This window comes from Sminthopsis crassicaudata, chromosome 1 (genome assembly GCF_048593235.1).
Source record: "Sminthopsis crassicaudata isolate SCR6 chromosome 1, ASM4859323v1, whole genome shotgun sequence".
NCBI classification, from domain to species: Eukaryota; Metazoa; Chordata; class Mammalia; order Dasyuromorphia; family Dasyuridae; genus Sminthopsis; species Sminthopsis crassicaudata.
The window spans coordinates 485,868,755-485,940,843 of record NC_133617.1 but is presented as its reverse complement, the minus strand read 5'-3'; the positions used below and the strand labels follow the sequence as shown (position 1 = coordinate 485,940,843).

Below are 72,089 nucleotides of genomic sequence, written 5' to 3'. Positions count from 1 at the left end.
CCCTCAACTCCTGATAGGCCTTCAGCGCTAGAGACTCATTGAAAGCCACCAAATTGCTGAAAGCTAATTCAGGTTGCAGAGGGTGGCAGCTCCCACCCCCAATGCTTCAGGACTAAGGCATCTCCTCATTTCTTCCCTTTGTCTGGATGCCAGTTAGTCAGCAAAGTATTATTTTTCTCCTGCCTTTCTTTTCTGCCTCTAGCCTGCTTATGGGCAAACTGCATCCCAATTGGATCCAGCTGGAGTTAGACAGATACACAATGATTTCTGTGGGAGGGCAGTTGCCTCCACACAAGAGTTTGACTCAGGAGGCAACCCTTCTTTCTTTCCCAGGCTATCACCCCAATACTAGCTAGGCACTTCTCCCTTCCTTATCTTTACCCTTTGGTGAACCACTTCAACTCCACACCGGCCTGGGCTTTCCAATCCCTTACCTCCTAATCTTATCACTGGTCCTGCCAAACCACAGCATTGGATCACTATTTTGCTGCCTTTGCTCCTATTCATGTGCTGCTAAACACAGTTGGAGAAAACCATAAAACCATGCTGAATGTGCACTACAATTTGTGACATGATCTCAACTGGGCTCTCTGATGCAAAGCAATCCTTGTATTCCTCCCTAATTGACCCAATATTTCATTTGCCATCTCTTAACTTCTATGATTCCCCTACCACCACTTCCTCAGCTGAGAACCATGCTCATTTTTTTAATTTTTGATTTTTTTCAATTTTTTTAATTTTCTCCTTCCTTTTACTCTTTTCCTTCCTCACCAAGTGAGAAGACAATAATAAATATGATACTCATTATATGTCTGAAATCATCTTACCTCATGTTGCAACAAAAAAGTAGAGGCCATTCACAGAGGCCTCCCTCTTCTTCCTTTCCACATGTTCTCTACTACAAATCTCACTACTGTGCTGTTATATATTGGGTTTTTGTTAAGCAATGGATCTCTGCAGAGTTCTATGATAAGCCATTTCAATATAGATTTAGAAGTACTTCATTTCCAATCTTTTTTTCCCTCAATATTTTATTTTTCCAATTACATTTAAAAATACTTTTCAGCATTCATTTTTGAGTTCCAATTTTTTTCCCTCTCTCCTTTACCTTCCCTCTCCCCAAGACAGGAAGCAATCTGATATAGGTTATACAATCATTTAAAACATAGATCCATATTAATCATATTAGAGAAGAAAAATCAGAACAAAAGGGAAACATTGTAAGGAAGAAAAAGCAAAGAAACCAAAAAAAAAGAGGGTAAAAATTAGTTTTTATGTCCAATCTTTACTCACACCCAAAACAAATGTTTAACAAGCTACAGTTAATTCATAACCCAGAAGTTAGTTAGTCTGATCTCCAGTATAAAGATTCTAAAAAGGTCCCACAAGCTTAGAGTTCAGCTTAAGTGGCAGCAACTATAAGACTTGAAATGACTTTGTCAGCTACAAGGTGAACTCCAAATGCTGCCCTATCGGCAGCCCTTGGGTCCATGCAGAGACTGTACTGAGTTTCACGCTGACATCTGGATGCCTTTTTGGGTTTTTTTCCCCCTGTTTCAGGACAAAATGTTCAGCCCCAAATCTGGTGTCTGTCCAACTGAAATAGGCGTACCCATATGGAAGCCTGGGTTGGTGCCCACAAACCCTTCATACATGCAAGGACTAGGCGATAACTTCTGCATCATGGCCAAATACCCAACTGTAGCACTGGTATGGGAGTTGGTAAGTGCAGATCCATGTGCCCAGATGCCAGCATGGTAGGGGTTTGGAGGAATAACCTTAGGTTGTTGGAATGACTTCACAATGATACCTTCCGAGGATCCAAGGAGACTGTATGGCCAGTGGCAGTTTGGGGGAGAATTTCCTGTTTCTGAAAATGAGAGAGGGGTTTAAGAGAGATGACAAAAATCTCTTGCTAAGGAGCTCAGTGCCTAGAAACACTTTCCTTCTTTTTCTTTGCTCTTGGAGATCCCACATCTTGGTCTCTTGGTTTTGCTTGGAATTTATTTGTAAATTGATTATCTGGAGTCTTTGCTAGGTGGAAAGATGGTGTTGTTCTTTGCTCAACATCTTCTGCTTCTTCCTTATGGCCTCTCATCAGAGAAGAGATAGCATTACTTGTTTCTAAGGCAATCCTTGAAACCTAGATCCTTGATCCTTTTTCTTTCCTGCCTCTTCTCCAAGAGCATTTGCTCTATGTGTGTGTGTCTCTATTTCTCTCTCTCTCTCTGTCTCTTTCTCTTCCCCCTCCTCTCTCTCTGTCTCTTTCTCTCTGTGTCTCTGTCTCTTTCTGTGTGTCTGTCTCTTTCTTTCTCTGTCTCTGTTTATCTCTCTCTTTCTTCTTCCTCTGTCTCGTTCTCTCTCTCTCTTTCTGTGTGTGTGTGTGTGTGTGTCTGTCCCTGTCTATCTCTTCTCTCTGTTTCTCTGTCTGTCTCTTTCTCTCTCTCTCTTCTGTGTGTGTGTGTCTGTCTGTCTCTGTCTCTCTCTCAACCCCATTGGTTCTCTCCAACCCATCTACAAATATATTGAAGTCTCCTCAATTCCTTTAAAAAAAAAAGAAAAGAAAAGAAAAGAAAAAGCTTTTGCCTTGTTGACCACTCCCTTTCTACAAGGCTTCTCTCTTCCCTTGGCATTAGATATTTCACTGTCCTGTTTCATCTTCTTAATAAATGTTAGATTGATGGATAGAAAGATACAGTATTTTTAAGTTTATCATGCATCAGACTAAGTGCTAGGGGTACAATACAAGCAAAGAAGACAGTTCTTATCTTCAAAGAGCTTATATTCTATTTGGGAAAGACAATGCACAGAAGGTAACTGGAAGAGGGGAAAGGTTGGGGAAGAAATTCCAGGCTAGAGGCTCAAGAATCAGGAGAATGAGCCTGAGATCAGAGTGGAGAGGTACACCCTCAGGGTGTGCAGGCTGCTGGTGAAAGTATGGAGAAGTTCAGAAATTGAATAGAACTCCCTACCAAGTCCTTTCTCTATTATCCTCCCCTCCAATGTATCTTTCATACTGTTATCAAAATTTTCTCTTGACATAAATTTAGTCATTTCATTCCTCTGCTTATGTAATGCCAGAAAAACTGAGGCCAGATAAATATTAGAGAGTTTTTAATATTTTATTTGAGAGGGAGAGATTGTGCTGGGGGCATGTTGCCCCCAGGGCTGATATCCAAAGCATCCAGCAATGAATGTGAGTTCTCAATAACATATTTATAGCTCTTAGCTCAGGTAGCTAAACAAAGGCAGGGGGTGGAGGTGAACAGGAATCTCCAGGCAGGGACCATCAATCAGTTCTGACAGGTTGGGGGGGGGGGTAGGACCATAAATTCTTTTGGAGTTAGGAGCCAGGAAGTCTGAACTCCCCCTTATCTTGAGTTTATATATTTGCAACTTAAAACCTTAGAGTAACTAGCCCTAAATTATATCAGTTCTAATGAACCAGAGGCAGGGAGGGGGGTAGGAGGGGAGGTTGCAACTAAGGGGATTGAGGCAGAACAATTAAGGAAAACAGGGATAGAACAATTTAGGGAAACTGAGGCAGAACAATAAAAGGGAACTGTGGCACAACACTTAAGAAACCTTCAATAATTTCCTATTGCCTACAGAATAAAATTCAAACTTCTTTCCCTGGTATCTGAAGCTCTTCAGAGTCAGTGCTAACACACTGCCCTATAGCCATAGCTAGAGACTATACTAGTCTCTGAATAATTATTTATGGTTTTTTTTTAACTATAATATAACCTTCATAAGGGCAAAAATTTTATCTAATTTTATCTAAATTTTGTATCTCACTCAATGCCTCAAACAATGTCCTGCACAAGGTAGGCACTTAATTTATTGAATTACTTATTGAATCAATCAAGTAAATTCCCCACTGGCTGAATGGGCAGATTCTCCACTGGTTGATTAGTGGACAGTTGTATTCTCACTGGCCAGGTGATCATTTGGATTCTACAATGATTGGTACTACATTGGCTAGTCGTGCAGTGGTCAGTCCTTAGCTCCTGCTCAGTAAATGCTGCTGATTACTAAAATGGATGGAACTGTCCAAAGAGAAATGACAAGACAATTCAACTCAACAAAAGGTTATTGAACAACAACTGGGTACCATTATGGTGCTAGGCATTGTGACAGCTCAGTCAATTAATCAATCAGCAGACATCTATGAAGCACCTATTATGTCCCAGACACTGTGAATATCAAAATAGGTTCCTAAAGAGATCACAACAGGGGAGAGACAATAACAACAATAACAACAAAAAATCCATATACACAAACAAGTTATATACAGGATAAATTTAAAAATAATTAACAGAGGGAAGGCACTAGAATTAAGAAGATTGGGAAAAGTTTCCTATAAAAGATGGGATTCTTGTTGAAACTTAAAGAAAGCCAATTGGAAGAAATGAGGAGGGAGATCATTCTAGATATGGGGGACAACCCAAGAAAATGCCCAGAACCAAGAGATGGAATATCTGTTTCTGAAACAGCCAAGAGAACAATGTCGCTGGATCAAAGAGAATTTGGTAAGGAGAAAGATATAAGAAGACTGGAAAGGTAAGGATGAAAAGTTAGGTTATGGAGAATTTTGAATACCAAACAGAGGATTTTATATTTGATTTTGGAGGTGACAGAAGTCACTGGAGTTTATTGAGTAGGAATGTGACATGGTCAAATCTATGCTTTTAGAAAATCAGTTTAGTGGGTGAAAGGAGGAAGGACTGGAGTAGGGAGATATTTAAGATAGGCAGACTATCTTATCTGAGATTCAGATAATCAGCAAGTTATTGCACTAGTCCAGGCATGAGGCGATAAGGGCCTGCTCTAGAGTGGTTCTAGGGACTGCAGAGAAAGAAGCAGATTTAAGAGGCATAGCAAAGGTGAAAGCTTTGGCAAAAGATTTGCATACAGGAGTTGAGGGTCTGGGAGGATGCTGGCTCACTTTATAGTAACAGGGAAAGTAGGTAGTGGGAAGAATTTAGGGGAAAGATAATTATTTTAATAATGAACATGTTGAATTTAAGATGTCTATTGAATGTCCAATTCAAAATATTTGAAAGACAGTTGGAGAAATGAAAGGTTGGTGTAGGATAGACAAATTTAATAATTGTTAGCATAGAGATGATAATTAGATCCATGGGAACTGATGAGTTCACCAGGTAAAGTAGTAAAGGAGGAGGAGAGAAGAGGATCTAAGATAGAACTCTGGAAAATATCTGGTTAGATGTGGATGATGATCAGCAAAGTAGGGACTGATAGAAGAATCAGCAAAGAATTTTGTCCCAAAAATCTGAAAAGAAGAGAGTATCAAGAACAAGAGTGATCGGCAATATCAGAGACTGCAGAGAGGTCAAAGAGAAAGAGGATTGAGAAATGGTCATTGGATCTGACAATTAAGAAATCATTAGTGCCTTTGGAGAGAGCAGTTTTGGTGGAATGAGGCTGAAACCAGATTGTAAGGGACTAAGAAGAGAGAAAAGAAAATAGATGCACCTGTTATAGTTGGGCTTTTTGAGCTACAAAGAACAAAGGAAATATAAGATGATAGTGGGGATGGAAGGATCAAGTGAAAGTTTTTTGAAGATAGATGGGGAAGACATGGATATGTTTGTAGGGAGGAAGAAAGGTGACAGTAGATAAGGAGAAATAGAAAATAGAGTGGTGATGTCAGAGGGGGCAGTCTGTTGGAAGAAACAAGATTGAATGGAATCCCTGGAGCAGATAGAGAGGTTAGCCTCAGGAAGGAGTAAGGAAGAGAGGAGAAGAAGGAACTTAGGGTGAATGGCTTCATTTTTTTTCCTGTAAAATATAAAATAAAATTCTCAACTAAGAAGGGAGGGAGGGCAGCTATAGAAGGCTTGAAGAGGGTTGAAAAATAGAGAGTAAGTTGATTCCAAGGATTATATAGGTATAGAAGGATTTACTAGTAGCAGGGAATGTTGGTTTGAGGTTGTATGACATTAATTTGTAGCTGACCCCGTCAGAATGGTTGTGTGATTTTTTTTCTCTACCTTTGTTCAGCAGCATATATGTAAGAGCCAAGTTGGTGAATGGTGGGAGTGATCCCAGACTGCTAAGGGATTAAGATGGGAAATGAGAAGATCATGACTTCGTTCAATTTTTGCCACCAGGAAATTAAGTCTAATAGAGAAGTTAGAGGACACTTCCAGATAAGTGTAAGCTATATCGTCTGAGTTTTTAGGTGCTGTGGGACTCTCAAGGCAAGAGAGTTTGGTAAAGATTGGAAATCAGGCAGGGCTTGTCTCGTAGAAGAGGTGGAATTTGATTTGAATCTAGGATAGATGGATAGAATTTTAAAAGAAAAAAAAGGAGGTGAATGTTTAGCTTATGGGGAAGGAGGAGAGACTATGGAACCAAAGGCAAAGATATTGTCTTGGATGAATGGATCGGGGTCAATTAAAAGACCAGTTTTTATGAGTTCAAACTGGGGAAAGGAGGAATCTGAGATTTAGATGAGAGGACAAGTTAAATATATCTCCAAATGCTGAAGAGCATACAGAAGTGTTCCCTGCCCTTCCACCTTTCTCCCTTCCTAGTTCTTGGGGAGGAGAAGAAAGAATTATCTCTCATTGGTCTGATGAGCTCTTTGTAGAATTTTTCATTTTACCTTCTGTTCTAAACATCTTTTCTGGGGTTTGGGCAACACCTGGCTAGCTCTACCCACGCCCTGAGCTGGAACAAAAAGGAAACCCCAAAGCTATCAGATGTTAGCAATTTCCATAAAGGGCACTTTGAATGGAGTAGCCAGGTAGTATAGAACTTCCTTGCCTGAAGGCTTTAGTGTTAGTCAGCCTAAGAGCTTCCTTCCCTGGTGAAAAACCAAATCTAATTATGGATTTTGGCAAAGGAGAAGTGGTGGAGAGCAAGTTGAAGAACCTTTCTGACCAAGCCCACAAATCCTTTTATCATCTCTATCTTGCTCAAGAATGTGAGATCCTAAACCCCTCTTAGCTGGATCCCCTCCTCCTCTGCCCCCCAGGATTGGCACAAAATAGGTATGTCTTCTGTATTCTGTTCTTAGGGGGAAAACCATGTAGGTACCCACAGCTATCACAGTACAGTCTGTGTTGTCTAGAGCCCAGCTTCTCGAACTGTGGGGCATGGACCCCTTGTAACTAAAAGTGGGGGCCAAGAGATTATGATTTATTATCAGTAAATGTTTGATTTGTATAACTCTTTTATATATTTATATACCTGAGAGCACATAAAAATTTCTCAGCTGAAAAGGGATCACGAGTGCAAAAAGTTTTAGAAGCCCTGGTCTAGAGAGCATTGTATAAGGCCTGATGTAAGAGGAGAGGGATAACCTGGAATCCATGAACATTTTTTTATGCTGATTTATTTTTTCCTTTTATTTTTTTTATATATAAAGCTGTTTTATTCTCAAAACACATGCATAGATAGTTTTCAATATTCATCGATACAAAATTCTGTGCACCAATTTTTTTTCTCCCTCCCCTAGATGGTAAGTAATCGAATATATGTTAAACATGAATTCTTCTATACATATTTCTATAATTATTATGCTGCACAAGAAAAATGAGATCAAAAAGGGAAAAAAAGTGAGAAAAAACAAAATGCAAACAAACAACAATAAAAAAGTAAAAATACAATGTTGTGATCCACACGCAGTCCCCACAGTCCTCTCTCTGGGTGCTGATGGCTTTCTTCATCACAAAATCATTGGAACTGGCCTGAATCACTTCAATGTTGAAAAGAACACACATGAACCCTTTTTCTTTTTTCTAATTTACTTATAATATCACTCTTTATGTCTAAATCATGAACCCATTTTGATCTTATCTTGGTTATGTGTGTAGTGTAAGGTGTGGATCAAGTCCTAATTTCTTCCATACTAGTTTCCAATTTTCCCAGCAGTTTTTGTCAAATAGTGAGTTCTGATCCCAAAAGCTGGGGCCTTTGGGTTTGTCAAACACTAGATTGCTATAGTTGTTGACTATTTTGTCCTGTGAACTTCACCTATTTCACTGATAATTCAATTTCTTAGTCAGTACCAAATGATTTTGATGACCATTGCTTTATAATATAGTTTTAGGTCTGGTACAGCTAGGCCACCTTCATTAGCCTTTTTTTTTTCATTAATTCCCTGGAAATTCTTGACTTTTTGTTCTTCCAGATGAATTTTGTTACTATTTTTTCTAGATTCGTAAAATAATTTCTTGGGAGTTTGATTGGTATGACACTAAATAAGTAGATTAATTTAGGTAGTATTGTCATTTTTATTATATTCATTCTGCCTTCCAGGAGCACTTGATATTTTTCCAACTGATTAGATTTGACTTTATTGTGTGGAAAGCATTTTGTAGTTGTGTTCCTATAGTTCCTGACTTTCCCTTGGCAGTTAGATTCCCAAATATTTTATACTATTGAAAGTTATTTTGAATAGAATTTCTTTTTGTATCTCTTGCTGCTGGACTTTGTTGGTAATATATAAAAATACTGATGTTTTATGTGGATTTATTTTGTATCCTGCAACTTTGCTAAAGTTGTGAATTGTTTCTGTAGTTTTTTAGTTGATTCTCTAGGGTTCTCTAAATATACCATCATATCATCTGCAAAGAGGGATAATTTGGTTTCCTCATGACCTATTCTAATTCCTTTAATCTATTTCTTCTCTTATTGCCAAAGCCAACATTTCTAATACAATATTGAATAGTAATAGTGATAGTGGGCAGCCTTGTTTTACCCCTGATCTTATTGAGAATGGTTCTAGTTTGTCCCCATTACATATGATGCTTGCTGCTGATGAACCGGTTTTTTGTTTTGTTTTTTTAATAACTTTTTATTGACAGAACATATGCCTGGGTAATTTTTTACAACATTATCCCTTGCACTCACTTATGCTCTGACTTTTCCCTTCCTTCCCTCCACCTCTTCCCCTAGATGGCAAGCAGGCTTATACATGTTAATTATGTTATAGTATATCCTAGATACAATATATGTGTGGAGAACTGAACAGATTTCTTGTTGCACAGGGAGAATTGGATTCGGAAGGTAAAAATAACTGAGAAGAAAAAAAATGCAAACAGTTTACACTCATTTCCCAGTGTTCCTTTTCTGGGTGTGACTGATTCTGTCCATCATTGATCAATTGGAACTGAATTAGATCTTCTCTTTCTCAAAGATATATACTTCCATCAGAATACATCCTGATATCATATCATTGTTAAAGTATATAATGATCTCCTGGTTCTGCTCATTTCACTCAGCATCAGTTCATGTAAGTCTCTCTAGGCCTTTCTGAAATCATCTTGTTGATCATTTCTTACAGAACAATAATATTCCATAACATTCATATACCACAATTTACCCAGCCATTCTCCAATTGATGGGCATCCATTCATTTTCCATGAACCTTTTTTTAAAAAAGATATTTTGATAACTATGCTTCAACATAATTGAAATTCAATACAATAAATTTTTAATAATCTTAGGTATTTCATCTTATACATTTAAAAATGTTATTCTGAAAAGGGATCCACAACAATCTGCCCAAGGATCTAGGACACTAAAAAATGTCCCTGTAGAAAATCTGTTCTTGTTCCAAATTCCTAGGATTAGATGATTTCTAAGTGGAAAGATCATTGAATTGGTAAGAAAGTTGATGTGTCTGGGTTTTATTCTTAAGCCTTTTGCTCATTTATTATGTGACGTTAGTTAAGTCACTTATTTCTGCCTGTACTTCAGTTTCCTTATGTGTAAAAACAAAGGGTTCAACTAAATTAGCTTTAAGGTCTAAAAACTCTTTGATCTTTGTTAAGATGTCAGATTTTTGAAAGTATACATATACAATGTAAGAATGTTTGTGGCAGTCCTCTTTGTAGTGGCCAAAAACTAGAAACTGAGTGGATGCCCATCAGTTGGAGAATGGCTGAATAAATTGTGGTATATGAATATTATGGAATATTATTGACCAACAGGATGATTTCAGAAAGGCCTGGAGAGACTTACATGAACTGATGATGAATGAAATGAACTGAACTAGGACATCATTATATACTTCAACAACAATACTATATGATGATCAATTCTGATGGATGTGGCCCTCTTCAACAATGAGATGAATCAAATGAGATAAGATGTTCCAACTGAGCAGTAATGAATTGAACCAGCTACACCCAGTGAAAGAACTCTGGGAGATGACTATGAACCACTACATAAAATTCCCAATCCCTATATTTTTGTCCACCTGCATTTTTTATTTCCTTCACAGGTTAATTGTACACTATTTCAAAGTCCAATTCTTTTTGTACAGCAAAACTACTGTTTGGACATGTATACATATATTGTATTTAACTTATACTTTAACATATTTAACATGTATTGGTCAACCTGCCATCTGGGGGAGGGGGTGGGGGGAAGGAGGGGAAAAATTGGAACAAAAGGTTTTGCAATTGTCAATGCTGAAAAATTACCTATGCATATATCTTGTAAATAAAAAGCTATAATTAAAAAAAAGAAAGTATACACATACATATTAATATCTGTACATATATATATATATATATATATATATATATATATATATATATATACATATCTTTATATATGACCTGTGATCTATAAGCAAAGAATATCTTGAGATGATATTTTTAGGAAATTAAATTTTCAAGATTTTCTTTGCCTTTTATAGAAAGAAGAGTGCTTTATTAGCCCTTTTCTTTCTTTTTTCTCTCTCTGAATGAGTATATGCAAACCTCTCCCTCCCTTGACACTCTTAAAGTCATAGATTTAGAAATGGAAGAGACTTTCTAGGCAACTGGATCTAATCCACTCATTTTATAGATAAAGAAACTGAAGCTCAGAGAGATTAAGTGGTTTTTCCAAGATCATTCAGGTAATTGGAATCAGAGGTGAGTTTTGAAATCAGGTCTTCTTCCTAAATGCTATTCTGGCTCAATGCCTTTAGAGTCTCAGTTTCAGTCTCTCTCTATCCCTCTGACTCCTCTTTCCCCACCTCTCTCCCTTTTCTCTGTCTCTATCTCTGTCTCTGTGTGTGTCTCTCTCTGTCCCTCCTGTGTGTGAAGAAGAGAAATTAAAAGAAAGAGAAGGAAAGGAAAAGAGAGAAAAGGTATAACAGGGTTCTTTATTAAAAACCCTAAGTAGCAAAAAAAAAAAACAAAAAAAAAAAAACACTTGTCTTAATTTAGAAAATCCATTGATCTATATATAATGCAATAAATCTGATTTCCCATTTTCAAAGAGTTAAGACATCACTCTGAACAGAAATGGGATTTGGAAGTACCAGCATCTTCTGCTCAAGTTCATACTGTAACAAACAGAGCTTCTTTCCTGGATTAGTTAATATTTTTAGCTGACCTTCATTTTTCTTGCAGTTTTTTTCCTTCTTTACTGTAACACATGCCACTTTTCTCTCACAATGGAAATAACTAATCAGACCAATTAACATTATCTTAAATGTCATAAATTAAAAAAATAAAATAAAATGCTGATTTTCTCAGAATGTTTATATTTTGAGATCAGCCTTTAGATATGGCACAGTAGACTCTGGAGTCAGGGTTAGAGAATATTGGATTCAATCTCTAGCACATTTTGAATCTAAGACCTGCTCTTTGATACCCAGCCTTCCAGCTATCCATCTCTGATTCTGTAAGCTCTTTATGGTAACTGAACTACTGCTACTACTATTTCTAATAGAGTATAAATTTTTGCAGAGCATTTTATATATGTTATTTCATTTGGTCCTCAAAATAGCCCTCTAAGGAAATTTATTAATATCTTCAGGTAACTGAGGGCCAGAGATGTTACATAACCTTCCTATAGTCACACAACTAATAAGTATCTAAGGCAGAATTTGAACTCAGGTCCTTCTGACTTCAAGTCCAACATTGCTTTCGAGTTACTTTGCAAAGTAATAATAAATACTCCAGAAGTATTGTGGAATGGTAAAAAGTAAAACTTGAGTTGACATCTTAGTTCTGACACTTAGTAAGCTAAAAATATTAATTAACTTAGGAAAACAGCTTGTTACAGCATGAACCTGAAAAGTAAGTGCTACAATCTTTGCTTCCTGTTTCTCTTGAGCTATGACAATCTCTCAGGCTTCAGTTTCTTCATTTGTCAAATAGGATGTTTTCATCATCTGTCTCACAGGGTTGTGGGGAGGGGTGTGTTTTGCTAAGCCCTCAAACATTATAGTTCTGTGAGCTGTGTGATAATTTTCATCCTCTCCCCCAAACTGGTGGCCAGTTTTAGTGGTCCCCCTTCTTCATCTTCCTTATTCCCACTCCTTCACATCTGACTTTGGGTTTTAGCCTTCTGTTGCCCTGTCACAGTTCATTATCTAGGTCAAAAGCTTGAGGACAACGGGCCTCCTGCTAAAGGAGACATGCTCCCTGGTGGGGTGCCCGCCACATGACACAGGTTGTCTCCAAGGGTCCTGGGAACCTTGGCTCTTAAACTGCCCTGCCCAGTGACCTCGATCATTGCGGCCCCTGACTTTCCAGGGCCTCAGTGCACAAGTGGGATAAACAGTACACATATTCCTCCTCAGCATATGGCTCAGAGAGATTCATTATGGACAGAACACTCCAAACAATTCTGAGCCAGTCTGTCCATGACAGTGGAAACCCTGATTGTGACCTCTATTATTTATTACATGGGCAGTGGGCTCCTGAAAAGTTGTGTGTAATTAAGTGTCTACAAAGTGATGGCTTTTTAGGGGGCTATGCACATGATTTTACCGGTATGAAGAAGTCCCCATAAGGAAGTTCCCCTAACAATCTCTACTCTGCTGTTTAGTCAAACACTTTTGTATAAAGCTCATGTCTTAAGGAAACATGAATTTAAATCTAGCTTCAGACACTTATTAGCTATATGACCCTGTGGAAGTCACTTAATCCTTTGGTTCAGTTTCCCTATCTGTAAAATGGAGATAATAATAGTACCCGCCTCCCAGAATTGTTATGAGGGTCAAATAAGAGAATTGTAATCCACTTATCACAGTGCTTGGCACTTTTTGTTCACTCATTTTTCAGGAGCATCCAACTTTACATGATCCCATTTGGGGTTTTCTTGGCAAAGATAATGGAATGTTTTTCCATTTCCTTTTCTAGCTTATTTTATAGATGAGGAAACTGAGGTAAATAGGGTTAAGTGACTTGCTCAGGGTCACACAGCTAGTCAGTACTTAAGGCTGGATTTGAACTCAGGTCTTCCTGACTCCAAGCCCACTTTTGCCACTGTGTGAGCTACCTAGCTGTCCCCAATCTGGCACAAAGTAGTGCCATATTTAGCCATAGTTAGATATGACTGTTATTAGGAAAGCATCATGTAGAAAGTTATGCTCCATGGATAACATATCCTACTGCTTGCCTTCTCAATGATTATAGAAGGGGGTGAGACAAGAGAATTTTGAAATCAATTTTTTTTAAATTTTTAAGTGTTATGGGGAAAAACTGTTATGCTTTAGTTGAGTTTTGAAGAGAGCTAGGGATTCTCAAAAGCATTCCAGGCATGAGAAATAGCCAGGAAAAAGGCATGGAGATGGGAGGTGGAGAGCTGTATGAGAAGAACAGCCAAAAAACCAGAGCAGTAGCATAGAATGACAGTAGAAGGACAAGTTGGAGCCAGATTTCAAAGGGCTTTAAATGCCAAACAGAGGAGCCAGTATCTGATCTTAGCGACAACAGGGAGAAACTGTAGTTTTCTGAGTAGGGGAGTGACATAGACTTTTAAGGAAAGGAAACTCATCTTGGCAAATAGAGAATGAAGTAGAGAGGAAATAGGCTAATGAGGAGGCACTGCAGCAGTCCAGATGAGAGGATGCTGAGGTTCTGAGCTAGGATGGTGGCTCTGTGAACATAAAGAGAAGGGGCTAGGAAGGAATTCATCTGCATTGTAAGCAATGACCAGCAGGCTGGGTTTGGGAAAGCATGGAAACTTGCCCAAAGTAATTTGAGAGTAAATGAGCTGAACCAAGAGAACATTGTATACAGTAGCAACAATATTGTTTGAAGAGTAACTGTGAATGACTAAGGTATTCTGAGTAACATAAGCTTCAAGTTAACTATGAAGGAAAACAATATCCACCTCTGGACAAAGACCTGATCTATGGAAATATGCATTATATGGTTCCACATATATATTTATATGTATATACATACATAAGATGTGTATATGCATGTATATATTGTCTTGTAAATATGCAGCATATATGTATATGTGTATGTGTTTCCTTTATGTGTGTATGTGTATATGTATGTACATATATACATATCTATGCATGTGTATATATGTATGTGTATCTGTATCTCTGTGTATATATCAATCTGTTTGTATGTATGTTTATTATGTCCATACACACACATATAATCATACATATATATCTATATAATAATAGTCTTTTCTAATGTGAAATAGGGAGGGAAGGAGACAACTCAGAACTCAAAATGTACCTCCCCCCAAAATGTTTTAAGAGAGATGAAGTTGAATGAAAAAGATGTCATGATAGTAGGATTGGTTGGATTTGACAACTAATTAAACTATTATTATCTCCATTTTACAGATGGAAAAACTGAACCAAAGGATTAAGTGACTTCCACAGGGTCATATAGCTAATAAGTGTCTGAAGCTAGATCTAAATTCATGTTTCCTTAAGACATGAGCTTTATACAAAAGTGTTTGACTAAACAGCAGAGTAGAGATTGTTAGGGGAACTTCCTTATGGGGACTTTTCCATACCCGTGAAATCATGTGGATATAACTCCAAAAAAAATTTTAAAGAGAGATGAGGTTGAAAAGATGAGTTAAAAGATGTCATGTGGTAGAATTGACAGGATTTGACCAATGGTTAAACATGTGGCACAATTCTGTTGGGCTGGGCCACATCTTTTGGTCAAATTTATGTTTGCCAAAAATACTATTTTATGGAAAAATATACAGGGAAAATACTCATATGTTGGTCAGAAAAAGTGATACAAGACTCTCTCAAAGACTCTCTTAAGAGCATCGGAATTAACTTGTGGGACACCAGCATAGGACCACCCAGCATAAAGTGCCCTCATCAAAGAACGCACTGTGCTCTATGGAGCAATGCAGAATTGAAGTAGCTCAAAAGAAATGAGAGATACACAAATTTAGAGAATCCACCCAAAATATTATTCACTATTTGTGCCCAACCTCTGGTAGAAATTCCAAGTTTGTATTGGTCTAATCAGCCAGTTGGACACACTCTAACATAGCAATGCCATTTTGGTTTTCTTCAAGTATGAAGGACAACCAACCAAATATATGAGAAAAAAATGAAGTTTAACTAGAAAAATGAGAATGCCTTTCAAAAAAATTAGAGAATTTTGGGATGAGGAGTAAGTTTGGCGGAAAAGATGAATTTACTTTTCAAAAGACATGTTGAGTATGAGATGCTTACATGTCATTTAGTCCAAAATGTCTAATAGGCAATTAGTGATACTGGACTGAATCTTAGGAGAAAGACTAGAAATGGATGTATATATCTGGGAGTTGTCTGCATGGGATAGTAACTGAACCTATGGGAGCGAGACTAAGCACAGAGAGAGAGGAGAAGAGCACCAGGGACAAAGCCTTGGGGAATGTATATGGATACAGGACTTGTCATGGGTAATACTTTTATCAAAGAAAGTGAGGGAAAAGTATATGACAAATGGGTGGATGACCACAAGAAAAACAGAACGAAAAAACCCAGAATGGAGAGAGTATTTAGGAGGAGATGTATCAAAGGTATCAGATGAGACTGTTGTGCTTTGACCTTTGGTCTTAAAGAGGATAATGACATCAGGAAGTTGATGTCATGATTTGCAAGTGAACTAAATGTAAGTGAGAAAGGGCTGTTCAAAGTCACAAGCTTCACTCTCTCCTCCGGAGCCATCTGTGTTTAATGGCAAGATACAGATCAAAACAACAGGAGATGGTTCTGGATGCAAGGGGACCTTGGCCTTTTAAAGTCAAGCTCTTTTTCAGGTCTCACTCAGTGATTAAGTGATAAGAAATGAAGCAAAAAATGGCTTCTTTTACATAGTCAAAAACAAAACAAAATCATTATGGGAAGGGAAGACTGCCATGGTCCTCTTGGAGAATAAAAGACAAACAAAAACCTGTTTTACTGAGGAGTTAGTTCCATTTGCAGGATGAACTTTTTCCTTTCTTTCCTTCCTCATTCCCTTCCTTCCTTCTTTCATTCCTCCCCCTCTCTCTCCCTCCTTCTTTCTTTCCCTTCCTTCCTCCCTTCCTCCCTTCCTTCTTTCCTTCCTTAGTTCCTTCCTTCTTTCCTTCCTTCCTTTCTTCCTTCCTTCTTTTCTTCCTTCTTTCCCTCCTTCCTCCTTCTCTCCTCTCCTTTTCTCTTCTTCCTCCCTCTTCTCCCTCTCTCCACTTAGAGAATCACACTCTTATCTGCCCAAATGAATACAAATTTTGATCACTGAAACCTCACAAGATATTCTAAGGTTTATAGATAGGTTTCTTTTTTAAGGACCATGACTTAGGCCCTCACTAATTGGCCAACAATAGCTCAAGTCTCACTGACTCATTGTTTGGGTTCTGAAGGCTTACCTTGAATGTAAATAGCAAATCAGATATGGTAGAGAGGTCAAAAAGGAGGATTGATAAAAAAAAAAAAAAAAAATCAGATAGTAATTAAGATATTATCAGTCATTTAGGAGAGAGCAGTTTCGTTTGAGTGCAAAAGGTTGAGAAGTGACAGACAAGAAAGGAAATATAAGCAACAATTGGCAAACAGCTTTTTTCAAAGTGTTTGGCTGTAAAATTAGGGAAAGATATGATAATAACTTGAGTAACAGTAGAGTCAAATGACTTTATTTAATAGGAAAAGCCTGGTCATGTTTTTAGACAGAAGAAAAGAAATCCATACACAGGGAAAAACTAAAAATTAGTAAGATTGAGGATAATAGTAGGGGTCATTTGATGGAGAAAATAGGAGAGGATAGATTCAACTGTACAAAGACCATGGTTTTGACTTGGAAAGGAGAAAGGAGTAGACAATGGGAATTTGGTTCGTTGTCCATGAATACTTGTTACAAAGGTTTTATTTATTTTTATCTTTCCACTAGGGGAAAAATAGGAGGAGTGAAAATAAATGTTTGATAATTTGGAAAAAAAAAAAAAGAAGGAAAGAAAGAAAAGTTATATTTTTTTAAAAAGCAAAGAGAAGGGTCACATCTTTGTCAAAGACTGGAATGAAAGAATAGAAAACAGTGGTGATGTCAAAGAATTTTGAGCTTGTAGAAAAGAGGAGAAAGAAGGAACATGAAACAGGTATTCTCTGGGTTGTTGTTGGGTTTTTTTTTTAAGTAAACCTTAAAACAAGATCCTCAACTGAGAAAATGGGGGGATCTCAGTGGTATGGGAAGCCTGAAGAGAGAAGAGAAGGTCTGGAAAGCTCAATGAAACTCTACTTAGGAAGGAATAAAAGATGTCTTATTGCAGGAAGGGTCCAGTTGAGATCAGATAACATAAATTTATAGTGTTTACAATTATCAGGGTTATTTTTCAGTAGCAGAAGCAGAGGCAGATAGAAGATGACAATGATTCAGGTTGGGGCTTGTCAAGCAATAGATTCAAAATCAGACGACTGTGTAATGTTGAACTGGCTAGGTTTAGGGAAGGAGAGGGAGCTGGAGTCATTTCAGGAGGAGGAAAACAGATGGACAAAGAAGGGTAAGAGGCAGGAATAAGCCTGGTTCCTTTGAAGGGCAATAAGGACTCATGCATGGCATATAGGCTGCAAAAGTGGATTAGACTCAGATTGAGAAGGGCCTCATAATGTCAAACTAAATATTATGGGGTCAAAGCTCTACAGTCTGAAGAGACCTCAGAGGTCATCTAATCTAGCCCCTCTATTTTATAGGGAGGAAACTAAAGCTCAGAGAGATTTAACTAATTTGCCCAAAGTAACAAAGGCTATCTGATGAGACTTATAATCTTTCAACTTTTAATAAGTGCATACTAAGTAAACACTTATTTCATGCAAATCTCTATGTTAGACACTGGAATGTACGAGTTGTTTTAGGTAATAATAATGTTATTAATAAAATTTACGTAGTACATGATTATGACAAGTCCCCTAAGGAATGCATCACTTTTGCAACTCATTGATCAAAATGACATCTCAACTTTCTGTATTCCCTTTATGTACAAAAGCATCTTTCTTAGGGACAGGTAGGGACAGTGGATAGAACACTGGCCCTGGAATCAGAAGGACTTGAGTTCAAATCCAGCTTCCAGCCTCAGACATTTAACACTTACTGGGCAAGTCGCTTAATCCCAATTGCCTCACCAAATGAATAACAAAAGAATTTTCCTCCCATAAACCCTGTGAGGTTGGTAGCTGAAGTGTATTTATGAGTCCCATTTTACAGGGAGAATATTGAGACCCAGCAACATCAATACTTAGAAAAAAATTTTGGTAAAAGTAGCAGATGAGTTGATTTAGAGTGTCATAGCTTCCATATCACTTATCTCATCTGATGATTATACAGTTGAATTTAAGCAATTTATCAGAGTTCATATAACTGTTAAATAGCAAAGCCAGAGCTCAAATCCAAGTCTTCTGTCAGAGCATTTACTATGCTCTTGAAGGCAGGCCAGATGCCTTATTCAAATTTATATTCCTCCTTCCTCACCCTGATAAAAAAGGTTTTGCATATAACCGATATTCAACAAATATTCTTGAATGATTATTTACTCTTCACATCCTCTGTGTTTTGGGCAAAAATGCAGCTCTGCCTTTTTCTGAGTCCCTCCAAATTTTAGGGCTTATAAAATCACTGCACAAAGCCATTCCCCCAATTTATAAATGGTTAAAGGACCAAACTGGCTTCTTTCAGAGAAAGAAATCCAAATTATCAATAGCTATATGAAAAGAAAATGCTTGGAATCATTAATATAGATAATTGCAAATTAAAGCAACTTTGAGGTTCTTCCTCACAATCAGCATTCTGGCAAAGTTGACAAAAAGGAAGATGCAAATGCTGGGTGGGACTATGGAGAAATAGATACAATAATGCACTGTTGGTGAATCTATAAATATTGGTCCAGCCATTCTGTAAAGCAACTTGGAAACATGCCTGAAAACTTACTAATTGTATATTATAAAGATAATGTTGAAAGGCTTAGGAACTCCAACTGACACAATGACTAAACATGGTTCTAGAAGATTCCATCTCCAGATAAGAAACAATGATCTCAGAGCACAGATTGAGGTAGACATGACCAATGTAAGAATTTGTTTGCTTGACTATATTGTCATTCAGCCATTTCAGTTTTGACCTACTCTTCATGATTCTACTTGGCATTTTCTTGGCAAAAATACTGGAGTGGTTTGCCATTTCCTTTTTCAGTTCATTTTACAGATAAGGAAACTGAGGCAAATGGGATTAAGTAACTTGCCCATGATCACAGTGCTATTAAGTTGTCTGAGGCCAGATTTAAACTCAGGAGGATGAGCCTTACTGACTCCAAGCCAGGCATTCTTATCTACTATACCACCTCACTGTCCATGCTTCCTTGACTATACATGTCTTACAAATAGGGGTTTTGTTTTTCTTTCTTTCTTCATGGAAATGAGGGGAAATGTCAGAGAAAGAAGGCAGAATTTCAATAATTGCCAAAAAAATAAGATTTATCTTTTTGAAAATAAAATAATAGAAGTAAAATAACTATATGTTGAAGCAAATTCAGGGTATGAGACCATTTTCTGTCAGCTTTCCCACTCTAATTAAACTGTGGCCCAGCAGGATGTGGAAGCGGATGTCTACACATCCCCAAACTTTGGGGAAGTCTCAGTCACTAGAGCTTCCTTCCTTCCACCACATAACAGTGCCTGAGACTGTGTTCCAGAGGGCTCATAGTCCAGGAGAACGTGAGGAAAGACTGGCCCCAATTGGAGCCATAGGAGTTCTAAAGAAACTTCTTGAGTGTGAATTACTTTAATTATGGCTCATAGCTCAAAATTCACATTTCAACAGTGCTTTCAGATTTCAAAAGTTTTCAATCACCTAATCAATAAACATTTATCAAGCACCTACAATGTGCCAGTGTGTTCGAAGTGCTAGAATAACATGCAAACAACTAAGAGCAATATAGAGGGTAAACTGGAAATAATCAACAGAGAGAAGGCACTAAAATGAGGGATTATAATGGAAAGGCTTCCTATAGGAGGTGGGATTTAAGCTCATACTTAAAAAGAAGCCTGGAAACCAAGAAACTGAATGAGGAGGGAGAGCATTCCAGGCATGGGGAACAGGCAGTGAAAATGCCCATTGAATATCTTGTCCTCCTGGCACAGCAAGGGGAACATTGTCATTGGATTTAGGCATGTGGTACAAATTAGATGGCTTTTGAGACCGCTTCTACCTCTGGAGTGTCTATAAATTGATGAGTTTAAATCTTTAACAAAATTGCTAATTCTTCAAGGATCAAGATTAAAGAGAATCTTATCTTTATTGACTGATGAAGAATAGATTATGTATGAGGAAGCTAACATGCAATTTCATGTGATATTTCAATCATGGCTAATTCTTTGTGACCCCATTTGGAGTTTTCTTGGCAAAGATACTGGAGAGGTTTGACATTTCCTTCTCCAGGTAACTTTACAAATGAGGAAACTGAGGCAAACAAGGAGAAGTGACTTACCCAGAGTCAACAGCAAATAAGTGTCTGAAGTCAGACAAACTCAGAAAAATGAATCTTCCTGATTCCAGTCCTAGTATTCTAACCACTGCACTAACTAGTTTCTCCAAAATGGTTTTGTACAAATAGCTCCTTTTCCTTTAATCTCTTTGAGATACCGACTCAAGGTCTCATAGCTAAATTAGTAACACAGAATTGAAGTATCCTACCTTCTAATGCGTGGTCCTTTCTATTATTCCACCTTCAACATAGGGTTTGGTCCTTGGCTTAGCTATAATGCAAGTGACTGCTTTAACTCAAGTAAAAGAACATGTTAGTCACTGTAATCAGCAGACTTCATGTGGGTAATAATAACTAGCATTTATATAGTGCTTTAAGATTTGCAAAGTGCTTTATTTATTTTAACTCTTATGAAGACACATGCCTCCCACACCTTGACAGAAAAATAATGGACAGAAATCCAGGATGAAATGTCCTTTTTTCAGATATGGCTGGTGTGGATTTGTTCTCTTTGATCATACTCATTTGCTGCAAGGGAGGGGCTATATTTGGAGGTGGGAGGGTGAGTTAGTGAGTTGTGTTTATTTGAACCAAACCTATACTTTCTTTGGATCAATGAAAAAATTCCCTCTATTAATGTGTCCTGCTTTCTAAAAACCCCAAGTTGGGATGACAAAATGTACTGTGCTTTCTAGAGCCCCCAAGTTGGGGTGATTAAAATATCCTGCTTTCTAGAGCCCCCAAGTTGGGGTGACAAAATGTACTGTGCATTCTAGAGCCCCCACACCAGGGTGATTAAAATATTGAGTCCTGCTTTCCAGAGCCCCCAAGTTGGGGTGACAAAATGTACTGTGCATTCTAGAGCCCCCACACTGGGGTGATTAAAATATACCTTCCCAGTGAAGAAGTGATGAGATGGGACTCCCGAGGATGGTGGAAATGTGGAGTCAGTTTATTACAAGGTCTTTCTCGATTTTATACCCTCATACCTTATGTAACAAAAAACACTGGGCATGCGCTAAGTATATACACATGTGGGACCACATAAACAACTTGCTATTGTATGTAGTTTGTCACCTGGTATCACTCTGCTTCAATTACAACACAGGTTGTAACCGCCCCCTGACTTCTCAGGAAGACCGAGAGCCCTTAGGAGAGATGGGGAGCCGAACCAGACACTGTCAGCAGGTTCCCTCTGGGCTGAAGGGTCTTATACCTCACTCAGAGTTCCCCCACTGTCTATGACCCTCTACAGATGGGCACTTATTCAGCAACTTACTCAAGTTCCAGAGAATTCATGAGTCATTTAAAGATCAGCCAGGACCCAGATCTTCCTCCCCCATGAGGCTGACTTTTTAATCTGTCTTGCTTACATAATGCCTCTTTGTGGGAAAGTGATGGAATTATAGAGGAATTGGAAGGGGAATTAATAAAATATTTTAAAAATACACCTAAAACAACAAAAATAGATTTATCACAAGACAAAAGTGGGATAATTTTGTTATTACTGTGATAAATTTATTTTCTACTTTTAAAAAACTTTACACAACAGTTTTGTGTCATATATGATCTTTGTTTCATAATGAAACATTTATTTGATCCAGATATAACACTAGATCTATATCCCAAAAAAATCAAAATTAAAATCATGATCCCAAAAAAATCATGATTAAAAAAAAGCAGAAAAAAATGAAAATATGAAACATATTTTTAAAAATTTCCTTTGTTTCTTGCTTTTTATTGTTGTTTTTGCAACTTGGCTAATATTGAAATACGTTTTCTATGCTTCCACAAGTATAATTGATATCATATTACTTGCCTTTTTTTAAGGTGAAGGAGGAGCAAGAGAGAGAGGAAGAATTGAAAACTCAAATTTTTTAAAAGAATATTACAAAGAAAAATATGAAATCCTGTGTTTGTTGGTGATTAAATTAATAATTTTTTAATCCTCTTAAGAAAAGACTTCATAAGAAGTGGGGTTTTAACTGAGTCCTGAGGTTGGTAAATTTTAGGTAGAGACAGAGGAAGAAGACGGTCTAGGCAGAATGTTTATTGAAAGGTTTGAGGCAAAGGAAAGTATCTGAGACCTCTGCAGTCTGTCTACAGAGCAGAGAGTCAGGGTTGAGCAATTATGGCAGATACATGTGGACAGATAATGTATGACCTTAAAAACCAAGCTTAGGAATTTGGACTTGATAAATTATAGCTGACTTTACATATATTGTCATTTAATCTTCGTAATAACCCTGTTTGGTAGGTACTATTTTACATATGAAGAAACTGAGGTTGAGAATACTTATTCACTATACCACATAGGTATTTGGGGACCTATGACAGGCTCCTGGGTGTCAAGCAGTAGAAAACTGAAGACAAACCAAAAGGAGATCAGCCTGAAGGCTTGCCTTGGTGAAGCTGAAATCTGGGTCAGCCCTGGGATATTTGACTCAAGCTGGGTTTATTAACATCAAGTACAAATAGAGGGCCAGGAACCCAGTGCTTAGAGCTGGAATTCAGCTCAAATACTAGGTCACAAAAGAGCAGATGTCTTCATACTTTCTCCTATGGAGCCAATGAGAGGGCCTGCTGACCCAGGAGGGCTGAGACTCAAGTCAGTCTTCATGGAGTCAGGTCAGGACCAGGGAGAGTGGGTGTGGTGAGTGGAGGCTGTGCCACTGGATGCCTTCTAGGAGAGTATACAGCTTCTTAAACTGGGCGTGTGACTCCATAAGCAGTCTTGTAATTGAAGGTGAGGGTTGTGAAATGATGACTTATCAGTAAATGTTTGATTTATATTTGTACCTATTTTATCCACCTGTATACTCAGTCATGTAAAAATTTCCCAGGCAAAAGGAACTGAAAGTGAAAAAAGTTTAACAAGCTACAATATAGGAACTCCCAGAGGGAAAACTTCCTCCATCAATGCAAGTCAGCACCTTCTCTGCAATTTAAAGTGTTGGAGCAATGGTTCTCAAAGTCAAAACTATTTTCATAATAATAATATATAGAGTGTAGATTGTACCAGAGAATACAATATATGTGAGTCAGTCTTTTAAGGAGGCTTCTCCTAAGTGGGAGCTAATACATACTGGTTATTCTGGAAGCAGAGCCCTCTCATTTAACGTTTAGATCTGAGGGGCAACCGATTTTATGTGAAGTATAAATGAAATATAGAATATAAATATATGAAAAATAAATATGAATTTTAGACAACCAATCAACCTATTAAATATAAATGTTATGTAGCATATTAATCATGTATAGAAATATATTGTGTATGATTTTTATTCATATTATTTTATATTAGAAGTTTGAATTTCATATATAAATTATATATATGAATATGTGTATGAATATATTTATATATAGGTATGTATATATATATGAATGTGAGTATATGTATACATATTGTGTATATGCATACATATATACATAGGTGTGTATATGTGAGTATGTATATGTATGTGTATATATATTTGAGTACATATATATGGATATGGATATGCAGGTGTGTGTAAATATGTGTGTGCATATGTTTATGGCTGTATAATATGGATATACATGCATGTGTATACATATATGATTTCTACTCCAACTCAGCTTAAGCCCTAATGTAAAGTAGGCAAAGGGTGATCTGTCTAAAAAAATTTTTTTTCCTTTAGAAATCCCTTGCAGAGCTCCCAACCCCAAGAATAGGCCAGAAATGCTTATTGATTGATTACAGATCAGAAAACTGAGGCTCAGAGAGGTTAACAAAGCATTCTACATTTATTCTCTCCTTTGATGTCAGGGATTCACTGGAAGCCAGCTCTAGCTTTTGAGGGCTCATTATCAAATTTTCAGTGAGATTATTTACCTTTTTTTTTTCTTCCTCCCCTGAGGCTGGGGTTAAGTGACTTGCCCAGGGTCACACAGCTAGGAAGTGTTGAGTGTCTGAGACCAGATTTGACCTCGGGTCCTCCTGAATTCAGGGCTGGTGCTCTGCCCACTGCGCCCCCTAGCTGCCCCCTTTCAGTGAGATTATTGATCAGAGAAATGCAAATTAAGACAATTCTGAGAGACCACTACACACCTCCAAAGATCTTATGATGAAGAGAGCCATCTACACCCAGAGAGAGGACTGCGGTGACCGAATGTGGACCACAACATAGCATTCTCACTCTTTTTTATTGTTGTTCACTTGCATTTTGTTTTCTTACTCACTTTCTTTCCTTTTTGATCTGATTTTTCTTGTTCAGGAAGAGAATTGTATGTTTACACATATTGGATTTAACATGTATTTTAACATGTATAACATATTGGATTGCTTGCCATCTAGGGGAGAGAGTGGGGGGAAGGAGGGGAAAGTCTGAAACAGAAAGCTAGGCAAAGGTCAATGTTGAAAAATTACCTGTGTATATGTTTTGAAAATAAAAAGCTTTAAAAAATGTTCAGTGTGAGCATTTAGTACTTCAGAAGTTAGCAATCGCTACAAATCAGGACCTGATTTATTGTTTCATTGATTGTCTAGAAAGTATTAATGCAGATTGAAATTTAAAATGTCCTTCCTGTATACGTTTTGGAGAGTTGGGCTTTTAAACGTTTACCAGCATATATAAATACTGCTTGATCTCCGCAGAAGCAAAGTAGAAGGTTCAAGAAATGAGGTCCTCATCAGCGTGGGCACCTGGTGACTGCAGGCTAATACTAATAGTAATAATACTTTTACGTAGTGGTTCTAATTTGCAAAGTGCTTTGAATTCATTGTCTCGTTTGAGTCTAACTTTTTTTTTTTTTTTTTTTTATCCCAACAATACAATCTTGTGAGTTGCTGTTCAGTTACATTCAACCCCTTCAAATCCCCCTTGGGTTTTGTTTGTTTGTTTTTTTGGCAGAGATACTGAAGTAATTTGCCTTTCCCTTCGCCAGATCATTTTACAGATAAGGAAACCGAGGCAGAGTTAAGTGACTTGAGCAGGATCACCCAGCTAGAATCTGAGGTCCCATTTAAACTCGGGTCTCCAGCATTGTGAAGTGGGTGCCATTATCATACCCATTTTACAGATGAAGAACCGGAGGCTGAAAGGCTCAGTCACACTGCTATCGGTACCTGCGGCAGGATCTAGGAGCCAGAAGCCTCGGCTGTGGTCCGCTCTGCTCCCAAGTGGGGGTACTGAAGGAGCAGAGACCCTCCATGCAGTTTGCAGTAAGACTAGCTCCCAGCACCGGCCCAGTCAGAGCCTCGGATTTACTCCTCCTCCCCCCCACTATCCCCCCCTGCATCCCCCCCCCCTCTCCCAGCCCGGGCGGAGGATCGGGCTTCAGATAGTCGGATAACCGTTTCCCGACTCCGGGGCCAGGGTTACTTCCACTGCCACGCCTGTCTCCCGGGTCTGGGGTGATCGGTTACATTTTATTGGTTTAACTCATAAGAAGCCAGAAAGAGTAACTCTAGTAGGGCAAACGAGACGGTGAGAGGCAATGGGAGCTCCCTGTCCGCGGGCCAGGCCCGGCCGAGCCCAGACACCGTCGGCAACAAAGGGCCCCTCTTCCCCGCTCCCCCAGGAGGGTGACTGCCCCGCAGATCGCGGCCCGAGACTGCCTCCCACACTCGTCTCCCGTTCCAGAGGGGCGGCGGCATTGTCCCCGCCGAAAAGGGCCTATTTGTCCAAGGCCAGAAGTAGCCCTTCACGTGGCAGACTCTCCCACTCCCCCGGCCGCGCTGCTCCCGCCCCCGCCCGCTCCGCGCTCCGGCCAGTCCAGCTGCCGGCCGCCACTCCCGCGGCGGGCCGAGAGTAAGCCGCAGGTCAGGCTGCTCCCAGCCCTTCCCCGCCGCCCCGCTTTTTGCTTGCCTAAGCGGAGCAGGATCAGTCTCAGACCTGCCACTAACTCAGGGGGTGACCTTCAGCAAATCACTTTCCTGTCTGGGCCAGTTTCCAAATCAAATCACTTCCCCTCCCCCGGACGGTTTCCTTCCCTATAAAACGGGAGGTGTGGATGGGCGATCTCCGACATCCCCCCTGGGTGCACACTGAGAGACCGCAAAAGGGTGCAGCACGTGGGCCAGCGCCGGGAAAACACCCACCTTTCCACGTGTGCGCACCTTTGGCAGTGGACAGGCTGTCTGTTTTGTTAGAACATCAGCTTCGCATCTACTGTGAATACATACTATGCATTTTGTAATTCCTGCAAATACTGTTTTCCCCTCACCGATCTTGTAAGGTAAATGATATTATCATACCCATTTTTCAGATGAAGAGACTGAGGTCAAGAGAGGTTAAGGGTATTGCCTGAACTGTGAATGTAAACTCCTTAAAAACAGAGACTTTTTTTTAATTTAATCCCCAAAGACGATTTATAGGGTGGGGAGAGGGACTAGAACTGTAATAGAGAGAACTCCCATATATATTGGATTTAACATATTTTTACCATGTTTAACCTGTATTGAATTACTTGCCATCTAGGAGAAGGTAAGGAAATGGGGGGACGGGAAATTGGAACAGGAGGTTTTCCAAGTGTTAATGTTGAAAAATTATCCATGTGAGGCAGCTAGTGGCGCAGTGAATAGAGCACCAGCCCTGAATTCAGGAGGACCTGAGTTCAAATCTGGTCTCAGACACTTAACACTTCCTAGCTGTGTGACCCTGGGCAAGTCACTTAACCCCAATTCCTAAAGAAAAAGAAAGAAAAATTATCCATGCATATGTTTTGAAAAGAAAAAGCTTTAATAAAAAGAAAAACAGAGAACTCCCACAGGAAGAAACTCCTTCTGCCATGTCAATTAACCCCTTCTCTGAAACTTATAATTTAAAACAGTGATTCTAAAAGTCAAAATTAATTTTATAATAATGTTAAAGGCATATTTCTAAAAATGAAAATGTTGGTAGATATAACTCACATAAACAAAAGTTTTAGGGAACTTAAGAGCAAAAATAATTTGAAGACCAAAAAGTTTGAGAACCACTGAGAGTTGTGGGAGCCCAACAAAATTAAAATGTAATTGGGAAATATTTAACAAGATGAATGAAAATACATTAGAACATAAATAATGTGGTTTTCTAAGTTAATATGCAGCTCATGTAAGTTTAGTAGCCTCCATTTCTTTAGTTAAGTGACTTTAGCCCAAGATCATAGAGTCAGTTTATGATTCGAACCCAGATCTTCCTGACTGTTATTTGATCTCAATCCAGTATACCACAAGGCCTCTTACCTAGCACAGAGTGGGCACTTAATAAATGCTCATGAGTGATTAAATATCTATACTGGCTGAGCACTGTGTAGGGGCTTCATAGAATTAGGAAGGTTTTACAATATAGAGCACAGAGGGGATGTAAGCTAGAGACAGTCTAGTCCAGAGGGAAAATTGTGAACTTAGTCACAAAACCTAAGTGTGAATACTTACTCAGCTACTTACTATCTTTGTTATTGTTCCATCATTTTGTGATCTCATTTAGGATTTATTTTGCAAAGATACTGGAGTGCTTTTCTGTTTTCTTCTCCAACACATTTTTACAGAGAAGGAAACTGAGGCAAACAGATCTGCCTAGGATCACACAACTAGTAAGTATTTGAGCGAAGATTTGAACTCAGAAAAATGAGTTTTCCTGATTCCACCCAATCCCAGAGTGTTTGCACTCTAACACTACCTAGCTGAACCTGTGGATAGGTTTCATTTGATTGTAGTTAACAGAAGCTCTTCTTTATCCACAAAAGAACTTCTGTTAACTACAGTCAAATGAAAGGATTAGCAGTTATGTCCTCTAAAATCTTTTTTATCTCTGGATACTTTTTATTTTACATAATTGGAAACCAAGGCCCAGAAATGGGAAGTATCTTGCCTATATTTGTGGTAGAAATAGGAGAATTAAGATAAAGTTATGGGAATGCCACAATGTAACCTTTTTGGAATATTTTGATTTACATTTTCCTGGCTAGAAAGATGAAATGTAATTAATCTCTAGGGCAGGAGAATAGACACCCTGAACTGTGAAATCTTCTAGATCAGGTACTAATTTTTCTTCTGTCATGGACCCCATGACAGTTTGGTGAAACCTAGGGACCCCTTCTCAGAGGAATGTTTTTTTAACCTCAATACTATTTTATTTTTCCAAATACAAATAGTTTCTAATATTAATTTTTGAAAGATTTTGTGTTCCAAATTTTTCTTCCTTCCTCCCTTATTTCCCTCCTCCCTGAAACAGCAAGCAATCCAATATAGGTTAAATATATACAATCCTTTTAAACATATTTCCATATTTGTCATGTTGTACAAGAAAAATCAGACCAAAAGGGAAAAAAACACAAGAAAGAAAAAAAAAAACAAAAATGGTATAAATATTATGCTTTGATCCACATAACAGTTTTCATATTTATTTCTCTGGATGCAGATGGCAGTTTCCATCCCAAGTTGATTGGAATCATCTTGAATCACCATGTTGTTAAGAAGAGCCACTTGATCATCAAATGATCAGAAGAATTTTTTAAAGAGCATAAAATAAACTACACACGATTATGAAGGAAACCAATTATATTGAAATAGTCATAAAATATTTTAAAATCAAAGTTTTGGTTTCAGGTTAAGAATGAAAGCTTAATTTGATAAAAATCCAACATCCATTCCTATTAAAAACACTACAGAGTATAGGAATAAATGGACTTTTCCTTAAAATAGTCAGCATCTATTTAAAACCATTAGCAAGCATATGTAATGGGGAAAAACTGAAACCATTCTCAAGATCGGGGTGAAACAAGGTTGCCCACTATCACCATTACTGTTCAATATTATATTAGAAATGTTAGCTTTGGCAATAAGAAAAGAAAAAGAGATTAAAGGAATTAGAGTAGGTAATAAGGAAATCAAATTATTTCTCTTTGCAGATGATATGATGGTATACTTAGAGAATCAACTAAAAACTACTAGAAATAATCCACATTTTATCAAAGTTGCAGGATACAAAATAAACCCTCATAAATCATCAGCATTTTTATACATCACTTAAAGTCCGACAGCAATAGATACAAAGAGAAATTCCATTTAAAATAACTGTCAATAGTATAAAATATTTGAGAATCTATCTGCCAAAGGAAAGTCAGGAACTATATGAGCAAATGTACAAAACTTTCCACACAAACAAAGTCAGATCTAAACAATTGGAAAAATATTAAGTACTCTTGGATAGGTCAAGCAAATATAATAAAGATGACAATACTATCTAAAGTAATCTATTTATTTAGTGCTGTACCAATCAAACTCCAAAGAAATTATTTTACTGATGTAGAAAAAATAACAAAATTCATCTGGAAGAGCAAAATGTCAAGAATTTCAAAGGAATTAATGAAAAAAAAAATCAAATGAAAGTAGCCCTAACTGTACCAGATCTAAAACTATATTATAAAGGAGTGTTCATCAAAACCATTTAGTACTGGCTTAGAAATAGAGTTAATCAGTGGAATAGGTTAGGTTCACAGGACAAAATAATCAATTACTATAGTAATCTAGTGTTTGACAAACCCAAAGACCCCAGCTTTTGGAATAAGGATACACTATTTGACAAAAACTTCTGGGAAAATTGGAAACTAGTATGGCAGAAATTAGGCATTAACCCACACCTAACACTGTATACCAAGATAAGGTCAAAATGGGTTCATGATTTAGACATAGTGATATTATAAACAAATTAGAACATAGGATGGTTTACCTCTTATTTCTGTGGAGGAAGACCGAAGAAGAACTGGAGATCATTATTGATCACAAAATAGATAATTTTGATTATATTAAATTGAAAAATTTTTGTAAAAACAAAACTAATGCAGACAAGATTAGAAGGGAAGCAATAAACTGGGAAAACATTTTTACATTCAAAGGTTCTGATAAAGGCCTCATTTCTAAAATATATAGAGAATTGACTCATATTTATAAGAATTAAAGCCATTCTCTAATTGATAAATGGTCAAAGGATATGAACAGACAATTTTCAGATGAAGAAATAAAAGCTATTTCTAGTCATATGAAAAGGTGCTCTAAACCACTATTGATCAGAGAAATGCAAATTAAGTCAACTCTGAGATACCACAACACACCTCTAAGATTGGCCAAGATGACAAGAAAAGATAATGACAAATGTTGGAGGGGATATGGGAAAACTGAGGCACTAATACATTGTTGGTGGAATTGTGAATGGATCCAGCCATTCTGGAGAGCAATTTGGAACTATGTTCAAAAAGTTATCAATCTGTGCATATGCCCTTTGACCCAGCAGTGTTGCTACTGGGCTTATATTCAAAAGAGATCTTAAAAGAAAGAAAGGGATCCACATGTGCAAAAAATGTTTGTGGCTGCTCTCTTTGTAGTGGCTAGAAACTGGAAACTGAGTGGATGCCCATCAATCGGAGAATGGCTGAATAAATTGTGGTATATGAATGTTATGGAATATTATTGTTCTATAAGAAATGATCAGCAGGATGATTTCAGAGTTTTGGAGAGACTTACATGAACTGAAACTAAGTGAAATGAGCAGCATCAGGAGATCATTGTACATGTCAACAGCAAGATTATACGATGATCAATTCTGATGGATGTGACTCTTTTCAATAATGAAATGATTCAAACCAGTTCCAATTGTTCAGTGATAAAGAGATCAGTAAAGAAGAGAGAAGACTGTGGGAACTAAGTATGGTTCACAACATAGCATTCTTTTTGTTGTTTGCTTGCATTTTGTTTTGCTTTTTTTTCCTGAGTTGATTTTTCTTTTTCTTGTGCAGCAAGATAATTGTATAAAAATGTATATATATTGCATTTAATATATATTTCTACCATATTTAACATATATTAGACTACTTGCCATCTAGGTGAAGATGTATGGGAAGGGGGGAGGATTGGAATGCAGGATTTTGCAAGGGCTAATATTGAAGAATTATCCATGCATGTGTTTTCAAAAATAAAAAACTTTAAAAAAAAAGTTATACAATTAAAAAAAAAAAAAGATTTCAAGCTTACTGGCTCCTTGTGTGTGTGTATGTGTGTATATGTCCTAGTATAAGCACATGATTATTTATGTTCTTTTTGTACATACCTGTATCTTATATAGGCAGTAATGCACTTCTCCTATGATTTATTATATTAGGACTGAGGGAAGGGGCAAGATGTCACATTCCACAAACTCCTCCCCCCTTTTTAGCCACGATGAAGGTCAGGCAGTGAAAGACAGAGAAAGGTTCATTTTGGCAACTGCACACAGCATTTTGGGGACAAAGGGCCCTTTCAGAGAGAGGTGAATTATGGCCCCAGATGACTCCTGTTCCTGGGAAGGAGGAGGGCTTTCAGACTGATCATGGATAGCCATGTCTTCTCTAGAAATCTATGCTTGCCTCCTTTTCACTCCACCCACAAACACAGTGGGAGCTCCTTCTCTGCCACCATTTATGGAGGGGGAGGGGAGGCAGGAGCAATGAAAATCTTCTGTCAGGATAAGGAGACCCTTCCTGTAGGAATAATAATAATAATACCAACAGCTTACATTTGAGAGATAAGATGGCCCACTAGGAACAGTGCTGGATTTGTAACTAGAAAGTCTGGGGTTTGAACTAAGTGAAGCTTAATAGCTTAGTACTGGATTTGGAGTCTGGAAGTTGTTCAATCTATATCTGACTCTTTGTAACTTCATTTTCTTATAAACATGTAAACTGCCATTTCCTTCTCCAGCTCATTTTATAAATGAGGAAACTGAGGCAGAGTGAAATGACTTGTCCTGGGTCACCAGCTAATAAGTGTCTGAGGTCACATTTGAAGTTAAATATTCTTGCATCCAGGCCCTATAGGGATAGACTAGAGTCTATCCAATGTACCACTTAGCTGCTCAAGAGTCAGGAAGATCAGGGTTTAAATATCTCCCTTGACACTAGCTTGAGTAAGTTTAATGCCTTAGTTTTAAAATTGAGGTAATAGGGGCAGCTAGGTGGCGCAGTAGATAGAGCATCAGCCCTGAATTCAGGAGGACCTGAGTTCAAATGTGGTCTCAGACACTTAACACTTCCTAGCTGTGTGAGCCTGGGCAAGTCATTTAACCCCAATTGCCTCACCACACAAAAAATAATAAAAAATAATAATACAAATCCTATCTACTAACAGGGCTGTTGTGAGACCAAATAAAATAATGTATGCAAAAATTATTTCTAAGATTTTAAAGTAATCTGTATAAATGCCAGCTATTATTACCACTTATCACCTGTGTCATCTTTTTGAGTGGGCTTCAAAAGGAGAGTGCCAGACTAGATGAAATCTAAAAAGGGGTTTTAGAGACAGAAGTAAAATTATTTATATCGCAGGGTAAGACAGTCCTGATTGAGGAAGTGGGATTAGTGTCACCATAGTTTCTTCCTATTATAGTATCATTGAAAGATGAAGTAGTACTCAGAAGATGGGATTAGTCCTAGGGGGATCTTGCCCTCTCCTAAAGTAGTCGAGCCCAGTACCCAAAGGTTGAGCAAGGTTATGACATTTAGGTCCCTCAGAATGACTCTGTCCCAATAGCTGACTTTGCACAATTACCTCACCTCCATCCCTTTAGTGCTTACCACACTCATGGCACATAGTTACAATCAAGCCCATATTGTTCTGTCTCAGCTGGATCATCCTAATTTCTCCTCTTGTCCTCTTGTCAAATCAGTTTGTGTAAGCCTGAGAGGATATAAACTAAGGGACTTAAGTTTACAACAGGAAATAAGTGCACTGTGGCTATGAATATTACAAAAATCATAATCCCATGTTTCCTTCAATGGTGATAAATGTTAAGCAACAGATTCATAATCCCATAGTGAGGGACGTGGATGTCACCATGGATAAAATGTTAAGACCTGGAGTCAGGAAATCTCATTTTCATGCATTCAAATCTGGCCTCAGCTATTTAGTAGCTGTGTGACCCTGGGTAAGTAACTTACCCTTTTTGCCTTAATTCCTCATTTCTCAAATGAACTGGAGAAGGAAATGGTAAGCCACTCCAGTATCTCTGCCAGAAAACCCCAAATAGGATTATGAAAAACAATAATAAAATCCTTAAGGAAACAACCCAAAAAGTTCTACAAGGTTATAGATTAAACCACTTAGAGGACTCAGCATGTACAAATTTGTAAACTTTTGAAGAGTGATATAAAAATGTCATTTATGGTAATTATCATACGAGAAGCATCCAGGATAAGAGATATTAATAATCTTATTACATGTTGTTCATATTCTTATTTGAACCAATAAGACAGAGTCAGCTTTCCAGCTGATATTAAAAACTGCCCACAAATTCCAAGAAGAATCTATATTTTACCTAGGAATGGGGATTGATTGCACTGATCCATCCACATACTCATGCCCATTCCCTTACGACTAGGTTACACAAACTGAGGCTTGAAGTAGATAACAAGAAGTTAATTAACGTGTGAGGTGATAAGATATATTCTTTGCCTCATTTAAACATAGAAAAATGCCCCAAAAAAGATTCCAGTAAAGATTGAAGGTGGATTTTTTCTCTACTCCACCCTATGTATTCTTACTAATGTCTTCACCGATAAATGAAAGAGTTGCACTTCAAGACATCTATTATACCTAATGCAATGGTTCTTTGCTCTAGATTCCACCAATAATAATAAGTGGCTTTCTCATTTTCTCTTGGAAAAAAAAAAAAGATTGAAGGTGGGTCTCCTAATTTTGTAGGTTATTATAGTATAACGAAAAGAAATATATATTTTCCTTTTTCTTAGTGGCAAAGTGAGAGTTCAGGGATGAAATGTTACATACATTATTAGAACAAGTTGTTTCATTGTTTATTTTTCTTTATAATGAGGAAGGTTGCTTAGGGGTGGATATTAGGAAATGACTGACTTTAAAAAAACAAAAGGCATTAGAGAATTGACTGTAATTTATAAGAAATCAAGCCATTCTCCAATTGATAAATGGTCAAAGGATATGAACAGACAATTCTCAGATGAAGAAATTGAAATTATTTCTAGGCATATGAAAAGATGCTCCAAGTCATTATTAATCAGGGAAATGCAATTAAAACAACTCTGAGATACCTCTACACACCTGTCAGATTGGCTAGAATGACAGGGAAAGATAATGTGCAATGTTAGAGGGGATGTGGGAAAACTGTAATATTGATATATTGTTGGTGGAATTGTGAATACATCCGGCCATTCTGGAGAATGATTTGGAACTATGCTCAAAAAGTTATCAAACTGTGCATACCCTTTGACCCAGCAGTGTTACTACTGGGCTTATATCCCAAAGAGATATTAAAGAGGGAAAAGGGACCTGTATGTGCAAGAATGTTTGTGGCAGCCCTCTTTGTAGTGGCCAGAAACTGGAAACTGAGTGGATGCCCATCATTGGAGACTGGCTGAATAAGTTCTGGTATATGAATGTTATGGAATATTATTGTTCTGTAAGAAGTGATCAGCAGGAAGAATACAGAGAGGCCTGGAGAGACTTATATGAACTGATGCTGAGTGAAATGAGCAGGACCAGGAGATAATTATACACTTCAACAACAATACTATATGATGATCAATTCTGATGGACGTGGCCCTCTCCAACAATGAGATGAACCAAATCAGTTCCAATAGAGCAGTAATGAACTGAACCAGCTACACCCAGCAAAAGAACTCTGGGACCTGACTGTGAACCACTACATAGAATTCCCAATCTCTCTATTTTGTCCGCCTGAATTTTTGATTTCCTTCACAGGCTAATTGTGCATATCTTAAAGTCCGATTCTTTTTGTACAGCAAAATAACTGTTTGGACATGTATACATATATTGTATTTAACATATACTTTAACATATTTAACATGTATTGGCCAACCTGCCACTGGGGGGGGGGAGGGAGGGGAAAAATTAGAACAAAAGGTTTGGCAATTGTCAATGTTGTAAAATTACCCGTGCATATATGTGGTAAATAAAAATTATTTTTAAAAAAAAAGGCATCAAAATTATCTTCAAAGAATGTGGAAGTTCCCATTCCACATTTTTCACATGACAAGCCTCAGAGGAGTTAAATGGTCACATGACCATTCTGAGTCTAAACTAGAATTAGGCTTCAGATCTGGTGTTTCCCAAGTCCCATGCTTTTTCTACCTACCACAAGGCCTTGTGGGCAAATACAATAAGGGAGGTTCTGGCCCTTTGAATGACTTAAAGATATAGGAAGGATGAGATTGATTGTGGGACAAGTGGCCTAACCACAAGTTCATCTGATCTTCTGAATGTTTCAGCACACACATGGTTATCATTAGACTCATAATTCAGTATTTCAAAGGAGCCATGACCTCATTTTGATGGGTATTCTTACCACTGGCACAGAAGGCAATTGAATTCATGCTGTCTCCTCCTGTCACCATCTATTTTCTCCCATAAATCCTTTTTTTTCCTCTAACTTTTTTTTTTTTTTTGTATCTTTTTATTGACAAAACATATGTATGGGTAATTTTTCAACATTGACCCTTGCAACCACTTCTGTTCTAACTTTTCCCCTCTTTCCCTCCATCCCCTGCCCTAGATGGCAGGTTGTCCCATACATGTTAAACATGTTAAAGTATATGTTACATACAATATATATATATATGCATATATATATATATGCATATATATATATATATACATATTTATACAGTTATCTTGCTGCACAAGAAAAATCGGGTTTAGAAAGAAGGTAAAAATAACCTGTCTCCCATAAATTCTTCTAGGGTGCTGTAAGTTTTTTCTTTTTATACAGTTTGTGGGTACCAAGGCATCAACTAGACAGATGACCAGCTATTATCCTTCCCTCTTAGTATGTGGCTAGCTCCCCTTCTTCTCTAGTTAGATATTTCCTGGATAATGTATATCCCTTAACTAATGCTTACAATGCACTGTGGGTCACCATTTTTTTTATTAATAATTTTTATTATATATATTTTTTATAATATTATCCCTTGTATTCATTTTTCCAAATTATCCCCCCCTCCTTCTATTCCCTCCCCCCGATGACAGGCAATCCCATACATTTTACATGTGTTACAATATAGTCTAGGTACAATACATGTGTGTGAATATCATTTTCTTGTTGCACAATAAACATTAGAATCCGAAGGTACATGCAACCTGGGCAGACAGATATTAGTGCTAACAATTTACATTCCCCTCCCAGTGTTTCTTCTCTGGGTGTAGCTACCTCTGTCCATCATTGATCAACTGGAAGTGAGTTGGATCTTCTTTATGTTGAAGATCTCCACTTCCATCAGAATACATCTTCATACAATATTGTTGTTGAAGTGTACAGTGATCTTCTGGTTCTGCTCATTTCACTCAGCATCAGTTGATTTAAGTCTCTCCAGGCCTCTCTGTATTCCTCCTGCTGGTCATTTCTTACAGAGCAATAATATTCCATAACCTTCATATACCATAATTTACCCAACCATTCTCCAACCGATGGACATCCATTCATCTTCCAATTTCTAGCTACTACAAAAAGAGCTGCCACAAACATTTTGGCACATATATGTCTCTTTCCGCTCTTTAGTATTTCTTTGGGATATAAGCCCAGTAGTAGCGCTGCTGGGTCAAAGGGTATGCACAGTTTGATAACTTTTTGGGCATAATTCCAGATTGCTCTCCAGAATGGCTGTATTCTTTCACAACTCCACCAGCAATGTATTAGTGTCCCAGTTTCCCCACATCCCCTCCAACATTCATCATTATTTGTTCCTGTCATCTTAGCCAATCTGACAGGTGTGTAGTGGTATCTCAGAGTTGTCTTAATTTGCATTTCTCTGATCAATAGTGATTTGGATCACTCTTTCATATGAGTGGATATAGTTTCAATTTCTTCCTCTGAGAATTGTCTGTTCATATCCTTTGACCATTTATCAATTGGAGAATGGTTCGGTTTCTTATAAATTAGGGTCAGTTCTCTATATATTTTGGAAATGAGACCTTTGTCAGAACCTTTGTTTTTAAAAATATTTTCCCAATTTGTTACTTCCCTTCTAATCTTGTTTGCATTAGTATTATTTGTACAGAAACTTTTTAGTTTGATGTAATCAAAATCTTCTATTTTGTGATCAATAATGATCTCTAGTTCTCCTCTGGTCATAAATTCCTTCCTCCTCCACAAGTCTGAGAGGTAGACTATTCTCTGTTCCTCTAATCTATTTATGATCTTATTATTGATGCCTAAGTCATGGACCCATTTTGATCTTGGTATATGGTGTTAAGTGTGGGTCCATATCTAATTTCTGCCATACTAATTTCCAGTTTTCCCAACAGTTTTTTCCGAATAATGAATTTTTGTCCCTAATGTTGGTATCTTTGGGTTTGTCAAAGATTAGATTGCTATAGATGTACCCTTTTTTGTCCTTTGTATCTAATCTGTTCCACTGATCTACCGGTCTATTTCTTAGCCAATACCAAATGGTTTTGGTGACTGCTGCTATATAATATAGCTTTAGATCAGGTACACTTAGACCACCTTTCTCTGAGTTTTTTTTCATTAGTTCCCTTGCAATTCTCGACCTTTTATTCTTCCATATGAATTTTGTTATTTTTTCTAGGTCATTGAAATAGTTTCTTGGGAGTCTGATTGGTATAGCACTAAATAAATAGATTAGTTTGGGGAGTATTGTCATCTTAATTATATTTGCTCGGCCTATCCAAGAACACTGAATGTCTTTCCAATTATTTAAATCTGATTTTATTTTTGTGGCAAGTGTTTTGTAATTTTTCTCATATAATTCCTGACTTTTCTTTGGTAGATGGATTCCCAAATACTTTATACTCTCAACATTTGTTTGGAATGGAATTTCTCTTTGTATCTCTTGCTGTTGCATTTTGTTAGTGATATATAAAAATGCTGAGGATTTATGTGGATTTATTTTGTATCCTGCCACTTTGCTGAAATTTTGAATTATTTCTAGTAGCTTTTTAGCAGAGTCTTTGGGGTTCTCTAAGTATACCATCATGTCATCTGCAAAAAGTGATAGTTTGATTTCCTCATTTCCTACTCTAATTCCTTGAATCTCTTTCTCGGCTCTTATTGCCGAGGCTAGCATTTCTAGTACTATATTGAATAGTAATGGTGATAGTGGGCAACCTTGTTTCACTCCTGATCTTACTGGGAAAGGTTGCAGTTTATTTCTATTGCATATTATGCTTACTGACGGTCTTAAATATATGCTCCTGATTATTCTAAGGAATAGTCCATTTATTCCTATACTCTCAAGCGTTTTTAGTAGGAATGGATGTTGGATTTTGTCAAATGCTTTTTCTGCATCTATTGAGATGATCATATGGTTCTTATTAATTTGATTATTAATATGGTCAATTATATTAACAGTTTTCCTAATATTAAACCAGCCCTGCATTCCTGGAATAAATCCTACTTGATCATAGTGTATTATCCTGGAGATGATTTTCTGAAGTCTTTTTGCTAATATCTTATTTAAGATTTTAGCATCAATATTCATTAAGGAGATTGGTCTATAATTTTCTTTCTCAGTTTTCGATCTACCTGGTTTAGGTATCAGTACCATGTCTGTGTCATAAAAGGAGTTTGGTAGGACTCCTTCATCCCCTATTTTTTCAAATAGTTTATATAGCATTGGGGCTAATTGTTCTTTAAATGTTTGGTAGAATTCACATGTGAATCCATCTGGCCCTGTCACCATTTCAAAAATATAGCAGCTTTCTCAAGATTCACAACCCTTTGACATCACTGGTTAAAAAGATAAGTCTGAGACATTTAGCTGCTGATTATATTCAAAGCACAGTACCATCAACTAGTACCCGCTTCTTAAACTGTGATTTGCAACTCCATGTGGGGTCTTATAATTGAATGCAGAGGTCACTGATTTACTATCAGTAGATGTTTGATTCATATATCTATTTTATGTACCAATATATCCCCAAAATTTCCTGGGTGACAAGGAGTCTAGAGTGGAAAAGTGTTTAATGAGCCCTGAATCTAGCATACTACCTTCTTCCAATTTAGTTCTAGGACCAACTACTGGGGAAGTATAACTAGGGATATGCTAATTTAATGGATTGACAATCCAATATTTGTCATCTTCATCAGTGTTCAATCGTTTTAGTCACGTCTGAGTGTGATCCCATTTTTTTTGGCAGAGATACTGTAACGATTTTGCCTTCTCATTCTCCAAGTCATTTTTCAAATGGGAAAATGAAGCAAACTTGCCTGGGGTCAAATAATTACTAAAAATTCAAATTCAGGTCCTCCTGCCTGCAGGCCAGCACTCTATTTGCTGTGATACCTAGCTGCCCCCAGCATTTGTGACAGGCTGGGCAAATAGGCATTTTTGATTTTCCTGTAGGGATTATTTGATTGATCTTTTTTAAATGGTCATGTTTAAATGACCATTATTACAAGGTTCCATAGGCCTTGTAATATAGAATTTGAGACAACAATCAATCAACAAACATTAATTAAGCATCTCACATGTGCCTTGCACTGTGCTAGACATAGGAAATACAAATATAAACAAGATTTACTCACAAGGAGCATATATAGTTAATTCTAAAAAAATTGAAATGTTACAAACTTACAAAAAACAAGGTTTTAGAGGTCAATTACATCTTTAAAATACTGGGATATCTCTTATTTAAGTTAAACCACTTAAAACCACTTAAACCATCAAATTCTAACATAACCACTGTCTTTGCTCTAGTTGGTTTTTGAACTTTCTTAAAAGTTTCATTAGCTGCTGCTGCTCCATAACTGAAAGGACTGGGTTTGTAATACTAGCCTAAAGATCATCCAGAGAAAGAGGCTTTGATACATACGTGACAAGTTTTGACATAACCCCACAATAAAAATTCAGATAAAAATAGAATAGTTGACCAAGGTAACCTCATCTATCAATCCATCAATCTGTGCAAGAAACTGTTGCACACACAGACAGCATTTCTGTAGTGATAAAATTAAAATTTATCATTCATGGGGCAGCTAGGTGGCACAGTAGATAAAGCACCAGCCCTGAAGTCAGGAGGACCTGAGTTCAAATTTGACCTCAGACACTTAACACTTCCTGGCTGTGTGACCCTGAGAAAGTCACTTAACCCCAATTGCCTCAGGGGAAAAAAAAGAGAAGATTTGTCATTCATAATTAACAGAACTTAATGCTGTAAAAGACATTTAAATGAATTTCCAAATAATTTTTGAATAAGTTTATAGTAATTATACTTCTGAAATTTTAAAAGCTGAAAACTGCACTAAGAATTTGGGGCATCTTGTATTAAAATGGAAATAACCACAGGACCATATCTAAGTATATATAGAAAATATAAGGTAATATTCACAAATGGGGACATCTAGAAACACTGACCATTTATATTTAATTCCTTTCTCACTTGGATTCTGCTTGGGACATCCTCCATGATGGTGCCATGTTTGTCAAGCATCCAGCTATTTTATACCTCGTTTGATACTAACATCAGAAATATGAAAAAAAAAGATATTTCTGTAGTTACACTTATTAAAGATTTTTTGTATAATCTTAACATAGACATTTCAGAGCAGAGCTTTTTTTTTTAAGATTGTCTTTTTACTTTACCATTCAAAGGCTTTTTTTTTTTGAATCAATGGATAATAATAATAATTGGAATATATGTAATGCCATGAGTATGCAAAACATTGTATAAATAATATCTTGTGTGGTTAGTATCCCCATTTGATACATGAGAAAACTAAGGTTAAAAGATGGTAAATAGTGTCCCGAGAGTCGTGCAGCTAGTAAATATATAAAGTAGGATTTCTTATTCTTCTTGATTTCTTATTCAAGAATCAAATCATGATATAGCCAACAAATAATGAACTCATTCTATTCTTTTTAGTTATATAACTGAAGATGGGGACTTCTTTGTGATGATAATAATGATCATTATTAATAATGACTGACAGTTAATGTTTGGAAATCATTTAAAATACAGTATCTCTTTTAAGCCTCACAATAGTCCTAGGAAGTAGGCAATGTAGATGCTTTTTATTTCCATTTAACAGATGGAAAAAAATGATAGAAAAATAATTTGTGGAAAAGACTAACAGTTCCCTTCCTATGTTTGTTTATCAATGATATCCTCAATATATGTAGATCATTCTCATATTTATAAAATTTATAAAAACTGAAAAAGTATGAATATGAGTCAGTCATGATATAGTAACTCAGCTGCCTTTGGGGATGGAAATATTGTGCATGGTTTTCCCCCATTCTTTTCTTCTATTTCTGAAACTATCTTATAAAGTAATCTTAAAATATTTTCAAGTTGTTTTGCCTCCAATAATTCCCTTCTTTTTTTCTTGAAGTTTTTTACTTTCATATGCAAGAATCATTTTTCAACATTGACCCTTGTAAAACGTTGTGTTCCAATTTCCCCCCTCCCCCATCCTCTCCTCTAGATGGCAAGTAATCCAATATATGTTAAACATGGTAAAAATATATATAACTCCCTTCTTAAGCACCATATCTCTACTTCCTCATATAGGAAGCAGGGACTGAAGTGTTAAGAGTCCAAACATGGTGGTAACTCTGTCATCAATGATAAAAATATATTATTACATTAATAATAATGATTAACTTCATAATTAATAATTATTAATCCCCATAATAATAATAACTACTATTTTATATAGTGCTTACTATATTCCAGGCACTGTGCCTAGTTCTTTACAATTATCTCATTTGATCTTTGCAACAGTAAGATATAAGTGTTATTATCCCCGTTTTAGAAATGGGGAAATTGAGGCAAACTTGCCCAAAGTCACAAAGCTAGTAGGTATCCAAAGTCAAATTTAAATTCAGGTCTTCCAGCCACTCTATCCACTAATAGCCACTGCTCTATCATAATAATTTAGGTTTCTTCTCTGGTACAAAAGGATGGTCAAAAAATTTTATGTGGACTTTCCAGAATACGGGGGCACCACAACTCTAACCCCTAGAATGTGGAAGGGATAATTTTTTAAAGTACTTATTGTGATAAGCCATTCAACAAGTTCTTACTGGAGTCAGGAAAATCTGGATTCCAATCCAGCCTCAGACACTTACTAGCAGTATTAATCCAGACAAGTCACATATCTTCTCTCAACTTCAGCAGGGATACATATAGCATTTGTAATTTAAATGTGTTGTTACTGTTTTCAGTTGTGTCTGAGTCTTCGTGATTACAAAATGACTTCTCTTTAATCTGATTTTTCAGTTACCTTTTACTTTCTGTTCTAGTCAGGTTAATGCACTTACTGTATCCATCTCCTATAAAACACTCTTTGTTCATGCGGTTTCTTGATTCTCCCCTATTTTTTCCTCTTACCTAAATCCTACACATCTTTCAAGGCCCAGCTTTCCCCTGAAACTTTCCCTGACTATCCCAATCCATATGTAATTCTTCCTAATCTTCTTCAGTAATGGTCTGTCTGATACCATTTAGCACAGTATTATGTTAAAATTGTTTCATGTCTGTTGGTGGAGTTGTGAACTCATGCAACCATTCTTGAGAGCAATTTGGAATTATGCCCAAAGGGCTATACAACTGTTCATACCCTTTGACCCAGTAGTATTTCTACTGGGCTTGTATCCCAAAGAAATCTTAAAGGAGGGGACCCACATGTAAAAAAATGTTTGTGGCAGCCCTTTTTGTAGTGGCTAGAAATTGGAAATTGAATGGATACCCATCAGTTGGAGAATGGCTGAATAAATTGTGGTATATGAATGTTATGGAATATTATTGTACTGTAAGAAATGACCAGCAGGATGATTTCAGAAATCCCTGGAGAGACTTACATGAACTGATGCTGAGTGAAATGAGCAGAACCTAGGGAACATTGTACACAGTAACCGCAAAATTATGTGATGATCAATTCTGATGGATATGAATCTTTCCAACAATGAGATTATTCAAACTAGTTCCAGTGGATTTGTGATAAAGAGAGCCATCTACACCCAGAGAGAAGACTGTGGGAACTGAGTGTGAATCACAACATAGTATTTAACTGTTATTTGCTTATATTTTTTTCTCATTTTTTCCCCCTTTTGGTCTGATTTTTTTTTTTCTGCAGCATGATAATTGTGAAGATATGTATAGAAGAATTGCACATATTTGACATTTAAAAAATTATTTCATGTCATGCTTTATTTACTGAATTTAACATAAACTGAGGGCAGGGTTTGTGCCCTATACTTCTCTAAATTTTCTTCCAAAATTTATATGCATCTAGGGCCATAGTTGGTGTTCAAGAAATATCTTTTAGATTTGTCGATGTAAAAACCTCTGGTTGTTTGTGTCCATCTTTTCTCCCTACCTGATTTGTAAATACTTTGAGGGCAAGAATTTATAGCAATGTCGAATAAGACTGATGATTGGGAAAAACTGACTCTTTTTTTTTTAAGAGTCTCCTGATTTAGACCATCATGATCTGCTTATTTAAGAGAAGCTGGCCAACCAAACTGTGCATACCCTTTGATCTAGTGTTATTACCAAAGAGATCCTTAAAAAAAAAAAAGACATATATGTGAAAATATTTATAGCAGCTCTTTATGTGGTACCAATTGGGGAATGGCTGAACAAGTTGTGGTATGTGAATACAATGTGGTACTATTGTGCTATAAGAAATGATTAGACAGATTTCAGAAAAACCTGGAAAGATTTATATCAACTGATACTGAATGAATAAAGAGAACCAGGAGAACATTGTACATAGTAACAGCAACATTATGAGGATGATCAATTTTTATAGATTTTGTTCTCAGCAATACAATGATCCAAGACAAATCCAAAAGACTTATGATAAACATATCCACATATCCACAATATCCACATTCAGAGAAAGAACTATGAAGTCCAAATGCAAATCAAAGTATATTATTGTCATCTTTTTTTTTGCTGCTTTTTGGGTGGGTGGGTGGGGAGAGGGGATTTAGGGCTTTTCCCTTTATTTTCTTTCTTTTTTTCACAGCATGACTAGTATGAAAATGTTTACATAATTGCATATGTTTAACCTATGGCAGATTGCTTGCCATGTTGGGGAGGAAAGAAGGGCAGAAGGAAGGGAGAAAAATGTTGAACTCAAAATTTTAGAAAAAAAATTAGTATTATGGGGCAACTAAATAGTATAGTGGATAGAGCTCTAAAGTCAGGGGGACCTGAGTTCAAATCCAGCCTCAGACACTTACACGCTTACTGTGTGACCCAGGTCAAATCACTTAACCCCAATTGCCTTGCCCCCCCAAAAAAAAAGAAAAAGAAAAAAAATATTGAAAACTATCTTTACATGCAATTGGAAAAAATTAAATATTACTTTTTTTTTTTAAAAGGAGCCAGCCCTAAGAAAGTTGGAATACTTTGCTCTGAAACTGCTGTACAGTCAAGACAATATAATAATTTGTTGCAAAAATTTAATAATAAAGTATATTTACAGATTTCTGAGGAAGAACCAAATGAAAAGCCCCAATAAGCCATCAGCTGGGAAAGTGGTAATAAATGATCCTCAGGTCCACAATATGACCTAAAAGGAAAGAGTCCCCACATCATTTAAAAGCTCCTATCTGAGAAAAAAAGGCTTATAGGAGAGGGGAGATCCTGCAAGTGAGCAGGGAGTGAGACAAGAGTTTTTCAGCTTCTCAAAGGGGAAAGAAGAAGAGTGAGATATTATATATAGTTTCTAAAGCACCAGTTAAAGGAGAGGACAATCTGTAGACACAATAAGCCAGATAAAAACTTGTTTTGGATGTTTAGAAAGTCCTGAGCAAGGTTTTTGAGTCTGTAGCTTCAGCTCAAGGAGCTGATAAAGGGTGGTTCTATGGTTTCTGGCAGCTCTAGGCATCTCCAAATCACAAAGATCACTGGTATCTCAAGGAGCTCTGAGCCTCAGAAATCCTTCTAATTAACTGATTATTGTTTGACTCCACTGGTCTGCTCCCCTGTGAAGAAGGGATGTTCCAAGACATAGTATGGTCATCACAGAGCCAATGTTCACAAAAGCAAAGGAAGTCATAGCTATGGGATAATCAAAGGTCTACATTCAGACACTTTAATTTGAGAAATATGAGAAAATGGTTAGTAATCAGCTAGTTGAGCTAACTCATTTTACAAAGGAGGAAAATGAGTAGTAACTTATTATAACAGCAAGTAACTTATTCCAACTTGCTAGGATCAGACTTCAGGTTTCCTAACAGCATTTGTATATGTTGTTATTGTTCAGTCATGTCTGAGATTTCTAAATGACTTCTCTTTAATCTGATTTCTTACAACTACCTTGATGGGTATTCTTTCCACTACATCTTGCGTCTTTGTGATGTGTTATTATCTTCTTCATCTGTCCAAGTCATATCTCCCCAGCCAGACTGACTTAGAACAGGGACATGTCTGAGAAGTCCTGCTATCCCCTAAGTCTAGAGAACATAGCTTTACACAGAAAGGTGATTGGTAAATCTGTGTGATTAATTAACTAGTGAGCTTTAGGAATAGAGCCTGGAAGATGCTCTTCAGACTAGACCTGCCTAGGCCAGCCAAGGGTTCCTCTTGGCTGATCTCTTCCTTACTTAGCACTGCCCAAAGTACAGAATGATTCAATTCTTTTAGAAAGGAGATTCGCGCTTTCAGTTCTAATTACATCGTGGCCTAGTTTACATCAAAAGGTCGTCCCAGATTGCTTCAGGGAAAGCCTGTCTTTACAGTTTAGTCTCTCTTTTAACACTGTGGTTTTTGGCTGACTTCTTTTCAAGGAGGATACATGTACCTGCACCTAAACCTAAATTACGTGTCTTTCTATGGAGGCACTCCCCTGGGGTATCTTCCAGAGTCACTCTGATGTAGCTCGACACATGGCAAGACCAATCATTGTCTAATGTTTAGAGAATCTCAGGTTTGAGCTCTAATAGGGAGGGATCTCAGAAAGGCTTGTGTCCTTAGATGACAAGAGAAGACAAACTGAAACATTGTCCAAGAAAAAAGAAAGGCATTGAAGGGGATGGGATAAAAAGTTTCCATTCAGTTCTGGGTTTTCTTACATGAGATGCTCGTAAGGGCTTATAAGGGCAGCAAAGTAGAATCTCATTTACACTCTACACAGGGACTCAGGGACTGAGGGAGGGGGTGAGAAAGGGAGGGGAAGGTTAGAGAGTATTTGGAGGGGCAGGAAATGCCTGGCCAGGGAGTGGGGAGACAAGCACAGTGTCCAAGGGACAATTAGAATGGTTTGGATAGATCAATAACAGGGAATGTAGACAGACAGCAGGGATTTGTACTGTTCAGAATATAGCACAAAAGCCAGGGTTGTTTTTGCTGTTGACAGAGATGCATAATAAAGAAAGCAATGTGGGACAGGAAGGTGGATGATGATGACCTTGTCCTCTTACTCCCTCCTTGTGTTTCCTCAAAGGAGACACTCCATCTCTCAGCTCTCCCATGACTGGAATGTTCTCCCTCTTCACCTCTGCTACCCGGCTTCCTTCACCTCTCAGCTAAAATCACACCTTCTACAGGGAGCCTTTCCCAACTCCTCTTAATTCTAATGTCTTCCCTCTATTATCTCTAATTTATCCCAGATGTAGCTTGTTTGTACTAGTTACTTGCATGTCATCTCCTCTACTAGATTATATGTTCCTTCAGGACAGGGATTGTCTCTTGCTTTTCTTGGTGCCCCTGAATGACTGGATCATAGTAGGTGCTTAAGTGTTTACAGACTGACCCACTTAAGGCTTATAGATTGAATAACAGCTCAGATTCATTTGCACTCCAATCTTGAGGAGATCTTGAAAGCAAAGTGATTGAGCTTTCTAATCCTAACCCCATGGTCCGATGGGGTTCATTTGGTAGAGTCACTTGAAAAGATTTTGGGAGAGCACAGAATCTCCTTAAGTAGTCAAATAGTGGTAAATGGACTTTTTTTTATTCCTCTCCAACCTTTTCTAAATCTAAGTCAGTTAGGAACTTGGAGAAAAGACTTTGAACTTGCTAGCCAGAGGAAGTAAGTTTCAAAAGATAGACTAAATGCTTTTAATCTCTTCTAGGCTGACTGGCTAACCTGTTTTCCAAAAGAGCCAACCCCTTGAAACTAGATTTAGGAGATGAGAGCTATCTTTCTATTTGAAAAGTTACTTTTCTCTAGCTAGGTGGCACAGTAGCTAGAACACCCATTTACTAGCTGTGTAACTCTGGGCAACCATCTTTGCCTTGATTTATTTGTAAAATTAGTTGGAGAAGGAAAAGGCAAAAACCACTGTAGTATCTTTACTAAGAAAACTCCAATTTCCAGAAAGGAACAGAACCAGCAGAGATCTGTATGACTTCAGAAGTAGGATAGATAATAAGCATTTATTAAGTACCTATTATGTGCCAGACACTTTGCTGAGTGCTCACAACAACCATAGGAGGTAGTTGCTCTTATCATCTCCATTTTATAGATGAGGAAATTGAGGCAAATGGGTTAAATAACTTGACTAAGGTCACACAGCTAGAAAGTGTCAGAGTTAGGTATGACTCCAAGTCCTGGATTCTACCCATAGTACCATCCAGCTGCCTCTCCACTTATGTGTCTTGACCACATATTCAATATATATGCCCTCCATGTTTATTCTTCCCATGGATGGAATAATTGAAAGAAAATTCATTATCCTTCCCAGTACTATAGTAATAGTCAAAAGTTTCTTTTCGTCCAAGAACTACTGCTATCAATTAGCCTGATAATTCCCTAGGTATTTCCCCCTAGCCCCAATCCCCAAACCTTAACCTACACAGCCAATCCAAGTTCTTCATCCCAAATTCACCAATGTCTAATCCTGCTAGAATGACCCATAGAACAGTCCTCCAAAAATCCATTGGCTTTTACCAGTTTAGAAACCCTATCACATGAGAAGACCCAGTTGAAATGATTGGTTCCATCCTTCCTGACTGCCCCATTGTACTGTATTCCCATTCAGTAAAGCTTGCTTTCTTTATTCTCTTCTAGTTCCCAATTTGTGCTGTTTTCTGTTTTGTAGTGCTCTGACCTGTCCAACTGTGCCCCAAAATTCCAAAACTCTCTCAAACTGTTATATTAAGACAATGTCCCAAGTATAAGGGGAGTTCTAGTGCTACTTTGCTATTTTATTTAAAGCCTTTTCCTTGCAACTAATTATATTCTCTGGCTAACTAATAAAAAAGTAAATATATCTGTGGGGGCTCATTAGTTATGTTTTTGAATGAATTGGATCCCATAAAATGCTTTGAAATTAGAGTAGCTTCTCAGGGGGGGCTATGTATAAAGGGGTGCTCCAAGTGCTCAAGAAATATTTTACAGAATACAAGGGACCAAATTTGCTAAACTTTCCCTGATCTTCTAGTCTGGAACCTTCACTTTCTCACTTTAGTTTTTCATCACTCTAATGAACTTATTATGTAATATTGTGTACTATAGTTATTTCTGCTTGTATCCTATCTCCCATTAGACTGAAAGCTCCATGAGAGCCTAGCATAGTGCTTTGTGCATAATAGAAACTGTTGACTGAGTGACTGACCTCTGACTGGTGTCCCTTTTCTTCTTCCCCATTCCTTCTCCCCAACTTTGACCTCTAATAACTTTGCCCTCTCAGCTTCACTAGTTCTATACTTCTAGCTGCTGTGCAACCCTCAACATGGCTCAGAGCACAAATTTCTACGCCTTTCAATGATATCTTATGGTTCCGTCCCTAGGTTCTCCCTCTGGGCCAAGCATTAGGGCAGATTTCCCTGCCTTCCCTGAGAACCTTGTTAATATCATAAACATTTAAATCTGGAAAAAAATCTCAGAAGTTATCTCTATCAACCTATAGCTGCATCATGAATGCTTTCTATATGCCTGATAAGTAGATTCTAACCCCTTCTTAAAGACCTTCAGTAATGGAGAGGTCTTTGCCTCCTAAGCGAGTCTGTTCCACTTTAGAATGGATCCAATTGTTAGAAAATCTTTGCTTATATAGAGCAGAAGTTTGATTCTAAGTTTGATTCTCCATCCATTACACCTAATTCTGCTCTCTAGGACCAAGAACAAGCCAATCCCTTTTCCACAATCCTTAATTCACATGACAATCTTTCTCATATTCCAAGTCAGTTCAATTTGAAAAGCATTTATGTAATACCTACTCTGTGCAAGGCACAGAAATATTATGCTATATAGCCTCCCCTATAAGCTTCCAGGTGTAATAAGATAATTTCCTAGGGAAAGAGAGACTTCTATCCTGGATGCATGAAATTTGAGTCAGGAGGAGATGGGATCTGGTAGCAGCACAAAGTTTCGAGGTACTGAGAAATATGAGACTAGATTGCGCTGGAGGTAGACGGAACTCAGAAACCAGAAAGAGAGGAGTCCTGCCAATAACGTGAAGAAAAAATCCAATATTTTGTGTCTGTGTCCCCTAGTGCAGAGAATTACACATCATAAATCTCTGGAAGCTTTTCAGTGTGGCTACAATTCTAAGAAAGGGGCATATGAGAAATTTAGAGATACATGCAGAGAGACTTTTATAAACTGATCCAGCATGAATTAAGCAGAACCAGAGGGAAAATGTCACATGATCTCCAATAATATAAATAAAAAGAATACTAAAAATAAAGGCTTCTCTAATAACGGCTAATCCTAGCTAAGAGAAGAGAGAAGGAAATGTTCTACCACCCTTTCTTCTGAGAGATACGAAGATCATGACATCAGAAAAGTGATGTCTTTTCATATAAGTGAATTGGATTTAAATGAGGGAGGGCTCTCACTTTCTCCTCCAGAACCACTTGGGTCCAATGGCCAGATATAGATCAGGATGATTGGAGATAGCCTTGGACACATGTTAAGACCTTAACTTTTTTAACTATGGTCTTTAATGATCAGTTTGACTGATCAGTGATTGAGGCTAAGTAAGAAATAAAGCAGAGAATGACCTCTTTTACATAGTCAAAATAATAATAATAATAATCGGGAGAGGAAGGAAAGAGGAAAGCCTTCAGGAATTCTAGCTAAAATAGCAATTGCTATACTAATATTATGGTTTTTTTGTTTTGTTTTGCTGAGGCAATTAAATGACTTGTCCAGAGTCACAGGTCCTCCTGACTTTAGGGCAGGTGCTCTATCCACTGAGCTACCTAGCTGCCCTCATATGCTGTTTTGATGAACTGTTTTCCTTTATTATAAGGGTAAGTTTCACTATGGGAATGGGGAGGGAAAAGTGCAAGTGTATAATGTCAAAATGATTCTGATGTAAAAACAAAAGGCATCTTTAAAGACAAAGATAAAATAGTCTCTTCCCTCAAAGAACTGACATTGGCAGGGAGATGTATAGGGTTGGGGGGAGAGGGAAGGGGAATACAACACTTAAGTAGAGAAGTATAATGCACATTAATTTGAGGAGAGAGTATTAGGTGTTTGAAAGCATCTATCATTCCATGCCCTCTTTTCCCCCCGTGTCCTGGCTTCCTCTTGGACATGCTCTCCAGTATACTCCTCATTCTCACCACCATGGGAGACAGCACGATGTATTGTAGAGAGTAGTTCTGTCACATGCTATTTCAGTCATCTTCGGCAAGTTTTTTAACTTCTGAACCTCCATTTCCTTACCTGTGAAAGAAGAGAATTGAAACAGATGAGCTCTAAGCTGCTTCCCAGCTCTAAATCAATTATTCTCATGAGCCTCTCAACCCTCTCCTGCATCTCAACGTTCTTCTAAAATGTAGCCCCCAGAACTGAACGTACAACTCCAGACGTACTCTGGTCCGGGGAGTATGTAGTGGGAACATCACCTCCTTCTTTCTATAATCGTAGACTCATATTGCTCGTTGTCCGAAGCACTCGGCACTTCTGGGGGCAGCATTCTCCTTGTATTTGGTTGTGTCACCCTCATAAGCCTTAGATTATTGCTGCTCTTAGTTTGGAACCTCTGAACTTCCAAAATCTGGGTTTTTTTGGTACAGATAAACTTGCATTACCCTTCAGCCCCTTCCTAGCTGTCTAGACCCCATTCTCCCTATTGGTTTTTTGGATAAACCCTTCCTCCCATCCAAGTCTCGTGTACTAAGATCTGATTTGAATTGAGTAGTACTTTGGGGGGACCACAGGGAATCCTTTCCTTTCCTACAAGCTAGGCAAAGGAAAGAAATCAAGTCGCTTCTCCCATCAGGAAACCCATAATCGGAAATGCCATCCTCCCAGCCCAGCCCAGCCTGAGCCTAAGTTTTCTAAAGGGCAGAGAGGTGAGAGAAGGAATTTTGTAGGCTACTTTGAATAAAATAGAGAGGAACACATGGGATACTCGTGTACACACCTGCATAAAAATACACAAATATTTCTGCACGAGGTCCATGTGTTCGTATGCAAGCATCTGCAGACAGGACTGTGTGCACACATTCTAGCAATTTCCCTAACAGAAGGGAAAGATAAAAACAGAATTTTTTCCGTGTCTGTGTTGAGTGGGGATGGGGGGAAGGCAGGGTGGCAAAACGGAGATAAGAGATGGGAATATGAAATTGCAGGCCTGGAAGTCAGCGCAGGATTTATGTCTTGTAATGGGAGAGATCCTTTTATAATAAACTAGACAGAAACAACAACAACAATAACAAAAAAAACAACAACCTAGAGTTAGACTGTTAGAAGCTGGAAGCAATTTTGGAGCTCATGGAGTCCAATCCCCTTCTTTCGCTGAGGCGGGAATGCAGGAAGCAGGCCTGCGGCAGAGCTTGGGCAGGATGGGGGGGTGGGACTTTTCCAGTCTCCACCAGGACCTCCTTGCAGTCTCCCATCCTTGTACCCCGATCCAACTGTTAGGGATTGAAACACGGAGTTCTTTCTTTGTTTTCCTCAGAATAAAATACAGACGTTACAGGTTATTCCAGATTCTGAGCAAACAAAACTCAGCACAGACTAGAGGGGGCCTCAGGTCCATGAGTGAAAGGCACACCTGCAAGAGGGCGGCTCTCTCTAAAAAGAAAGGCTGAACAGCTGTTGGTGAAAGGTGACAGTTCAAGCCACAAAACCCTGGGGTGCCCAGCTGTGGGGGACAAAAGGAGGGCGTGGGTGGGAAGGAAGCCTCCAGTATGTATCTCTGGTCATTGGAACTGGGCTTGGGTACACACCTCCCGTTCTTTCTTTGGTTTGTGCTTTAAAAAAAAAGAAAAATCCAAATCTTTTCCAGATTGAGGTGGAGTAAGTTGGAGTGGGGAAGAGAGAAAAAGAGAAAGGGGGGGAAGAAAGGAGGGAGAGAGGGAGAGAGAGTGAGAGACAGAGAGAGAGAGAGAGAGAGAGAGAGAGAGAGAGAGAGAGAGAGAGAGAGAGAGAGAGAGAGAGAGAGACAAAGACAAGAGACAGAGAGACAGAGACAGAGAGGGAGGGAGAGACAGAGAGAGAGACAAGAGACAGAGAGAGACAGAGACAGAGAGACAGAGACAGAGAGAGAGAGGAGGAGGAGGGAGAGACAGAGAGAGACAGAGGGAGAGACAGAGAGACAGAGACAGAGAGATACAGAGAGACAGAGAGAGAGACAAACACAGACAGAGAGACAGAGAGGGAGGGAGAGACAGAGAGAGAGACAAGAGACAGAGAGAGAGAGACAGAGACAGAGAGAGACAAGAGACAGAGAGAGAGAGACAGAGACAAGAGACAGACAGAGAGACAGAGACAGAGAGACAGAGAGAGGAAGGAGGGAGAGACAGAGAGACACAGAGAGACAGAGAGAGAGAGAGACAGAGAGAGACAGAGAGAGAGATACAGAGAGACAGAGACAGACAGAGAGACAGAGACAGAGACAGAGCGAGAGAGGAAGGAGGGAGAGAGAGAGAGAGAGACAGAGACAGAGAGAGAGACAAAGAGAGACAGAGAGGGAAGGAGAGACAGAGGGAGAGACAAGAGACAGAGAGAGAGACAGAGACAGAGAGAAAGACAAGAGACAGAGAGAGAGAGACAGAGAGAGAGAGCCAAGAGACAGAGAGAGACAGAGACAGAGAGACAAGAGACAGAGAGAGAGACAGAGAAAGACAGAGAGAGAGAGACAGAGACAGAGAGACACAGAGAGAGAGGGAGAGACAAGAGACAGAGAGACAGAGACAGAGAGACAGAGAGAGACAAAGAGAAACAGGGAGTGTGAGAAACAGAAAAACACAGAGACAAGAGACAGAGAGAGGGAAGGGGGGAGGGGAGAGAGGGACAGGCTTCTCTTTGTTGTGAAAGGAGCTTCTTTACAGATTGATATTCCCATAATGCTTTGGGATCAAGGAGCTGTGTTTCTGGAAAGGTCGGTCTGAACTACATATCCCATGGTTCTTTGGGATCCAAGAGACTCACTGGGAGAAGGCCTCGAGAGGGTGGAGAAATGACAATGTTTAAAAAATAAAATAAAATAACGGACGGCAGGCCTGCAGAAGGGAGATGGGAAAGAAAACTCTGAGAGAGGGGTCTCTTCCGTTCCTCTCCCCGCACCAGAGATGGGACATTTACCCGCGGCAGCGGGATCCAGGTTGCAGTTGGAGAGAGCTGAGCGGCGGGCCGGGGGGGGGGGGGGGGGGGGGGGGGGGGGGGTCCGCAGAGGCCGCTGGGCGGAGCTGCCAAAATTTCCTCCAATGACCATCGAGCCAGGCTGGGCGGCCCCCACCCCCAGAGCTGCGGCCACAAACCCAGCTCCGAAAACAGTGGAGAACCACGTTTCTATGCAGTATGTTAAGGTTTCCAAACGATTTTCCTCACAATAATGCGAAGAACCGCGTGGCGCCCTCATTCTGGGATGAGAAACGGACGTTAGGCGATGTTAAGTACGCCCCAAAGGCCGCAAGGCTCGCCAACGGCAGGCCTCGGAGCTTCGGTCTCGGACCGGCGCCCTTAGCTGCAGCCTGAGGCCCCGCCCCACCTCGCTCAACCCCACCCCCCCCCCCCCCGCCCCAGCCCCCTCTGCCCACCGAGGCCGGCGCGATTCCCGAACCCGGCCTGGAGCTCCCTGTCAGAGGGTGTTTGATCGCGGGGCGGGTTTGCAGAGGACGGTGAACTTTGCCCTTTGATCCCCAGTAGGACTGACTGGGAAGCCCCGAGGGGATCCGGAGGGGAACTAAGAAATAGCGCCGCCCCCTACACGCGGTAACCTGGGGGCCCATCTTTGCCAGCAGCGCAGAGAACACGTGGGGCTCTGGGGGAAACGAAGAAATGAGAAATAGGGGCCGGTCCCGCTCCCGGGTGGGCCAGCTCGCGCCTGCGCTTTGAGTGTCACCAGACAGTGACCACCCGGGAGGCGGGAAGCGGCGCGGCCCTCCCGGCCGTGGGGGCGCATCCTCCCTCCCCCTGAAGCCCGGATAAAGCGCAGGCTAGAACTGGGGCTAATGCTTCAGTAGGACCAGAAACAGCGCCTTCTCTCTGCCCAAATCACTCTGTATATCCAGTCCTCTTCTCCTGCTCCCGAGGTTTATTCCCCACCTATGTTCGGTTGTTTCCCGAACTGCCTGACTCCTGGTGGCCCCGTTTGGAGTTTTCTCGGCTGAGATATGGGAATGGTTTGCCCTTTCCTGCTCCAGCCCATTTTACAGATGAGGAAACTGAGGCAGAGGTAAATAACTTGCTCAGGGCCATACCCCTAATGTCTAAAGTCAGATTCGAACTCCGGGTCTCGTCCTCCATTCAGTGCACCACTTAATTTGTTGAAGATTCTGTAAGTATGTGCAACAAATGTTGAGAATGAATTCTCAATGTATATGCAAGCATGCACAACTACAGTATATTTATTAATTCTCTCTATATAATTCTATAATATAATCATGTATAATTCTATAGAGCGCCAGCCCTGGAGTCAGGAGGACCTGAGATCAAATCTGGTCTCAGACACTTAACACTTCCTAGCTGTGTGACCCTGGGCAAGTCACTTAACCCCAGCCTCAGGGAAAAAAAGAAATAAAAGAAAAACCACTGAGAGGGGCCGCTAGGTGGCGCAGTGGATAGAGCACCAGCCCTGAATTCAGGAGGACCCGAGTGGCCTCAGACACTTAACACTTCCTAGCTGTGTGACCCTGGGCAAGTCACTTAACCCCAGCCTCAGAAAAAAAATAATTCTACAACATTCTCAACAAGCATTAAGTATAAGTTTCCTCTCCCTGGGTGTGTATATATATGAGCACTAGAAAATGGAGATAAGGGTGGAGGGAAAAGCCAGCCCGAGGGAGTCCCTGCCCTGAGGCATTCCCTTGTTACTTCTGCTCTCACGAATCAAGGCCACTGCCCAGTCACACGTCCTGGGTGGCAGGTACTATGCTAAATGGGGACACAAAGAATTGTCAGTTCTTGGAAAAATAAAATGCTATTTAAAAAAAGAGAATCACAGTTTAGGGATGACTTGGATTTACGGGGAGCTGATAAGACCACTGAGTGACATGATATAGAGGGAGAACAGAAGCGGGACACTCGTGGTTAGTAGGCAGGATCTGGGTAACGAGCCAGAAAAGGAGACTGAGAAATGATTAGGGAAGTGAGGAGGACCTGGAGGGAATGGTGTACTGAAACGCAGCAGAGACTATCCAGGAGAAACTAGTGAGCAAACTGAGACGAGCCTCCTTCCTTCCCGCCAACTCTCCTAGCAAGATCAGCCCCTCTCTGGGTTTAGAAATCCAGAAAACCCCCGCCCAATTCTGAGGAATTTGGGGGAGTCAGATTAAATTGGAAGGTGAGTCAAACCTCACCCCAGCCACTATATCTAGTGAGCCCCCTTCATCCAGGCTACCACTTCTTGTTGGTGTTTGTTGTACCCACCACTGACCCCCAGACCGTGCAGGGAAAATGAATTATTTTTGTATTGGGGCCTTTTTGGCAATCCCCCAAAGCCTACAGACCATTCCTCAAAAAAAAATTTTAAATGCATAAAATAAAATACAGAGGATTACAAAAGAAGTCAAAGGTTAGTAAGAACAAAAATGTAATTTTTTTCCCACCACATTCTGAAATGTATCCACAGTCTGTGAATCCCAGATGAAGAACAGCTGCAAGCTCTCTGAAATAAGGGACTGCTTCATTTTTCTATCTGTGTCCTCAGTGCCCAGGGCAGTACCTAGCACGTGGTTGGCACTTTAATAAATGTTTTCCTCTCAAACTTCCTTCTTTGTAAAGTTAGGAATCTGAATTAAGGTCCTATCCAGCTCTTAAAATCCATCGCACCTATTCATTGAGCACCCACAGAATGTAAAACCTAGGACTCCCATTAAAGGGGGAAGGACTTCCCTACCCACCGGCTGGGATGAAGACCGCGGCTCCTCCCACCCCATGCCTCTTTTTGGCCTGCTCTTTGGAACAGTCTGTGGGAAAATCAAAAACATTGTCAGATGGATTTGCTTGGGACACTGGCCAGCTCCTGAGTCATTGCCCGCTTCCTGCCAGCATGGGGGTGCTCTGATACCGCGCAGACAGCATAGTTGGGAGCAGTGACCCAGCGCCCTATTATTGTCTTTCAGGGGTCTCCCTTCTCAACAAAGGGAGAACTGAACTTTGTCTCAGATCACTTGTTACCCCAAGATTTCTCTGTAGAACTCTGTCCTTCATCTTTCAATCTCTCTCTCTCTCTCTCTCTCTCTCTCTCTCTCTCTCTCTCTCTCTCTCTCTCTCTCTCTCTCTCTCTCTCTCTCTCTGTCTCTTTCCTCTCTCTGTCTCTGTGTCTGTCTGTCTATCTCTCTATGTCTATGTCTCTCTCTGTTTCTTTTCTCTCTGTCTCCTCTGTCTCTGTCTCTATCTCTCTCTGTGTCTCCTCCCTCCTTTTTTCCTTTCTGTCAGTCTCTCTGATGAGGGAAAGGAAAGGGGGAACCCCATTTCTCGGTGTATAGATAATAAGATAATCCCATGAGGCGCAGTGTCCCCTGTGAATGAATTTACAGGCCCGAAAACCTAGATTGATAAAAGGTTTTTTGTAGACATTTGGAAGTAAGGCTCAGTTAGAAAGACGCCAGAGCCAGAGGTGGCCGCTGGGCAGGCAGGAACCCCTACATGGCTGGAAAGATACCATGTGTTGGGGGGGAGGGCTCCTGCAATGAGGGCTCCGGCTTGGCTCTTTTATACCCAAAAGATTGTGGGCGATTCCAAGTTCTTGGTGGGCTTTTCAGAAAAGGAAGAAACTATTTGTGGGGGGCTGAGAGAACCCAAGCCAGCTCAGATCCGGTGGGGGCTGGGGGGTTGGGAAATCAGAAAGGAATCTTAAAAGGACCTCAACCCCTATCATCTCCTCCTTCCTCTTTGTTCTTTCTCTCTTACCCTTTCCCCTCTACTCATGCAGGTGCATCCTCACTTCCTCACATATGCTCATATCATTCCCACAACTGGAATGCCTCTTGCTCTTCCAATCTATCCATATTCTAGCTACCCAAAACTTAAGTTCCTTTTCCTCTAAACACAAGCTACAGGGACTATTTTAGCTCTTTATGAGCTTTTCTTTTTCTAAAGTCTCATAGCATTCATTGACTATACTATTTTATTTGCTATTTAATACTTTATATCTATATAATGGTTTTCATTCTTTTCAATGGTTTTTTTTTTAAATCCTCATAATCCTGGGAGGTGAGGGCAGTTGGATGGTACAAGTGGATGGAGTGACCAACCTGGAGTTAGGAAGACTCTTCCTAAATTCTAATCTGGGCTCAGACACTTACTAGCTGTGTGAACCTGGACAAGTCACTTAACCTTGTTTGCCTCAGTCCCTTATCTGTAAAATGTGCTAGAGAAGGAAATGGCATACTCCTTTATTTTTGCCAAGAAAACCCCAAATGGGGTCATGAAGCGTCAGACATGACTGAAAACAACTGAACAACAAAAACTCCAGAAAGGAGGTAGGACAAGTTTTGTTATTCTTATTTTACATGGAGGGAAACTGAGGCTCAGAAAAATCGTTAACTTAACCAAGGCCACAGAGCACATTGAAAATTCTGTTTTGCTATGATCAAGTGGGATTTATACCAGGAAGGCAGGGCTGGTTTAATATTAGGAAAACTATTAGTATAATTGACCATATTAATAATCAAATTAATAAGAACCATATGATCATCTCAATAGATGCAGAAAAAGCATTTGATAAAATCCAACATCCATTCCTACTAAAAATGCTTGAGAGTATAGGAATAAATGGACTATTCCTTAAAATAGTCAGGAGCAGATATTTAAAACCGTCAGTAAAAATCATATGTAATGGCAATAAACTGGAACCTTTCCCTGTAAGATCAGGAGTGAAACAAGATTGCCCACTATCACCATTACTATTCAATATAGTACTAGAAACGCTAGCCTCGGCAATAAGAGCCGAGAAAGAGATTCAAGGAATTAGAGTAGGAAATGAGGAAATCAGATTATCACTCTTTGCAGATGATATGATGGTATACTTAGAGAACCCCAAAGACTCTGCTAAAAAGCTACTAGAAATAATTCAAAATTTCAGCAAAGTGGCAGGATACAAAATAAATCCACATAAATCCTCAGCGTTTTTATACATTAACAACACAATCCAAGAGCAAGAGATACAAAGAGAAATTCCATTCAAAACAACTGTTGATAGTATAAAATATTTGTCATCTATCTACCAAAGGAAAGTCAGGAATTATATGAGCAAAATTACAAAACACTTGCCACAAAAATAAAGTCAGATTTAAATAATTGGAAAGACATTCAGTGCTCTTGGATAGGCCAAGCGAATATAATTAAGATGACAATACTCCCTAAACTAATCTATTTATTTAGTGCTATACCAATCAGACTCCCAAGAAACTATTTTAATAACCTAGAAAAAATAACAACAGAATTCATATGGAACAACAAAAGGTCGAGAATTTCAAAGGAATTAATGAAAAAAAAATTAAATGAAGGTGGTCTAGCTGTACCTTATCTAGAACTATATTATAAAGCAACAGTCACCAAAACCATTTGGTATTGGCTAAGAAATAGACTAGTTGATCAGTGGAATAGGTTAGGTTCACAGGACAAAATAAAGAACTGTAGCAATCTAGTGTTTGACAAACCCAAAGATTCCAACTTATGGGATAAGAATTCATTATTTGACCAAAACTGCTGGGAAAACTGGAAATTAGTATGGCAGAAACTAGGCATGGACCCACATTTAACACCATATACTAAGATAAGATCACAATGGGTCCAAGATTTAGGCATAAAGAATGAAATCATAAATAAATTAGAGGAACATAGGATAGTTTACCTCTCAGACTTGTGGAAGAGGAAGGAATTTATGTCCAAAGGAGAACTAGAGATCATTATTGATCACAAAATAGAAAATTTTGATTATGTCAAATTAAAAAGTTTCTGTACAAACAAAACTAATGCAAACAAGATTAGAAGGGAAGTAACAAATTGGGAAAACATTTTTACAGTTAAAGGTTCTGATAAAGGCCTCATCTCCAAAATATACAGAGAATTGACTTTAATTTATAAGAAATCAAGCCATTCTCCAATTGATAAATAGTCAAAGGATATGAACAGACAATTTTCAGATGATGAAATAAAAACTCATATGAAAGAGTGTTCCAAATCACTATTGATCAGAGAAATGCAAATTAAGACAACTCTGAGATACCACTACACACCTGTCAGATTGGCGAAGATGACAGGAACAAATAATGATGAATGTTGGAGGGGCTGTGGGAAAACTGGGATACTGATTCATTGTTGGTGGAGTTGTGAAAGAATCCAACCATTCTGGAGAGCAATCTGGAATTATGCCCAAAAAGTTATCAAAATGTGTATACCCTTTGACCCAGCAGTACTACTACTGGGCTTATATCCCAAGGAAATACTAAAGGGAAAGGGACCTGTATGTGCCAAAATGTTTGTGGCAGCCCTTTTTGTAATGGCTAGAAACTGGAAAATGAATGGGATGTCCATCAATTGGAGAATGGTTGGGTAAATTATGGTATATGAATGTTATGGAATATTATTGTTCTGTAAGAAATGACCAACAGGAGGAATACAGAGAGGCTTGGTGAGACTTATATCAACTGATGCTGAGTGAAATGAGCAGAATTAGGAGATCATTATACACTTCAACAATGATACTGCATGAGGATGTATTCTGATGGAAGTGGATATCTTCAACATAGAGAAGAGCTAATCCAATTCCAATTGATCAATGATGGACAGAATCAGCTACACCCAGAAAAGGAACACTGGGAAATGAGTGTAAACTGTGAGCATTTTTTTTCTTCCCAAATTATTTTTACCTTCTGAATACAATTCTTCCTTTGCAACAACAACAAAATTCGGTTCTGCACATATATGTTGTACCTAGGATATACTATAAGATATTTAATATGTATGGGAATGCCTGCCATCGAGAGGAGGGGGTGGAGGGAAGGAGGGGGAAAATTTGGAACAGAAGGGAGTACAAGGGATAATGTTGTAAAAAAAAAATTACCTATGCATATGTACTTTAAAAAAATGTTATAATTATAAAATTAATAAAAAAAGAAAATTCTGTTTTGCCCTCCCAAGGACATTGCAAGAACACATGGACATCTAAAATATGAATGGCCTTTGAGGGCAGATGGAGAAAAGGAGCACCTGGAAGAGGAAGTGAAATCTTCTATCTTGACCAGAAGAGCAGAGGATGCCCCCTTTTTGCAGCCAAGCCCCAAGAGCTCAGCCAGTCTGTTTTCTGCCTTCCCCTCAGGAGTCAGAGCACTGGAGACTTAGAAAGAAATCCCACTTGTCCTTACACTGTGTAAACTGATACATGTCTGAGACTTCCTAAATTAGGAACTTCAGAGTAGCTTATGGACTAGAGACAGGAATCAGTGTGGATAATGATACTGTTAACCACTCCCCAGAGCATCCAGATGATGCTACCCTAACTGCCTTCCTTCCCTTCAAGCCCAGAACAGCTGCCAAGGGGAACTCCCACATAAAAAAAAAAAAAAAAAAAAAAAAGCTATTTTGAGGGGCAGACTCTCCCTCTCATCATCCCCCATCTTCTTGTCATTGTCTGAGCTTAACAATAGGAGCAAAGGAGTTCCCCCTGGGGTCTCCAGAGGCAGGATTCCAAATTCAAGCAAATATTCACAATGGCAGGAAGAGTTCTCTTCCTTCCAGAGGTCACAGCTGTACCTGGAGCCTGACCTCAGACACCCTTCCTCCCCTGGTCTTTCCTATGCACTGTCGGACCCTTCTTCCCAGAGTTGAGGTACATGGGTGAGTTTGACCTGGTTTTTCTTTTTAAATGCTTTCTGCTAGAGGAGAGAAGACACAGGGAGTTCCCTTGCAGGGTGTGATGGAGCAAGTTTGAACAAGTTCTTAAAAACTGATTGTTAAATTTTCAGTGAGAGATTTTATAACTTGAAAATCTGTAAACCTATGAAACAGGGCTTGGTTTATTGTTTTGTTGATTGTCTAGACTTAAGAAAAGGTTGGAGAGAATGTTAATATGACAGATTAAACTTTTAAAATGTCATGCAAACATTTATTTTCTCAGAGTTGGTTACTGAACATTTACCAGTATATTCTCTGCCTTTCCTCTTCCCATCTCCACACATTCCAAGACTAGACTTATTACCATATTGACCACAATCCTTCCACCTTCCCAATTCTGTGTCTCAGCAGAAAGAATAATTAATATGTATAATATAACAATATTAACAATAACATTTAGATAACTCAAAGCAGTTCCAATAGACTTGTGATGGAAAAAGCCATCCACATCCAGTAAGAGAACTATAGAAACTGATTATAGATCAAAGCATAATATTTTCACCTTTTTTTTTTTTTTTTTTAGCAGTGGGGATGTTGGTTTGCTTGGGTTTTTTTTCTTTTTCATATTTCTTTTTTCTATTTTGATCTGATTTTTCTTGTGCAGCATAATGAATATGGAAATATGTTTAGAAAAAATGTGCATGTTTAACCTAGAGTGGACTGCTTGCTGCCTAAGGGAACAGAGGGAAAGGAGGAAGAAAAAATTGGAATACAAGATGTAGCAAAGGTGAATGTTGAAAACTATCTTTGTATATATTTGGAAAAGTAAAAAGCTATTATTTTTTAAAAAATAACAAAATGAAAAACAATACACTCATTTAACTCACAATAATAGACCATTTCCAGGCTCACAATGTGTTTTTCTTCCCCATCTGAGGAAATTTACTTGTCCAAAATCCCACATTTAATTAATGTCAAAAGCAGGATAATTTACTTATCAGATCTTTGAAGAAGTGGGGAATTTATGACCAAAGAAGAACTAGAGAACTGAAATGCAAAGTGGACAACTATGATTACATTAAATTAAAAAAGGTTTTGCATAAACAAAAGCAAAACAAACAAGATTAAAAGGAAAGTACAAAGCTGGGAAAAAAAACTTTTCACAGCCAGTGTTTCTGATAAAGGTCTCAACTGGGTCAAATTTATAAGAATACAAGAAATGATAAATGGTCAAAGGATATGGACAATTTTCAGATGATGAAATTAAATCCATCTATAGTCATATAAAAATGCTCCAAGTCTGAGGTACTACCTTACACATCTCAGATTGGCTAAAATGACAGGAAAAGATAATGATAAATGCTGAAGAGCATGTGGAAAGACTGGGACAGTAATACATTGTTAATGGAGTTGTGAAATGATCCAACCATTCTGGAGAGCAATTTGTAACTATGTCCAAAGGACTATCAAACTGTGCATACCCTTTGACACAGCAGTGCCATTACAGGGTCTGTATTCCAAGAAAATCATAAAGGAGGGAAAAGGACCCACATGTGTAAAAATGTTGGTAGCAGCTCTTTTTGTAGTAGCAAAGAATTGGAAAATGAATAAATGCCCATCATTTGGGGAAGGGCTGAATAAATTATGGCATATAAAGATAATAGAATATTATTGTTCTATTAAAAAAATGACAAACAAGCTGATTTTAGAAAAGCCTGGAAAAATTTATACGAATTGATGTTGAGCAAAACAAGCAGAACCAGGAATACATTGTACACAATAACAGCAAGAATGTGTTATGATCATCTATGAAAAACTTGGTTCTTCTCAGTGGTTCAGTGATCCAAGGCAATCCCAATAGACTCTGGACAGAAAATGCCATCTGCATCCAGAGAGAGAACTATGGAATCTAAATATAAATCAACACGTCTATGTTCACTTCTTTTATTTTCCCTCTCTCCTATGGTTTTTCCTTTTTTTTCTGATTTTTCTCTCCAAAATGATTTATAAAGAAATGTGAACTTAATAAGTTAATATACATGTATAATCAGAAAAAACACTTAATTTTTTTTAATGTCAGAGGCAATATCTGATCCCAGATCTCCCAATGTTTTCTTTTTAACCACTTTATTACACTATCATTCTCTACCACAAATGGCTAGATTGGTTTTCCCCTTTCCTTTCCCCACTATAGGCATGAGTTCCTGTGCTGAAGACACTATTATCAGCTCCAAAACTCACTTGCTTTCTTATAATTCCTAGTATTTTTTTTACAAGTTTACATTATACAACTTCTGTACAGAAGACACAAATTTTGCCCTATCACCATCTAGTTGTGTGATTGAGACATATGAAGCAATAGCTAATTCTATAGGACTGAATATAGTTAAATGCCAAAATGAATGGTACAGATATGTTGTTCGAACTCTTTCCCTTTAGAAATTGCTATATCTACCATCCCTCCAAAAGAATATAAACTCTTTGAAGGCAGAGACTTGCATTTTTGTTTTTGCTTTCAAGCAGGTAGCTCATAACAGTCACTCAGTGTTTGTCAATTTGAATTAAGTGCTGAAGGACACCAAGGATGCCTGGGATGATTAAGGAAGTCTTCCTGGAAGCAGTAGGATGTGAGCTGGGCTTTGAAGGCTAGATAGAATTTAAATTGCTGGAATAGGAATCAGCATGAGATGGCTGAATCAGTGAGCAGCATTGAGCAGTAGCCATGGGGACTGGAGGGATGCCAGGCACAAGATGGGTGGTTCCCCATCAGGGCAATAAGAAAATAAATGTTAGTCTTGGGTTGGCAAGGACACAATGAACCCACCCAGCAAGTCAGCAGAATCCATCTGCTGCTTCTTCTGTCACTCTTGCCATCTCTCCAGGAAGCTCCCATCTCTCAAGGGACCCTGGCTCTAAACCAGACCATTTTCAGCAGGAGCAGGGGTGGAGTTCAAGAATTGGATTGAGGAACCCTCATGGCTATGGACAACAGCCCAGTTCACTAGGCTCAAAAAAAAAAAAAAAAAAAAAGCAAAAAGCAAATTCTTGGTTATTCATATGAACTGTAGAATGTTGGGCTGGAATAGCAAGGAGAATTTTTATAGTGTTTCATGATTGACAAAGCTTTCTTTATAACTGTCTTTTGAGATAAGAAAGACTGGAATCTTTACTGTTTTTATAGATAAAGAATTCGAGGTTCACAAAAGCTTGTCCAAAGTCATGGATAATGAAGGGAAGAGCACAGGTGCCTGGCTTTCAGAATTTTTTCATGCTATTCTTTCACTCCTATCAGTGAAGAGGGTGCATGATCTCAAGAAATTCCAAACAATAAATAGTCATTAAAATTTTGTTAGACAGGCAGATTTCAGAAAAACCTGGAAAGATTTACACGAACTGATTCTGAGTGATGGAAGCAAAACCAGGAGAAATAGTAACAGCATCATTGTGCAATGATCAACCATGGTAGGCTTAGCTCTCCTCAACAATGTATGGATGATAAAAGACAATTCTGAAATTCCCATGGTATCTATAGCCATAAAAAGAACTATGGAGTCTGAATGCAGATCCAAGCATGCTATTTTTACTTTTTTGGTTGTTGTTTTTTCTTACTTGGGGTTTTTTTCTTTTGTTCTGATTCTTCTTTCACAACATGACTAATGTGGAAATATGTTTAATATGATGTACTATCTGTAAATGTATGATCTATATCAGATTTCTCACCCTCTTGGGGAAGAAGGAAAGAGGGGAGAGGAGAGAAAAAAATATGGAACTCAAAATCTTATAAAAGTTAATGTTGTGGGTCAGCTAGATGGCACAATGTATAGAGAACTAGCCCTGAAGTCAGGAGACCTGAGTTCAAATATGGCCTCAGACACTTAACACTTTCTTGGCTGTGTGACTCTGGTTGAGTCACTAAACCCCAATTGCCTCAGCCAAAATTAAATAAATAAATAAATTTTGAAAATTATCTTTATATGAAATTGAAAAAAATTAAATTCTATAAAAATGAAAAAAATTGCTAGATACAAAGGTTTTTAAATCTGGAGCTAACTGTATTTGAATATATTTGATTTGCTTTGTAATCCTAAACATTTTGTTCAGCGCATTAAAAAAAAAAAAATCCCACAATAATTCTAATGAATTCATAGCTTTTACCAGACTTCCAAGAGGGTCCGTAACACAAAGAGTTTAAGAATCTCTGCTGTGTTGATGAGGAGAGGTGGGTTAAAATGCTTGACCTTTATTTATATTTCCTGAGATCATTCTGTGGAAGAGAGAGGTGCTAGGATTGGTCACAGAAATAGCCTGGTAGGGCAATCTTGCTTCAGACCCTTAATACTTCTTAACTGGTTTATGTCCAAAGAAGAACTAGAAATCATTATTGATTACAAAGTAGAAAACTTTGATTATATCAAATTGAAAAGTTTTTGTACAAACAAAACTAATGCAGATAAGATTAGAAGGGAAACAATAAACTGGGAAAACATTTTTACAGACAGTCAAAGCTTCTGATAAAGGCCTAATTTCCAAAATATATAATTGACTCTAATTTATAAGAAATCAAGCCATTCTCCAATTGATAAATGGTTAAAGGATATGAACAGACAATTCTCAGATGAAGAAATTGAAACTATTTCTAGCCATATGAAAAGATGCTCCAAGTCATTATTAATCAGAGAAATGCAAATTAAGACAACTCTGAGATACCACTACACACCTGTCAGATTGGCTAGAATGACAGGGAAAGATAATGTGCAATGCTGGAGGGGATGTGGGAAAACTGTGATATTGATACATTATTGGTGGAACTGTGAATACATCCAGGCATTCTGGAGAGCCATTTGGAACTATGCTCAAAAAGTTATCAAACTGTGCATACCCTTTGATCCAGCAGTGCTACTACTGGGCTTATATCCCAAAGAGATATTAAAGAAGAGAAAGGGACCTGTATGTGCAAGAATGTTTGTGGCAGCCCTCTTTGTGGTGGCCAGAAACTGGAAATTGAATGGATGCCCATCAAATGGAGAATGGCTGAATAAATTGTGGTCTATGAATGTTATGGAATATTATTGTTCTGTAAGAAATGACCAGCAGGATGATTTCAGAAAGGCCTGGAGAGACTTACATGAACTGATGCTGAATGAAAAGAGCAGGACCAGGAGATCATTATATATTTCAACAACAATACTATATGATGATCAATTCTGATGGACGTGGCCTGCTTCAACAATGAAATGAACCAAATCAGTTCCAATGGAGCAGTGATGAACTGAACCAACTACACCCAATGAAAGAACTCTGGGAGATGACTATGAATCACTACATAGAATTCCCAATACCCCTATTTTTGTCTGCCTGCATTTTTTATTTCCTTCACAGGCTAATTGTACACTATTTCAAAGTCTGATTCTTTTTGTACAGCGAAACAACTGTTTGGACATGTATATATAGTATTTAATTTATATTTTGACATATTTAACATGTATTGGTCAACCTGCCATCTGGGGAAAAATTGGAACAAAAGGTTTGGCAATTGTCAATGTTGTAAAATTACCCATGCATATATCTGGTAAATAAAAACTATTAAATTTTTTTAAAAATATTTCCTAGTTGGGCAAGCCATTTAACTTCAATTTGCCTGACCAAAACAAAACAAAACTAGCCTGGAAGTGTTTAATAGAGAGTTAACTAGTGTGACTGATTCAAACTCCCTAGTCATTTACACAGGAAGAAAAGAAGGGAGGGAAAAAAAAAGGAAAGGAAGCTGGATTTGAATTCAGGTCTCCCTGCCTCCAGGTCCAGTGCTCTATTCACTGTGCCATCTTGCTGCCCATCCTAAGGATACCCAGATGAAAAATAGGCAGTGTTTTCACATTGCCCTTGAAGTGTTGAATACATGTGTGCTTTTAGGAAAGGAGAAAAAAAAATTTGTATGATAATTTTGTTGTATATATGGAGGGAAATACCAAGATATATATGGTAGATTGGCAGTTTCATGTGCAATCATTTTTATTATATTTTATTATGGAAATGCATGTTTTCTTCCATGAATTGTGAAAGAAAGAAAGAAAGAAAGAAAGAAAGAAAGAAAGAAAGAAAGAAAGAAAGAAAGAAAGAAAGAAAGAAAGAAAGAAAGAAAGAAAGGAAGGAAGGAAGGAAGGAAGGAAGGAAGGAAGGAAGGAAGGAAGGAAGGAAGGAAGGAAGGAAGGAAGGAAGGAAGGAAGGAAGGAAGGAAGGAAGGAAGGAAGGAAGAAAAAAAGGAAGGAGGGAAGAAGGAAGGAGGAAAGAAGGCAGGAAGGAAGGAGGAAAGAAGGAAAGAAAAAAAGAAAAAGAAGGAAGGAAAGAAAAAAAGGAAGGAAAGAAAGAAGAATGAGGGGGGAGGGAGGGAGGGAGGGAGGAAGGAAGGAAGGAAGGAAGGAAGGAAGGAAGGAAGGAAGGAAGGAAGGAAGGAAGGAAGGAAGGAAGGAAGGAAGGAAGGAAGGAAGGAAGGAAGGAAGGAAGCACTAGAGCATTGTATACTCGTACCGGTCCCTTCTTATGTCCTTGTAAGACTTCATTCCCTGATCCTCAATCTGTCCCTCCTCCTCAGCATCTTCACCTCATGTGCACTTTTTCTCAAAAAGGATGTTTCTTGGTTGAAAACAGTAATGGGGGTAGGGGAGACTGACTTACTCAGGTAACAGTGTTTTAGGCCAATGCTAGGGCTTGCCAGGTGGCCAGGACAGCCTTAAATAACAAACCAGCTGAGGGGAACAGGAAGAGAGGAATTAGAGACAAAACAGGTTTATAATCTGACAGGAAGGAAAGAAGGGGTTGGGGACCAGCCAGCAGTTCTAAACCTGAGAAGATGCCACTTCATCAGCATGGGGTGGTGAAAAGAACAGGGTGGTTGTGGGGAGAAAAGCACTGCACTGGAAGCTGGGTGATTTGGGTTTGAATCCTATCTTTGTCACTAACCTGAAATGTGACCTTGAACAAGTCCCTGTGCTTATGTGGAAAATGATGACTCGATATTTTTCACTTTTAGTATGCATTCAAATTTACTATGCCCATCTTATCCTAAGGAAATTGCCTCCATCAATCAATCAATCAACAATGAGCTAAAGGAGGAAGTGGCAAAACATTATGTATCTTTGCCAAGAAAACCCCAAATGGGGTCACAAAGAGTCAGACGTGACTTAAACAAGTTAGCAAGCTAAGCACTGAGGCTACCAATAAATAAATAAATAAATAAAGATGAAACGGTCCCTGCCCTCAAGAGGCTTCCATTCTATTAGGAAGGAAAGCATGTATATACTTTGGTATATATCAAATAAATATCAGAACATTTTAGTGAGGGAGGCACTGGCAGCTAGAAGAACAAGAAAGATTTCATGTAGGAGGTGGTATTTTAAAAAAAAAAGCTTTGAAGGAAACTGAGAGATGGAGGTGAGAAAGCTAGTTGCAGGCATGAGGGACTGACTGCAAAGGCAGAGTTGGGAGACATTCCATATGTGAATTATATAGCAAGAAGGCCAATTTAGTTAGAACATGCAATTAGTAAGGGAAGCAATATATAATAAACCTGGAAGGGTAGAATGGAGCCAGAGAGGGGAGGAGATGAAATGCCAAATACAAACATTTACATTTGATCCTAGTGGCAATAGGGAACCATAAAAGTCTATGGAGGAAGAGCATGACATGGTCAAACCTGTGTTTTAAGAATATCCTGTGTGGAAGACAAAGAAGGGAAAAAATTGGAGGCAAGGAGTACAAATAGGAAGATGCTAAAATAATTTAAGTGAGTGGTAACAAAGGTCTGAATTAGGGTTGTGGCCAAATAGGTGGAGAGGAAGAGAAGAATGCAAGAAATGCTGTGAAATAAATATTGAAAAGGCTTGGCATTGGATATGGGGCTGATGGGACAGAAGAGATGAGGATAGAGGTCTGGAATGACTGGCAGAACAATGGGTATTCTTAGAAACTTGTCATGTTCCAAGAGGGCAAAGACCAAGATGTCCCAGTACACATGTACACATCATGTCACATAATGATGAGGAGTCTTTAAGTGGTACCGTAGTGCATAGAGCACTGGACTAGGAACCAGGAAGACTGACTCTTCTTCATGAGTTCAAATCTGGTCTCAGTCAAATCTGGGCAAATCACTTAATCCTGTTTGCCTCAGTTTCCTCATCTGTAAAGTAAGCTGGAGAAGGAAACAACAAACCCTTATCTCTGCTAGAAGAGCTAATGGTATCAATAACTTCTCATTGAGCTAGGGTTGTTTGTTTTTTAAATCCAACACCCACTATGGGTCAAACATGATACTAGAAACTGGAGATACAAAATGAAAAAAAAAAAATCAGAAGCAATTCTTGTCTTCATGGAATTTACATTCTATCAGGAAGTATGGAGATATATATATATATATATATATATATATATATATATATATATATATATATGTATATATAAGCAGAGATGGACTGGTAAATATTTAACAACCGACTCTCCAAAAAATTGACATGTACAACACATTTTAAGTTTAATCTGCATTATTAACATTTGGTCCAACACCTTCTTAAGTCTAATAATAATAAAAAGAAATCAAGCCTTGATTTTCAGTTTGTCAGTTTTTGGAGATGTAAATACTCATGCTAACAATTTAATAACGGGCTCTCCCTGGTAGTTCAGATTGGGTATATGAGATCTTTGTATATTCAGAATCTGGGGATGGGGCCAGATCTGTGATTTCACTAGTATAAGGAATTTCTTATTCCTTATGAGTGAGGAAACTCCCTTTGCCAGCACAGATAAACATCATATATACAACTGACGATCATAGAGAGTTACCTAGAAATTAAGAATAAGCTTGACCAATCAATCATTAATCATTATTAGCAAGTGTTTAGCATTTACGGTGTGCCAGAAGCTGTGCTAAGTGTCTTTTGTTACAGGCAGTACTTGAACTCAGATCTACATTCACAGGCTAGCTTGGTCCTTTTCCACATATGCCTTTCATACAAGAATACAAAGTCACTTCCGGGGAAGGCACTAGGTAGAGTTGATCACTTTTCTACTACAAGGCAGACAGTAGGTCATCTGGGATAAATCTTATTCTCTTGAAATACCAAAGGACATCCTGTGAACAGAGAAACAAACTGAGACATCCGCTAAAGAAAACAAGCAAACTTTTCCTCCTCCGCTCTCCTTCCTTCCCCTGCCCCTCCCATCCCCTTTCTATTCTTAAAGGACCCAACCAACCCAGGATGGCCAGGTAACACTTTCAGCAGAGACCCCATTTTTGGACCACACTGAGACTCCTGTATTGCCTACCTCAATAGTGCCACCAGGTGACCAATCTAGGTATCTCAGCAGCTACATTCTATTAAACCCTCCTCCCTAGTTATAAGATGGCACTTCTCAAGATCCAGCTCTAGCTGATCTGTCTCCTGCCTTGTGAATTGGGATATTTCTGCAGTGAGACTGGATCTAGTCCACCTTATATACAAAAGCTTATAAGTGAGAGGCCATTCGGTTTAGTAAATAGAAAGATAGATGAATAAGTGAATGAATGGACGGAAATAAATAAATAAAGGCCCAAACATTAATTGCTTCCTATATGTATTAAATGTTTTAGAAATACAATCTCATTTTATCCTGGAAACAGTTGGGAAGTAGGTACTATTGTTACATCCATTTTACAGTTGTGGAAACTGAGAATGACTGATTGGCCCATGCTTAGTCACATAGTGTGCATCAGAAGCAAAACTCAAATCCAACTGCTCCTGGCTCCGAGGCTAGCTCTTTGTCTGCATCCCTTTCAGGAAAACTGGATATTTACAAGGAAATGGATCTCAAAAAGCAAGACAATATTTGGCAAATGGCAACAAAAGCAGAAATAATCATGTTACAGGAATTTAGAGGAGGGAGTATAGACCAAATTCCCTGAGGCTTGGGACTGACCAATAAAAAAATCTCCTAGAGGAAGAATGACCTAAGCTGGACACTGCAGGATGTATAGGATCCCATTCTGGGATAGTGAAGATCATATGGAGATCAAGGGAAAACAAGGGTCTGTTCATCTTTTTCCTCTTCTGTTAATTTGTCAAAAGGACAAACCCTTCAGCATCTTATATAAAGAGGAGTCAGAGAAGGCTTCCAGGAGGAGGAAATGATTTCTTGTAGTGCCAAGGAATGGCTCTTCACTCTGTAGGAACGTGTCTTATTTGGGTCCATCTCCCCAGTGTGGGTCCTCCTATACTTAGAAAGAATCTTAGTTTTCCTCCACGA

General features: G+C 38.5%; 1 long non-coding RNA gene across 1 annotated transcript; it reads right to left on the bottom strand.

The window, feature by feature from the left end:
- Positions 1 to 44,214: 44,214 nt before the first annotated feature.
- LOC141550505 (uncharacterized) lies at positions 44,215 to 54,176 on the bottom strand. The gene is made up of 3 exons (XR_012484612.1): positions 54,120 to 54,176; positions 52,263 to 52,447; positions 44,215 to 51,251 (listed from the first exon to the last, which is right to left on the bottom strand). It is a non-coding gene; the product is annotated as an uncharacterized LOC141550505 (long non-coding RNA).
- Positions 54,177 to 72,089: the final 17,913 nt, after the last annotated feature.